Genomic DNA, 72,089 nt, shown 5'->3' on the forward strand with positions numbered 1-72,089 from the left:
CCTTCCTTTCCCCTCCTGGATTATCTATGAAGGGAGGCAGGGTGGACCCAATCGGTGGAGAGGGCCAGGGAAGTGGTAGAGGCCTCTAAGCTCCCATGCATGCAGAAGATGTCACTGGCACACATGGCAGGACCCAGAGGTCTGTGAACAGGGCTTACACACTAAGGGGCCTGTTCTGGATCAAGCGTGAACCCACAACAGAATTCATCTCAGTTTGTGTAGTGAGTTCGACCCATGTAGATCCCCCAATCCACTGAAAAATTCCAAGTGTTTGTGGAGTTTGGCAGCAACCCATAAATGTCTGCATAGTTGTGTGTGTATTAGAGGTGGGCAACTTGTGGTCCTCCAGATGTTTTGGCCAAAACTCCCATCAGCCCTAGCCAGCATAGCCAATGGCGAATGATGAGAGTTGTGGGCCAAAACATCTGGAGGGCCACAAGTTGCTTACCCAATACACACACACACAGTCTCTGTAACTGGGACTTACTCCACCAAATGCCAGTGGAGTTCACTCCTTGAGTGCCACAGCAGCCACAACTTGTTGCTGAGTGCTTCTGTGACCAAGCATTCCTTGCATACCAGTGCTGGTAAAAGATTTGCCCCATATACACAACCAAGAGTTACTTCATTATTACTGGTGTTATATCACCAGTAATAGGGGAGGATCTTGAAGTCTTGCATATCCAGTTATCTTCAAATGCTTCCCAGTGGTGATAACATTCCACAGCAGAAAGTCAGGCAGAGTTATAGCTCCCTTGATTTATGAATAATGGTCCAATCAGGGATATCCTGAAAGTACAAGCTTATTTGGAATAGGTTTTGATGCAATGACTAGAAATCTGTTGTGGCTCATATCCGTTCATGATATGGAACGGATGGCTACCAAAGTGATAACTTTGGGCTGTGGTGAACTGCTTACTTCAAGCTACACTGCTGTGCCTGTATGAAGGCTTGTAGCAGCCTGCACAGGAGCAGATTGAATGTATCGGTGGATTAAGCAAACCCAGGAATGCACACAGAAATGTGAAACAGACCCTCCCCACCTTCTCGCTGTCACTCAGAGGCAGCCTGGAAGTGCACCTGCATTCCTGAAACTGCCAACTCACAATGGTAACATACTGGCCGTGTCTACACTATTGCAGTTTCCTAGTGTAAATATTGTGTCTTTCCCTGCCAAGGGATTCTAGAAACTGTAGTGAGAGAAGTCTAGGGAGTTTGGTGAGAAGCTTTTAGCACTGTCACAAAACTACAATTCCCAGTTCTTTGCAAAAACAAACAACAGTTGGAGACCAATGTAAAAGATGCACCTACATAAGCCAATTTAGTCTAGTTTGCTTCTATTCTCTATTGTCTCCAATAAACCTAGGATCATAAGACTGGGCAAAAAGAGCTTAAGTAGGGTTGCTTCTTTTGGGGGAAGTTCAATTGTTTAGTGGTGACATCTCCAATGGAGCAAGAGGTGGGGAGAACCAGGCCTTCGGTGGTGCTGGTACTCAGTCCAAGAGATCAGGACCAGTTCTTTTATTTTAGATGGGCTTAGATCAGTAACACCAGTGGAACATCGTGAATAGATTGTATCTGCTGTAGGTCCAATGCTGTGTAAGTTATTGATCTTCAGAGCTTTTCTACAGGGAACAGGTTTGGATGTTCCCCCCAACCCAGCAGAAGAAGGAATTCCCTTCCCTTTAAGTAGCCTTCATCATTTTCGATGACTGACCTACACCTCAAAACTTATCTAATAGTTTTGCCTATCGAGAACCTTTGCTCCATCCTGGTGAAACTAGGTAAGAACTTTGATGTTGCAGGGGGTCGCAGGGGGGCTACCCGCTCAGTTCCCAAGAACCTCACCTGTGACCTCTGGGCTTCCTCACAGGTTAAGGGTCTCAGGGACAGAGAGGATGCCGGGAGGAAAGGAAGTGAGAAGCAGGAAAGTAGAGACAGGATAACGGGGATTGTCGAAATAAGGGATAGAGGAAAAGATGGTTTCCCCATGTGACTCCTTGACCTGAAAAACAACAGCAACAATGTGGGAGACAAGGCACCATAAGGTTAGCAAGACAGGAATAAAAAGAGCAAGCAAATTTCCAATCCTCAACTAGACCGAGATGTAAACATGCCTTTCAGGGCTGATTCTCCAGTTGCTTGTGTAACCCTTATTCTTCTACTCCATTTATATCCCCAAACCTTGGTTGTTTTGCTAAAGCAGACAGCAAAGTGGAGAGGTGACTGCCATGTCAGAAATGAAGGGGAATAAGTTCAGCACAGCTGGGTCAAAAACTTTACAATGTGTCGTCGTCGTCGTCGTCTTCTTCTAGTTTCCCCGAAAAACAAAACACCCTGTTGCTTTAAAACATAACTTTTATCTAATTCCAGGTTTTGATACAGTCATACTGCTCTTATACAAATCTATGGTGCAACTACATTTAGAATACTGTGTACAGTTCTGGTCACTGCACCTAAAAAAAGTTACTGTAGAGCTGGGAAAAGTGCAGAAAAGGGCATCTAAAATTATCAAGGGGCTGAAGCAACTCCCTTATGAGGGAAGGTCACAGCAGCTGCAATGGTTTAGCTTGGAAAAAAGGCGAGAAAGGGGAGACATGACGGAGGTGTATGCATGGCATGGAGAATGTGGATAGGGAGATATTTTTCTCCCTCTCTCATAATGCTAGAACTCAGTGGGGTCATCCCATGAAGCTGATTGGTGGGAGATTCAGGACAGATAAAAGGAAGTAGTTCTTCACATAGCCATAGTCAAACTATGGAATTTGCTACTACAAGATGTAGTGATGGCCACCGATTTGGATGGCTTCAAAAGGGAGTTAGACAAATCATGAAGGATAAGGCTATCAGCGGCTACTACGGATGATGGCTAAATGCTACCTCCAGTATCAGAGGCAGTATGCCTATATACAACAATGGCTGGGGAACATGGGTGGCAGGGTGCTGTTGCACTCATGTTCTACTTGTGGGTCTCCAGTCGACAGCTGGTTGGCCACTGTGTGAACAGAATGCTGAATTAGATGGACCCTTGGACTCATCCAGCACAGCTCTTCTTATGTTCTTCAGGGATCTGCAAATTTGTTTGCCAGGACTCTCTTCTGAAGTTCAGCACCCCACACACCTGGATCATTATTTTAATGCTAAATCTTGAGACAAGCAAACTAAGAAGAAGAAGAAATGCAGAGTGCTCCCTAGCCAAGACCACAGAGTATCTACAATCAGCACCTAAATATCCTAGACTAGGAAGTAAAGGTTCTACATCAGAGAATGCAAACGTGAGGCAAGCTTGAAGCCCGGCCTCTCTCATTTCATTTATGATCCATGATCCTCCCATTTGGTCCTGGTACAGAAGGCAACCTCTCTATTCTGCCAGCTGTTCATCCTCCCCAGTTTTATTTCATCTCCAAACCTTCTTTCTCTCTGCATCAGTACCACCTGACACAACAGTATACAATCACAACAAAAATGTGTCTCTCTGCATGGAGGGGGTGGGAGGGGGAAGAAGGTAGATTGGGGATATCTTGTTGATCTCCAGGTGAGTTTGAGTAGATTAGCATAGATTCCCAAGTCCAAATGGCTTAACAACAGTGAAAACATAAAGACTTTCCACCCCCTCCTTAATTAGGCTGTGAAAATCAAGAAAGCTTGGTGAAGAACAGGAGTGAATTTGTGTGTAGAGATCTAATTCATGGGCTATGTCAACTTTCCTGAGCCACTATTTGGCCCCTGGCTCATGCTGGTGGATCTCAGGGTTCTAGTGAAAAACAAAGTAGTCCCTGCAAGCCTAACATCTGCACATCCCTGCCCTACACTTCCCCCTCCTTTCCACCACCCACCTATCTCCACACTTTGCAGCAGCTAACAGTTTCTTTCTCCATGGCTGAGCTCCCCACTTTCGGAATTTTGATGTAAAAGTCAATGGTTGCTGAGAACAGGCCCCGGAAACATTGATTCCTCCGATCTTTCTTTGTTACTGCTGGAAGTAGTAGGTGTCTTGCACTACACCACATAACCAAAAGGGTCGGCCCCAGGGACAATACAGTGTGAAAGAAAAAAAGCCAACAGGTAACATGAACTTAAGAAAGTTAGGAGGCATGATCAACAAGAGAGCACTGAAGCCTATTGCTTAATGAAAACTGTAATCTTACACAGATAAGAAGATAAAAAAATAAAAAGTTGCCAAACAGATATGAAGAGGGAAGAAAAAAACAAGCTGGGCAAAAACAACAATGTTGAATTAAAAGAACTGTTGTGGGAAGTCCATGGAAGTTTTGAAGGAAAACATGATTAGGAAATTTTGAAAGGACACTTTTGATTCCAAAAAAAGCCTTGGCTCAATCTATGTTTTGATAAATGCCAATTGAGAAGTTTGCAGAAAGTGGGTCCATCTCGAGCCCAGCAAAGAGAAGCAAATGAGAAGTTTCAATATAAATATTTGGCTAAAATCTTCTAAGATCCTTACTGGGGAGCAGTCTCAGCCCTAACCGCTGTGCTGCTGGCACCTCTGCATCACAGGCCTTACTTAGCTCCCGCTGTGATTCCAGAGAGATTCCTCTGCATGCCAGATAAGAATGGGCCTACATTTCTGGAATGTTCCAGCATATGTCAGAGGACACAGAGATTGCGTCTGTCCCCCTGCTGTTGTGAACAGCAAAGTGGATTTCAGTGCAGTCTGGAGGCTGGCTCCTGTGGTGGATTCTATCTCTGGGTCAAGGAAATGGGTTGGTCCCAGGCAGTTCAAAAGAGGCCTTGTGACCCTGTTGAACTTATCCTCTGTGTGTGAAAGGGTTGCTGAATTTCAGTCCAGGTCCCACCAAGGCTGGGACTGCTCTCCCCACAAAGAAATGTCAGCTCTCTCAGGGCTGAGCCCCCGCTCCCCAACCATGGCGCTCATGGTAGCTGCTCTATTCTTCAGCCTGTGGCAGGCCCCTGCTTGCGGCAAGCTGCCCGACTCATCTGCCACAAGCTACTGCAAACCCACATTGTTTTGAGGTGCCATGAGAAAGTGGCAGCGTCTGCTTGTGGCAAATGTGTAGACTGGCCCACAGGCCAAGGGAAAAAGCAGCCACCTGAATCCAGCTATCATGTGAAATGGTCCCCAGCGGCAGCAAGAAGGCCATAGAGAGTACAGCCACAGAGACCCGCTGAAGTAGGAGCAGGGACACTGATAAGTGCTGTGTGGGAAAGCGCTATCCGCCATGTCACTGCTCTGAAGGAGGCGCAAAGGGGCTGGAGTCTAAGCCAGCATCTGTCACCAAACACAAAAGGAGGTTCCTGTGCATGTTTCACCCTTTCCCACTCACCTGGTCAGGGTTGTCTGTTGTTGCTGTTGCTGGACAGGCACGCTGATGAGCTCGGCCAAAAGCAAAACATGAACAGCTCTGTGATATAATAGGAGACATACACAAACCCATCCCACACGTATTTGCAACCATTTACAGGTAACTCGAGGGCCCCAAAGTCAACAATGACAGATAAAAATCTCTCTACATCCAACTCATAACATATGCATCCCCCGCACACCTCCACCCCAACTTTCATCAATCCAAGATTGTGCTGGATAGAAACAGCATTCCAAACATGCTCTTACACAGACACACACATAGTGACAAACTGCCCAGCACATATTTTTGCTTGGGGTCTGTCTTATATGACATGTTATGTCCAGATGAATCTTAAGAATTTGCACAATCACGGCTACTGATTGTGCAAATTCTTCACACGGCAGCACCCCTGTGTCCTCTCTCCCACTCACACCCCTGGCTTTGCACATAAACATACAAGTATCACGTTTTCATGTACAGATATCCCTTTCATGCATTCACCTTGACATGTACACCACACAAAAGCCACCCTCTATTACCTACGCACCACGCTATCCTCCTTGCAAACAATGCCCTCTCCTGTGCACGTCTCTCCACCCAACTGTGTCCTTCTTTTAAAGGACCATTCATATACACTGCCTGCCTCTGCACAATGGATTAATCTGTAGCATACACATGTGGCACAGCATATCCCCTTTCCCTGCACACATAACTTGCCCCACATGCATCTCACAGCTTTCAACTTGTCGCATCAAACATAACCCACCACACACAGAATTATACTTGCACACAACCCAAGACGGATCTATCACAAACAGGATAGGAACCAATTCCTCAGCCTTTCTGTGTCCCACATACACACAGTTCCCTCCCACACAGAGCTCTTCGTCCTTGTCCAATCCTGGCCGATTCTTCCTAGAATGCGTGTCTGTGTGTTTGAGAAGGATTGAATCCTGTTGCTAAAAAAGAGTTGTGCATGTAGTGTGTGTGAGGATGGGAATCCCTCGGGTGGGTGTGGTCCCTGAGGTGTGCGCATCCCGGTAGGTACGAAATCCTTCAGATGCGTTCACAACAGTGTGTTCATCATCTTTCAGGAAAGGTGAGGATTCATGGAAAGGAAAGGTTCCTCCTGTGCAAGCACCGAGTCATTGCTGACTCCTAGAGGGACGCCGCTTTCGCTGGCGTTTTCATGGCAGACTATAGCCGGGTGGTTTGCCATTGCCTTCCCAAGTCATGACTACCTTTCCCCCAGCAAGCTGGGTGCTCATTTTACCAACCTTGGAAGGATGAAAGGCTGTGCTTAATCCCCAAGAAGAACATGGGCTCATGGTGCGTTATGTTAGGAAGGGGTGGTGGCGATGGATGGGGTCCCTGTAAGAAAACCCTTGGGGAGGGTGCCGTACATACATTTCCCCCTTCCTTGGAGAGAAAAAGCTGCATCCCTGAAACGCCCACAACACTTGCACAGAGCTGCCCCAGGTGGCAACTGCTGAACCCCAGAGAAAGAGCACTTCCATGCCCAGCTACACTTCCACTTGCCCCCAGTGGAAAGACGGCATTCCAAAGCTAGCATCTTGTCATATCTCTAAGGGAGAGGGTGGCCACTCCCACCCCCAAACACATTTCCCTTTCTTCACAGTCAAAGTAGTTACCCTGGGTCATTGTCCTGCCCCTTCTCTCTCTTTCTCTCTCCCCGCACCCGCTGCTATGTAATACCACCCAACCCATGCACTTAAGACTTCCTGTATACTGATCCATGTCCCACCTGTCACCCCACCCTCTCCAGTACCTCTGTCACCACTTCCCCCATTCCCCTTTTGTTGCTCTGTGTCAATCCTTTCCCCTCCCCTTGTTCTCCATCACCTGTTCCTTGCACTCCCTCCACCCCTTTCCCTCTGTCTTCATCCTGGTCCTTCCTATTCCCCTGCCAATTTTTCCTGACAGCTCAGGGCTGGTGAACTCCCGCGCCCACAGAGGAAAGGTTAACCTGCTCTGGTCTTCTTCTTTGCCATCTGCCCTCTTTGGTTGCCATCCTCCATCCTTGGCATTGGCTCTGGTTCATGGATGAGGATATTGATGGATGCTCTCTCTCTCCCTCGTCTCCCCATCACCGCCTCATTCTGGCTGTATGTCTCTCTCCCTCTCCCTGGGCCGCTGTCTATGCTGTAGCAACGCAATGCGGCTGTTGTCTGGAATGGAACTTTATCAGACTTGCCTGGATCCAGACGGCAGGGAGGGCGGAGAGAGAGAAGGAGGGGAGAAGAGGGAGCGGCGGAGGAAAGGAGGGAGGGAGCTGGCTGGGAAAAATTCAAATGGCAGCAAACCGAGACAATGAGCGGCAGGTGAGCTAGGCAGGTGTGGCTTTGCCCACAGACCCATACTCCATGCCCAGCAGACAAGGGCAGGCAGAGCACCAAAGTCTGGGACAATGCTGCGCAACCTTAGCTGCAAAACGCAACACAAAGTCCTGGAACATGCAACCATGCTGCACAGGTTGCGTGCTGAACATGTGATGCTGCATGTGATGCCACAGGTCAAGAGCATGCAATCATCACCCATGATAATACCACGCATAGAAAACAACAGCACTATACAGCACATGGTGCTTCACGCACAATACCACGTAACACAAGGGGGCTGCATAGAGGGAAGAGCGCTATTTTACCACTGCTCCAGGCAGTGCAGTTGTGCGTAGTGGACACTGGCTTAGATGGCTTGGAAAAAAGGATTAGAAAAACCTATGGAGGACTGGGCTGTCAGTCTAAAGCGGCTGTGTGAGAAATAGAACCTCCACATTCAGAGGCAGTATACCTCAAAGTACCAAGCATGCAAATGAGGGTGGCCATCACCTTCCTGCCTGGCTCCTAAGCTTCCAGACACAGCTGGCTTGTCACTGCTGGCCACTAAATGATGGACCCAACTGACCTTTCACCTGATCCATCGAAACACTTTCTCACGTTCTTATACTACATATTTGAAATACAAGTTTGCTACAAAAGCAGGCACAAAGCACAGGCGCACCACACAGATGAGGATAACATGACACAGCTAGATAATGATACAGGGGGTGGGGTGGGGTGGCCCGTGGGCAAATGAAGCCACCCATTCCCACACAGAGAGCTCCTGAAAAGAAGTGCATGCTCTGTGCCCACAGGTACATCCCCTCCCTACGCCGCCCCCCCAATCAGTGCTACCTAACCCCACAGATTTCCTTTGCAAGGGCTTTGTGTTGTTAACAAAGGCTACATCCCATAATATTGCTTCCACACCACATCAGACAGCCGCTCACAGCACAAACAAGAACGATTCACACAGCAAAACAAAGAGCCTCTTCATACCACACACCGTTTGTAAAGGTTACAAAGCACAGCTCAGTCCACATATTCCACCACCTCTGCATGCCCACGATTTCACAAATGCACATTACTCTCCTCATACACCGGCATAGAACTAAAAGATCACTCCCCAGGAATTCTTGAATTTCTATTATAGAATAATTCATCTGGAATAAGCACCACCACCCCTATACTCAGAATCCTTACCATGGCTCAGAATCACTTTGTTCCTCCACTTTAAGCGGAATGCAACAAAAATCCAGCTCTGTTCACTATTTAACTGCCCCGCTTGTGTGAACACAAGGGGTAGTTAAAAGTTGGTTAAGAGATTACATGTTAGGGGTCATAAACTTGCGCATACACACAACAACATGGCCAATGGCAATTCAGTTCAATGAATGCTGGTGCAGATGGCATGCGTAGCCGCCTTGGGCATTTTTTTAATGGAAAGGCGGGGTATAAGTGTCAAAGATAAATAAACAAATAGATCTTCACATGACAGGAATGCTGCGGCTCACCAGACGCGCACCCAGGATTCTTCAGGACACTCCAGTTTCACCAACACCAATTTTTGGCTGCTATGTTGCTTACACAAGGCATTCAAGCACCTCACATTGGAGGTCACCCATTTGGAATGGCAGTGTGGCATAGCAGATAGAGTGCTGGACTTGGCCTAGGTTCAAGTTGCTGCTTTGGGCACAGTCTTACATACGTTTAGACAGAAAAATGTTCCACAACTCCCAGCATGCCCCAGCTAGCATGGCTAGCTGGGGAATGCTGCGAGTTGTAGGACTTTTTCTGTCTAAACATGCATAGGATTGCCCCTTAGCAATGAAGCTCAGTGGGGATCTTGGGCCACTCACCACCTCACATCCTAACCTACTTCACAGGATTGTTGTGATGATAAAATGGTGAGGGGGGAGTTGCTGAATATGCCCCTGAGCTCCATGGAGGAAGAGCAGACCAAAAACAATAAATACGTCTTCTCTGGCGCCTACATGCCTTTCCTTGTCTTTCTCCTAGGTCCAGTGCCATTTCACACAACCACTCCTGAGATACAGGTTACTGAGCTTTTATTCCCTTCCCCTCCACAAACTGTTCCATCACTCCTTTTATCCATGTTAACATCCATGAGAAGTGTACCATCAATCCACTGGAAGGTACATCCTTGTCATTTAAGTCTCATGCATAATACACATGTTCTAATACTATTTGCTCTTGAAACAACATATGTATGAATACAAACACATATATCAGAAGACTGTCCAGTGCATCTACTGAGGGTGTGCATTTGCACTAATAATGTTTGCACACACAGACAGCTGAATTCTGCAACTGTTACACAAGTTTGCTTACTTATTTTACACAAGTTATTCTGCAGAATCTGCTATTTTGCATTCTTTTAAATTTGGCTTCTGCTGGTCACAAGGATTCTTGCAAGACATTGAATCTTTGACTACTGGAAAATCCAATTCAGCAACCCCTCTGGCTTGAGAAATATGACGCATTTGGGGGCTCCTTCTCAGAGAATTGAAGGCTGTTTGAAAGAGGGATTACTGTTGGTGGTGTGCACAAGCATCCTATTTCCTCCTCTGACCAAATAGATTTTGCAGAGTACCTTTCTGCTTTAAAAACCTGCAAAAAGTGTTTGATCAAAGATGACAGTGGGACAAAAGACATGCGTGCATGTACCATGGGAAGTGAAGCCTCTCTCAAACCATTTTCAACATTGTTTGTCACCAGCCTTAGGCATTGCCTACACACTTTCAAGCAATATCTTTGCAAACATAAGGTCTAGAAACTTGTTTTTTTTTAAAGAAAAAGAAAAAAAAAACAAATTTGCAAAAAGCTGAATGCGACCAATGCCACATTTCTCCCTTCTTCTATGCTCACACAGAACAGCAACATATAAACAGCCCCATACATGGCTTGCCTTCTGGTGCACTACCACACACTGAACTACAGTTCAGAATTTCTGAGGTTAAGCCAAATTGTTTCTAGCAGCAGGAAGTCTCATTGCTACTCACCCTTATGGTGGCTGACACCTCGCTGCCAAGTAGACCAACTTGTCTCTCGTATTGTGGCATTGCCCCGGGGAAAGCTAGGAGGCTGTACAGTTATCTCCTGATGGTGTTATTCTAAACCATACAACCTACTACCTCAACACGAGGCACGCAGCAGAGCTGGAGAAAGAACGAGGAGGAGGAGGACGGAAGCTCCCCCAGGTATCATCTGGAAATGTGGTGGTGCCCCAGCAGGAGGATACTGGTTCTACTGGAGATTGAAGACACTGGTCATTCATTGGGTAGGGTGCAGTCCAGCTGTCGGAGACAGAGAGGATTCCACATGGTTCTACCATGCTACAGAAATTGGCCAATTGTGCCCCCTGGTTCCCACACCAGGGGGCACCAGGATCATGGGAACCTGGTGTCTAAAGGAGGACAAGACAAGAGTTTTCCCCTCTGAGAAGTCTGGGTTCCTCCAATCACAGGCAAGAGGGGGAAGTCTTAGCTCCAGGATTTCATGGGCCTTTGAACAAGAGGCTTTCAGGAGACCCTCTTAGCCCAATTTTGCCTTTTGGCATATGAAGAAAAGAGGAAAGCAGGCTTGACAATGTCCAAAACGCTTTATCATCATCATCATAGCCTGCCTGAAAGCACTGGAGATTAAGGTTTCCAGGGCAAAGGCTGCTACTTCCAGGTAGCATTTGCAAAATCTCTGGCTGTAGATCACAACAAAGGATCTGGCCGTTCATGTGCATGGGAGATCACAGCTCATGCATGCACACTAACAAGAGAGAGGGGCAGCAGGGATTGACGATGGACCCCTCAGCAGTTTCTGGGCCCCATCAAATGCCTCAAACTGCCAACTGTCGATGCTGGCTGTGAGGCAGACTGACAATCCAGATTCGGTAACCTGTTTAAATTAAGCCAAACATGCATCATTTCTCCTCTGTATTATTATTTCTTCTTCCTCTTCCTCTTCTTCGGTTATTATTGTTATTTTTCATAATTGAATCTGGCTACATAGGGCACTGAAGGCCTGCCTCCCAGTCACTGAGCTCTTATGCAGCAACCCCTCTGGCTTTGAAGCATATTTTTACAGGCATAAGGGCTAAAATCTTGCTGTTTTTTTTTTAAAAAAAGAAAGCTGAGGTTCTCAGGAAGTTGAATTCTGTGCCCACTACCACATTCTGCACTTTCCCCTGCACTTCCAGCTGAATGATTGCTGAGAAGTGGGAGCTGGAGGTTGCCAGACTACTCCCTTCCAAGTGGAGTCATCAGCTATCACCATTTTTAAGGGAATCAGTGGCTAGAAAGTAGGTCACATGTAGCAGAGTTTCTTGACGTCTTGGCCAAGGTCGACACATACCCACAGACTCGAGCTTGTGTGAGGCAGTCGTACCGCAAGTTCGGATCTACGGGTTTATGGCAACCGGCAAAAAAATGGCAGGAGCTTAGTGGATGCATCCCAAGATCTGACAGGTGCTGGGGAGAGGAGTCAGAGATACCTGCGCCACAAAAGAACCAAACCCTGCAAGGCTAGGATAAAATATACATAGGGATTGGGGGCAGAAGGTAAAAGAAGAGAAGGAAGAATAAAGTTAGTTTCATGCAATCCTATGGTCTGAAGGCACATAATGCAGCAACCTTGCTGAAGCTAAGCAGGTGTGGGTCTGGTCAATGCCTGGATAGGAGACTGTATAGGAACCCCACACATGCTGTCTCGAGTTCCATGGAAGAAAGACTGAACATAAATGATCTCTATACTGGAAAATGGTAAGCCAGGTGTTGCCTGTCAGCAGCATGGCTTTGGCTGATTCCCATTTCACATAAACGATCCCACATTTCAGAACAGAATTTTGAAGTCCAGATTTCCATCTTACCCTACTTAAACTACTAACAGCCCAACCCAACGTACATTTACTTAGAAGTTAAGTCCCACTGCACTTAGCGCTGCTTGCTCCTAGATATGTGTACATGGGATTGCACTCTAAGTTCCTGCTCCTCAAAAGCCAGCTCGTGCCAGGGCTGCCAAGCCTCCCCAACTGGTCCTCTGAGCCTCTTTCTCTCCCTCCCACTTGCCTTTTCCCCCTGCTGTTCACGGCGGTTGCAGGCGCCCATGTCCAAGCTGCCATGCTTCCATATGATATGACATGTGTGCAAAAGTGTAAGCCAGGCACTGTGAGAAACTCATATGCAGTGCAGGTGACTATAATGTTTGTGACAGATCCAGTCCTTGATCCAAGCCAGTATTTCAGAATGCCTTCATTTCGTCCTAGGACTCATAAAAGGTTGGGAAGGACTGAAGATATTTGAGATGGAGGGGGAATCCCCTGGTTGTTGCCATATGCAGAACCTGAACAGTAAACTCTACATTTGCTAAGCTGATTTTGCATCCTGATTACTTAGTCCTAAGAGTCCCAGGGCCTCGGTCTACCACAGTGACAGCCTCAGGGGTGACAGGACAGGATGTGGCCTTGTCCAACCAAGAATACAGCAACTTAAATGATCCAGCCTGTCCACTGATATGCTTCTGCTTGTCCTATCCTCACCTTTGTCAAATGATATAAACAAGCGTCTCTGCACTGATCGACTGCTCAAATGTGGTCATTGTGCATTCAACTCTATGCACATATGCCAATATACATGATGTTTATCCCTAGAAATGAGCGGGTGGCGGTGGGGAGTGAATATCACATAATAAGCTACATTAAAGTGTTATGTCAAGTGCATGGAAGCAGGGTGGAGAGAAAGCTGGACCTGTGCACAGTATGTGTGGAGTCCTGTGCCGATTGCTCATTCAGGGTACACAATCTGCAGCATAGTTCCAGGGTATTTTAAGAAGTGAGTCCAGCAAGCTTCTTCCCTGGAAGGAATAGTTCAATGCCATGTTTCCTTACTATACCACACCTGCGCAGAAGCACTCACAAGTGCTTATGGTGACACATATGCAGCACAGGTAACAGTCCCTGGGATGAAAATTATTTTTAAGTTATTTCACTACCATTATGGTGCTTCAATGTGTGGTGCCTTACAGTCCTAATCGCATGACAAAATGCTCTTGTAAGGTAGAACACTAGTAGTTCCATTTTACAGATGGGGAACCAAGGTCAAGAAATACTGGCAGGCCAGGCAATGGCACATGGCGGTCTCGAGCAGCCGCCTGGGCCCTGTTACCCTGGCAATGCTCATCTCTGACACCTGCCACAGGACCCTTCTTTCAAATGTTCTTTTCTCCCCCAGGGCTATCATCAGTATTGTGAGATAGAGTCTGGGAGCTGCCATTTAATGCCCTAGAGCATTACTATACCGAAGGCATTGTGGGAAATTGAAATGATGGCTCTCAGCTTCCTGGTGCTGATTGGAGCACCACTGCGGCTCCCCCAGTTATGGCTGCCATGGCCAGGGAAGCCTGCCAGTGCCTATCAGCATAAGAGGGGGCCCACCAGAGAACATTTCACCAAGAGTTTCCTTAAAACTGGAGCTGGCCCTTAATACTAACTTGCCCAAGGCAGTGAGTCTGCAGCTGAGCTGGGATTTGAACAGCTCTCCCGTTTTATCCAGTGGACCACATTGCCACTTGAACTAAAGAGCCTTCTTTTCCTCCTTAATGGATTTTTTCTGGTAAGAAAAAAGACAGAAGAAGTGGTGGGAAAACACAAGAGGGTTACAAGCGGAAGATGACGATGTCTGTCCACACCACACACCCCCTCGTACTAAAATTCCATGTTTGTGGAAGGGTGATTGCAGGATAAAAGCACCATGAGAAACGGGTTCAAGTGAGGCATTTCAGGAAAAATGCACAAGGGGGAGCTCCTGCATCACTAGCATTTTGCTATGGTAATGGTATTATTATAAGTTTAACCACATAACGTAACATGTTTTCTCATAGGCATCTCCTGTGCTTTTAAAACAATTAACGTAATATTGGAGATAGCGGTCAGATGCTTGTTGAGTGTTGCTGTGTGAGATTTAATCTTGAGATGCATCTTATGCCACACCGAAAATGATTTCCCCACAGGAGTGTTTTATATTATACACTATTTTTAAAAAGCGCACTGTCTAGGAATTTGGGCTAAAATTGTCCACTTTATGGTATTTGGGGGAATCCCCAATTCTAGGATTAGATCATGCAAATTAGGGAGATGAGCTGTGCAATGTTGATTTCAATTGCCTTCCTTTTTTCTGGGCCAGGGGAAAACAGGGGATGTTGTTTATAGGATATGGATTTTTTTGGATAATCCTCAGAGTAGTCAGGGCCAAGCTGGGTGGCCATACCTGATCCAGACCTGAGATAGTTCCCCCCTACCCCATCAGTTTTCCTGTTGCTGGAATAAGACCCATGGATATGAGTACGAGCTGAAGTTATGGCTTGAACCACAGCCTGAAGTACAGCAGGTACTGCTCTTTTGACAAGCAAGGTAAGAACATCACTTTAAAGATGGGGAACTGAGGATGAGAAACACTGGCCTGCCCAGTGTGTACATGACTGGGAAAGGATTTGAATTAAGCTCTCCCCTATCGAAGTCAACCATTCTTTTTGTGCCAGGCCTGGCCAACATAGAGGTGTTATACTACTGGCCAATACAAAATTCTAGAGTAGGGAGGAACTGGCACCAGGAAGGAATTTAAAAGAGTTCAAGACTGCTACAAGCGTGTTACAAGAGCTCAAGCTGGCATGAACCTACCTGTACACTACGCTCATCATCTAAGGCCGTCCTCAGGTGCCTCTTCCGAGGGAGGCTCCGAAGGTGGAAACAAGGGAGAGGGCCTTCTCGGTGGTGCCCCCCCCCCCGGAATGAACTCCACATTGAGGCCCACCTGGCACCAGCATTGTTATCTATTCAGTGCCAGGACCTTCAAGATCTTCCTCTACTCCCAGGCATTTGGCAGCATATAATAGGTTTTTTAATCAGGTCATGGGATATTGTTTGAATACGTGTGTGTGTGTATGTCTCTGCTCTGTTTATATGTTTGTAGCTATACTTTTTTCATATTATGCATAATACTGTATTTTTAAGGTTTTTAATCTCTGTAAACTGCCCAGAGAGCGTTGGCTATTGGGCAGTATAGAAATTAGTGCTGTGCAGAATCCTGCCCCCTATTTTCAGGAACTTTTTCTCTCCCTGTGAAATTGTTGTTGTTCAGTCGTGTCCGACTCTTCGTGACCCCATGGACCATAGCACGCCAGGCCTTCCTGTCCTGCGCTCTCTCCCGGAGCGTGCTCAAGTTCATATTCATTGCATCGGTGATGCTATCTAGCCATCTCATCCTCTGCCGTCCCCTTCTCCTTTTGCCCTCAGTCTTTCCCAGCATCAGGGTCTTTTCCAGAGAGTTTTCTCTTCGCATTAGGTGGCCAAAATATTGGAGCTTCAGCTTCAGTATCTGACCTTCCAATGAGCACTCAGGGTTGATTTCCTTTAGGATGGACTGATTTGACCACCTTGCAGTCCAGGGGACTCGTAAGAGTCTTCTCCAGCACCACAGTTCGAAAGCATCAATTCTTCAGCGCTCAGCCTTCCTTATAGTCCAGCTCTCACAGCCATACGTTACTACTGGGAAAACCATAGCTTTGATTAGACGGACCTTTGTCGGCAAGGTGATATCTCTGCTTCTTACTATGCTGTCTAGGTTTGCCATAGCTTTCCTCCCAAGGAGCAAGCGTCTTTTAATTTCATGGCTACAGTCACCGTCTGCGGTGATCTTGGAGCCCAAGAAAATAAAATCTGTCACTGCTTCCATTTCTTCCCCTTCTATATGCCAGGAAGTGATAGGGCCAGATGCCATGATCTTAGTTTTTTTAATGTTGAGTTTCAAACCAGCTTTTGCACTCTCCTCTTTCACCCTCAACAAGAGGCTCTTGAGATCCTCTTCGCTTTCTGCCATTAGGGTGGTATCGTCGAGACTGTTGATAATTCTCCCGGCAATCTTAATTCCGACCTGTGATTCATCCAACCCGGCATTTCTCATGATGTACTCTGCATATAAGTTAAATAAGCAGACAAGAACAAGCCCATTGGGTGAGTGATCTGCTGTGGTGAGGATTCAGCAGTGGATTGGGAGAGAGTCTGATCGCAGACTCTCTCTGTCTCTGTCTCTCTCTCTGTCTCTCTCTGTCTCTCTCTCTCTCACACACACACACACACACACCCTTTCCTCCGATTTGGTCCAACACCTCAGCCAAACCATGGCCTCTTTCTCCTCTCATAGTATTGCCTTTGAGCCCCTCTGCTGCCTCCAGCTGCTTGAGACGCTAATGATCCACTGCCTTTTTTCTTTTTCTTTCTATATGGGCATCTCTGCACCAGCCTAAAATCCTGCATTTAAAATGGGGCTTTCTGCTTCCATTTTAAATGCAGGATCACGACAACTCCCCTTTTCACGTGCTTCCTTTCCCCCCCTCCCCTTCCCCTTCTTCTCCCACTTGTTCCTGCGCCGGTGCCTGGTGTCCCGAAGCTCCAGTTGTCCCTCCCCCTGCCTGCCAGGGTTGCTACCACCCTGAGGAATGTGAGCAGGGAGGGGCTTTCTCTCTGGCGGCACCTCTGAACAGCATGCAGGTTCCTCTCCCACGGTTTCTATCTCTTCCTCAGAATCAGAACTGCTTTGGGGCTCTATGAGCTCTGATCCAACCCTGAAAACTATGGTCTGTCACTGGGGGTACAAATTGAACACAGAGTTTAAACTTTGGTGCCATTCGGCAGCACACCAGAGATCCCGGATGTGCCGTCTTCAGAAATGCCTCCCCAGGTGATGTTTGGAGGCATCAAAGCACAACTCCCTGAGGCTGTGCAAGCGATATTCATTGGATGTCCTGCCCAAAGCTCTCCCATTATCTGTACTTCTGGGTTTTCCTGTTCTAAGAAGAGAGCAGAAGAGTCAGTATACATCTATCTCCAGCTATTCCAACCAGCTCTGTATTCCCTCCGCACCAGCTGCACTTCATTTCAGACAAACTAGAAGCACCAGGCTGGTTTTCCCAACCTAGAACAGAGAATTGGATCCATTTTGTTCTCTGTCTCAGCTGCCAACAGTGAGGTTCAGGGCCCTTCAACCTTTCAGATCTGATGCTGAAGCTAGATTTAGTTATACTTAGGGCAATCAAGGGGATGTAAGTTTGTCATGTTTAATTTATATTCCATTTATTTCAATGGATCTATTCTTCTTGTTGTTGTTCAGTCATTCAGTCGTGTCCGACTCTTCGTGACCCCATGGACCATAGCATGCCAGGCCTTCCTGTCCTGCGCACTCTCCCGGAGTGTGCTCAAGTTCATATTCATTGCATCAGTGATGCTATCTAGCCATCTCATCCTCTGCCGTCCCCTTCTCCTTTTGCCTTCAGTCTTTCCCAGCATCAAGGACTTTTCCAGAGAGTTTTCTCTTCGCATTAGGTGGCCAAAATATTGGAGCTTCAGCTTCAGTATCTGTCCTTCCAATGAGCACTCAGGGTTGATTTCCTTTAGGATGGACTGATTTGACCTCCTTGCAGTCCAGGGGACTCGTAAGAGTCTTCTCCAGCACCACAGTTCGAAAGCATCAATTCTTCGGCGCTCAGCCTTCCTTATATTCCAGCTCTCACAGCCATACATTACTACTGGGAAAACCATAGCTTTGATTAGACGGACCTTTGTTGGCAAGGTGATGTCTCTGCTTCTTACTATGTTGTCTAGGTTTGCCATAGCTTTCCTCCCAAGGAGCAAGCATCTTTTAATTTCATGGCTGCAGTCACCGTCTGCAGTGATCTTGGAGCCCAAGAAAATAAAATCTGTCACTGCTTCCATTTCTTCCCCTTCTATATGCCAGGAAGTGATAGGGCCAGATGCCATGATCTTCGTTTTTTTAATGTTGAGTTTCAAACCAGCTTTTGCACTCTCCTCTTTCACCCTCAACAAGAGGCTCTTGAGATCCTCTTCGCTTTCTGCCATTAGGGTGGTATCGTCGAGACTGTTGATAATTCTCCCGGCAATCTTAATTCCGACCTGTGATTCATCCAACCCGGCATTTCTCATGATGTACTCTGCATATAAGTTAAATAAGCAGGGTGACAATATGCAGCCTTGTCGTACTCCTTCCCCAATTTTGAACCACTCGGTTGTTCCATGCATTGTTTTTTCTGCCTCTTTCACAGGGAGGGGGAGAATTTCAGAGAATTTTCTCCTTGGGGAGGGGGACAGGGTTTCCACATACCTTTTTAAAGTATAGGCAATTCCTGAGGGGTCTTCTTTCTATTTTTAATTTGTTTTAAACACCCCCTGCACTTGCAGGTGCCCAGGACTCTTCTCTCATCAGTAGTTCTTCCTGAATGCTTATTGGAGAGGGCAAGGTCACATGGTCTCCTGGGAATTCAGAAAGAACTGCTGGGCTGGAGAAGAGTCCTGGGCTCCTGCAAGTGCAGGGGGTGTTTTTACAAAAATAAAAAGAGAAAGAAGATCTCTCAAGAATTGCCTACACTTAAAAAGGTATGTGGAAACTCTGTCCCTTCCCCAAGAAAATTCTCCAAAATTCTCACCTCTCCCAGCCTCTTTCACCAGAGTTTTCATTTTCCCCCTCGAAATGCCGAAAATGGAAGAATTGAAATATTCTGCACAGCACTAATAGAAATAAAATGAAATGGAATGAAACCCTGCCTGAAAGTCACTCCCTGATATCAGGAATGTGAAGTCGGGTTATGGTAAAACAAAAGCGTACCCTGTACTCATACAGACTTCACTTTCCTCCTAGGCAGAACTGGGAGGAGTACTACACTATTGTAGTTCGGACACATAAAATTTGGAGACAGGAAGTGCTCAGATGCACACAGGGCACTGCCTTAAACCAGTTCATACTACTTGCCTGTCAAGCCCAGTATTGCTTACTCTGACTGGCAGTGGCTCCTCCAGGGCTTCAGGCAGAGGTGCTTTCCCAGCACCTGCTGCCTGATATTTTTTTTTTAAGCTGGAGATGCCAGGGATTGAGTCTGGGATTCTCTGCATGCAAAGCAGGTGCTCCACTCCAAGGGTGGAGGCAAAAGGACTACACTGGGAAGATCTCAAGCACCAAAAGATCCTAAGTGGTCCTTGTCTGCCAGAGCAAACTGTGATGAATTCTGAAATGAAAATCAACCCTATTTGTCTCAGCAATGTGGAGCATGCAAAGACCATTGCCTGGTGGCTGGAAGCCCCAGCCAGCCTCCTCCTAGTTTTCGGACTACTTAGCAGAAACTGTCCAAATGCATCCACATTTTTACCTGAGGACTAGAAACATACACTTTAAAACAAATGGACTGCTCAAATTCTTGTGTGGTTGGAGCCACACTCCATTCCTCCTGGCATGACTGGAGTCACTCAAGAGCTCCTGACTGTCTCCTTCATAGTTTTTAAACACAAATGTAACACTGAAATGAGAAGGAATATTTAAAACCGTACCGAGCAACTGTTATTGGCAGCTATTGGCACACCTTGTTAGAACACTGCTAAACAAATATGTTAAACTCATGTGCACAATTCAGCCTGTGCTCCTATACAGACCACTATTGTCCAAAATATTCATGTGAGATGCAAAGGATTACTGCTGCACATAGAGACTACAGACTCACTCCTGACATTCCTATTCAAAGCAATATTTTTAAGGTTACAGTCTCCACTTGGGAAGTAATTGGAAAGACTTCTAAATGAAACCTCCTTCTCCACTCCAGTGCAGCTATACTGAATATGCAGGGTGAAGGAACAGCATTTCTAAGGGCATTTCTACATCAGCCTAAAATCCTGCATTTAAAATGGGGCTTTCTGCTTCCGTTTTAAATGTAGGATCACCACTGACTCCCTTTACATGAGCTTCCTCCCCCAGCCCTTCTCCCCGTATCTGAGTCTTCCATTGATCTAGCTTCTCTTCTTGCTGCTTTAAGTCTTTGCACAGAGGAAACTGAAGCAGAACCCAAGTGGGGTAATTTGATAGCTCATTATCTACGACCTATTTAAAAACGCAACAAACGGCATTTAGTGCAGAAGAATCATGGCAGGGTCACAGTGTGATGTAAAGAGCCTGTAAACTTCCGTGAGGGAGCAATCTCAATCACAGGATAAAAGTTCGGTGTGATGAAGCCCTAGGTAGTGAGAAGGCTTATGAATGCTCCATGTCACTAAGATGTTTGTCATTCGAGATGTGAAATGATGGGGTTCAGTTTTAATTCCAAACTCATAATTGTTGGATAGCCTAAGATGTTTCAGTGCCTGATGCTGAAATCCAAATGGCACCACATTGGTGCATGCTCCACATTGGTAGGGGGTCTACGGGCATTTCTATACATAAACTTTGCATTTGGCTGCTCCAGCATTTTAGCACTAAACTAAAACATATAGTAAATGGAACCTCCAGGTTCAGGGGCAGTATCTCACTGAAGACCAATTGCTGGGGAGGGGGTGGCAACAATAGTAGAGGGTTGTTGCCTTCATGTCCTGCTGGTGGGCTTCCTGAAGCATCTTGCTGGCCACTGTAGGAAACAGGATGCTGGACTAGACAGATGTTTGGCCTGTTCCTGCAGGGCTCTTCTTCGTGTCCTTAATCCAGAAGTTCCCATTTAGCTCACTGAGGGCATCAAACACACTGAATCAGGGAAACAAACACTGCACAGACAGGTGCTTAGCACGTGGTGGGTTCCGGAAGCCCTCTGCCACTTTGTAGATCTCAGGGATTCCCGTCTCTAGTTCCCATCCCAGCCTGCTTCCAACTGCTGCTAACATAAATTTTCTGTCATGGAACTGTGAGAAGAAGCCTCACCCCATTCTTTTCAGAACAAATTAACAATAAAAAAAAAAGAGCAAGCTTTGACTCACTGCAGGGTGCAAGAGGAAACCATGAATCAACTCAAATATGAAAGTAACTCAACCCAGATTTACAGGGAGGGCCTGGAAAGGCAGAAATAAAGGGTCATTCTCATAACTTAGTCCTGTGGTAGATGCATGTTAGCACTGACGATGCTCATGATGCCATAGAAGCGTTGAGGTGGGCGGCTTATAGCAAGAAGGACCAGCCTAAGTAAGACATTTCGATACCTGAGGCTGAAAACGTGGGTACCTCCCCTGAAGGCTGCAATTCCCCAGGATGTTCTTGTGCAAGCCCCACTGAAATAAATGGAAGCTTCTCTCACTCAAGAGCGGCAGGAAAGAAAAGCATTGGACCTTGGAGAATGGGTAATCCTCTGTGTTAATTTCCAGAGGGTAGCTGTGCTACTCTATTGCAGCAAAAACAATAAAAGGTCTTGAGGCATCTTAAAGACTAACAAATTTATTCTGGCGTAAGCTTTCATGAACACCAGTGGCACTCACCTTTCAACTGTTGCACCCACTGCAACATGTTGAAGGAATGGGAGACTTGGAGGGTTAGATGGGGAAGCAAGCACACTGATGGCCTCTTGCTGGAGGCTCATAAGGACATACAGCCAGCCTTGTGGCAGTTCAATGGAAGCGTGAGGTGTCACAGAAGATCCATCAGTTGTGTTGGATTTTGTAAATGGGCTGCAAGAGAGGAAGATTGAATGATGAAAGCTCCTTCTCTCCATAAGAAAGGGGCTGACAATAATTACTCAAGTGGGAAAGCGCAACACCTACCTTCCTGTGGGGGATATGTGCATCTTCCCTTCTGGACACAACCTGGAGGTGTGGGGACAGGAAGCATATGGCACACATATTTCTTCACTTGATGCTTCTTTGCAATGTTTGAGGCAGCTCTGATAGATGAATTTAAAGGCAGAGGACCTCAAACAGGGTCAGGATTAAGCAAAGGAGGGGGGACAACTTCTTTCTGGCAAAGAGGACAGGCAGGGCAGAATGCAGAAACTATTGGCAGAATGTAGGATCTGGGGAACTCATTGAGTCACCTTGGGAAAATCATACTCTCCCAGCTGCAGTTCCCCAACTGTAAAATGTAAAATTTAGCAACAAAATTGGTGCAAGGATGAACAAGATAAAAACTGCAGAGCACCTTTTCTTTTTAAATGTGCAAAGTGTTTTGGAAATGATTATTCAAGTTGTGGGAAAAGAATAGTCATTGATAATCTTACCTCTAGGGGGCGCTTCCCCCATTTCTCTTTGATGGGGTTCAGTAATGGGTGTTCTGGTTCTTCGCCTACCAAAAAAACCCGGTTGGTATTTTTTAAAGAGGCAGTACAAACTGAATAAAACAAAACTGAATTTAGTGGATTTGAAGACTTCAGGATTGTGTATTTGTAGTTTAGTTGCCCTGGGTCCCCAGAGAAGGTGGACATGGGGTAAATACCTGAAGCAAGTAAATAGATGCACCTTTAAAGGGCTTATTTTGTACAAAATAAGAAGCACAGGAATACAAACCTATCTGGAAACTAGCACCCTCTGATCACTTGTTTCTTTTTTATGTATTTAGTTCATTTGTATTCCACTCTTTTTCTTACATGGGGCCATCGTATTTTACCCTCACAACAACCCTGTGGGATAGGTTAGGTTCAGCAAGTGATTGCCCTAAGGACACCCTGCAAGCTTTATAGTGGAGCAGAGATTTGAACTTGCATTTCCACAACCACCTGCTCCATCGCACTGGTCCTTAGAGACTTGTGCCTATTCTCTGTGCATGCACGTGTGTGTGTGTGTGTGTGTGTGTGTGTGAGAGAGAGAGAGAGAGAGAGACTGACTCTGCATATGTTCAGAGGTACCGTCTTCCAACCAGCTTGCAGGTGAAAAGAGAGAGGCCTAGTTAATTATATGGAACCTATGAGTGCAGGTACTGAAAACTGAACAGTTGAACTGTACTTCATTAAGTACAGTTCATTAAGCCTTTTGGCCTCAGGAGTTCAGCTGGTATATCTGAATAGCTGGTACATGAGACCTATTGTTTTGGGATGGCTCTGTCCTGAGAGATGCTCATAAAGGCCTTGATCCCACAATCCTCTCTGAGGCAGAAATCCAAGACACATGAACATCTGTCCCTCGTAGCCTACATAGGCTCCATTTGGCAAGTTCCCAGGCAGAGCAGGACTCCTCCAAAAGACTATACAGCTCTAGAAATTTGGTGCAAATAGGGCTCTTTTTCTATGAGAATTTCCACAGTCTGAGGGCAACTTATACCTGAGGGCAACTTATACCTCAGAGTATATGTGCCTTGGAGTACAGATGGCCCTCTTGAATCTTACAGGAAGAGTTGTCACTGAAATTCAACCTGAAGCGAAATTTGGAGTAAAATGAGGAAGTCCCTCCTCAGGGGCTACACCTGAGAGAATTCAAGGAAAACCAAACAAATTTTGCTCTTCTGCGAAAAATTTCTCAGGGCAGTTCCACATACCCTTAGGTTGTCACCAGGTACCACCTAAACTGAAATTCATGTGGATGTCTTCCTCAGACAAAATAACTGGCAAATTTCAAGAGCAGCCCAAGGAGTTTTGACAAGATTAACTAAATTTTGTGTGTGTGTGTGTGTGTGTGTGTGTGTGTGTGTAGGTGGGAGGAACTTTCATATATCCCTGCTATGGGCTGCATTCTGAGGTAAAGTTTTCTTCTTTGGGGGTGCTTTTGGAATGATTCCCTCGGAGGAGCACATGTGGAAGAGGTTACACCAGAACTGAAGTGCCACATGGGCATTACAGGACCTTCCTGGGAAATCTGCATGGATTTTCCATTCTGCCATCGCTTCTTGGGAATGTATCTTAGTACTGTCATGAAATCTGGATACAGAGCTAACTCTGCCTGTTGTAGTGAAACCTGCGCCCCACACTTTCTGCGCTGCCCCTGCTCTCCCATAGCAGCTAAGACTCCTTCCACCCAAGGCAGCCCTAGAAGAACCTAATATCCTTCCTTCTGTCACTATCCACTGTTGCCGCAGGAGGCATGAGGAACAAAAGCCAATCACAGAAATACAGAAAGGGACGAAGAGAGCCCAAGGAGAAGATGGGTCTGCAAAGGAAAGGAAAGAGAAGGGAAGGAGAAAATAAAACCCAGACATACCTTTTGTTTTCTCTCTCACAACTTAAACATTTCATCGGCGGGGAGTTTAACGGAGAACCAGGGTGGGATGGTAAACCTACAGACTATGCTGCAGGGCTTGCCCTTAGCTGTTGTGCTTGAATGGGGGGCACAGGAGAATGAGCTACAGAACGTCTATTAGTTGGGCATCTTGTGCCAAGATACTCAGGGTGGGGAGGAAAATGATGGGGGGGGTCAAACATGGCGAGGTGGGAGAAGCAGGCAGCTGTGATGGTGGTGGTGTGGAGAACAAGAGGGAGAGGGAGGAAGAAAGCAAAAGACGGAGACAGACAATGGAGAAGATAGATAGGGACGTGCAGGCAGAGAGGAATACTGAGATCTGGGCACAGTGCCACCTCCCTGCCCCCTCCCTCGGGCGCCACCATCAACACAGGAGGGTCCTGGGCTGGAGAGGGGAATGTTATATGGATGGGGGCTGGCTGGAAAGAAAAAGGGCACCATTAAGAGAGTGGAGAAATGAGGATATGGATGTGCCAGACAGCTACCAAAAGAGGAAGGAAAAGATTAGGCAGAGGTGCGAGAAGGATGGAGAGTTAGCTGAGAAGGCTGAAATGGAATATGGGAGCAAAAGGAACAGAAAAGGAGGGAGGCATGTTGGCACCAGCTTCATGTTCATAAATAGTAGACAGAAGGAAAGAATGAAAAAGAGTGACCCTAACCCCTCCCTTGCACCCCACACCACTGTGGGCGGGCCATTCCCCAGGGGTTGTCTGGATAACTCTCTCCCCACTTCAGCAGCTAGGCTGGCACAGCCGGGCGCATCACCATGGTTACCTGCTGCCATTGTCTGGCCTTTGGGTCAGTGCCCGTCTCCCCCCCCCCCACGCACCACTTCCCTTCTTTCCCTGTCTCGCTCTCTCGCTCTGGCCTCTAATGAATTCACATCACGCTGTATTGCGGTACGCTATGCCAACTTGCCCGCCAGCAGGCTGGCCCCCCGAGTGCCAGGCAGCCAGCTCTCCACCCCCACCCACCTGCCTGAAAGCCCTTCTCTGCTGGCCAACCTGGCCTCAAAATGCCAGGGGGAAAACAACAATGGCTAACCCTCCTCGTCTATTTCATTACCTGCCATTTTCTGTGCCAGCCCCTTAAGTGCCAACCCCAAGAAGCCCCATATCTGTGTTCCTTTCCTTTCTTCCAGTCCCCAAAGTGTCAACCTTTATTCGAACAACCTCCCCACCCCCTGCCCATCGCCAGCTGCTGCTGGAGTACAAGTCGGCTGCCTGGACCCCTCCCACACACAGCAACCCATCTTCCTAAGTGCCAGCCCCCCAGCATGACCCACACACGCACAACCTGCCAGCTCCCAAGCACAGCTATTTCAGAATGGAATTCAGAACGCTCCATGCCTGCCAGTCCTGTCCCCCCATGATCCAAATGCTCACTGTGCCCCCCGCCCCATTTGTCCCTCTCCTCCCATAATGCCTCAGCTTTAAAAAAGAAAGGGGGGGCGTTGCTAGCCACATCACAGGGAGGCCAACTGAGACAAAGGCAACTAAGAGTGGCCTGTTTGCGGGTGGACAAGAGAACCAGGCTTGGGGCCCAAAATCTTACACCCTCAGTGGGAATAGCATTAAAGAAGCTGGGGGGAGGTACAGGGAGCCAAGTGTTGGTGTTGTTTTGCTGTCTTTTCTATGGTTTTCTATAGAGGCCTTTTAAAAAAGTGTAGAGAGGGACACAGCACCCCTCTCTTGAAACGACATCCCCAAGATGTATGCCTCAGTGGGACTTGTGCACGCTTTCTCTCTCTCTCACACACACACACACCCTAGCACCCCGTTTGTGGCCCAATCCAGCTCTTTCTTCCAATTCCACCTTCCTGTGAATGGCGAGCCTGAAATGTATATGCGCCCTCCCCCCCATGAAAATTTCTTGGGGAGGGAGAAATTTGTTCCTTTGCCATTTCTGGGGAACGGGGGGGTGGGGAGGAACACTCCGCCCGCCCCTAATTGACATCCCAACCCAGCTCTACACTCCGCACTCGCCCTTGTGACTCCAAACGGTACTTCTTGACCCAACTCCGCCACCACCCCTTCTAATGGCTCCTCCTGACCTGGTCCCCCTCCCCATTTCTTCTCTGTCTCCGTCTCCCTCACCCTTTAATGAAAGTGAAACGGCGGTCTGGCTGCCAAGGGAACCTGGGTTTCCTAGCAACGGCCGCCTAGGCCTTGGCATTGTGCCAATCCACCCTCCCTGTGCCGATCCATCGCCCATGGCACCCACCAGCCCCCTTCTTGGTGCTGCGCATACAGCTCCCATCAATGATGTAAGTCTCTCTCTCAGCCTTGACCCACTGCAGTTTTCCCCACAGCCTTCTGGTACTCCTCCCCACCTAACTTAAGCAGCGTGCCTCAAGTGTAATCCTCCCCCCCCCCCCCGACACACACACACAGTTACAGCCCTTCTTTTCCCCTTCAGATAACCCTTGTTCTTTTGCCCCGGTTAAAAAAAGTCAGCTTTAGATGCAGACACACGGAGAAGCTGAGAGTAAAATGCGGCAACATGGAAGAAGGTGTCTGAAAGAGACCTGAAGGTTTGTATCTTCTCTATATACCACTACCGCATTTTGCTCCTGAGCCCCACAGCCATGCCAGATCAGATTCCCTCGGAACCACAAGGCTGCAGGCACCCCCACTCCTTCTCTAATTCTGCGGCGATCTTCCAACCCAGAGGCTGATGGGGGAATTCCTGAAAGGCCTTTAGTCCTATTACACAACTGCACTGCGGTCAAAGAATTCTACAATTGAGCCTGGGGGAGCTTAGGCTAACATTTGGGGTGGAGGGGCAGCAGCCCCAGAACTTTGGGTATGGGTAGGAATAGTGCAAGGAGCCTATGCATCTTACCTATTGGAATCTGCTGATTTGGAGAACTGAGGGTTGAAGGATCCCCAAAGGGTGTGGGACCAGAAGCCACGTGCCAGAGTTAGGGGGCACGCTAGGAGAGCAACAAAAAGGCTTGGAGTGCAACGTTGGGGGTCTCTAGGCACCAGCAAGTTTAACCCTTATGGCAATAGATGCCTTAGCATCCCTAGATTAAAGGAAGAAGAAGGAGACAGGATCTCTCCCGACTTCTCATCCACCATTATGCGCAGCACAACATGGTCCACTGATTTTGGCTCATCTATTGTCTCCCTTTTTCTGGTGGGCTTATAGGGCAGAGGAAGGAACAATATTGCCCATCTGCCAACTGTATTTACCTGGGCTCCACTACAGTGAAGATAAACTGTGGAACTCCGGTTCCGACTCACTTACCTTCTCGTCTCGGGACCCTCCCGCTCAATCCCCAAATGAAGCTCCGCCATTCTCCCCTGCCCTGGTCTCCGCACAATCGCAAAGTAAAGCCCTTTAGTATCCCATCATCCAACCCTGGGGATGCCCCTAGATCTCAGCCCACGGCACTGCTGCTAGTCCGAAACAAAACTTTTGCAAAATTGGCAGAAAAAAAGAAGAAAAGCCTTTAGCGTGACACCTCACCCTGCTCGGGACGGGTTCATCTTCAGGGATGCGATCTTCGGGGTTCAAGCGGGGAGTTGCCCTGGGCTGTTGGGCACAAAAGCGAGAGAGTGCAGGTTGGGAAGCGAGGGAGAAAGAAAATGGAGGGGTTTGGCTGGCACAGAGGGCGACAGGGACGACAGGCCGGGAGCCCTGCCAGGGTGTGCCAAGCTAGGGCAGCTCCTGCCCGAGGCTTGCTGCATGGTGGGGGAAGAGACAACAGAGGGAGTGGGGCATAATGGCAGGGGTAGCTGGAAGGGAGGTGGGGTGCTTTGCTGGGAGAATGAGTGCATGCTCAGTGCCAGCGAAGGGGGGAAGAGAAAGAGAGAGAGAGAGAGACGGAGGGAGGGCGGGAGAGAGCAAAGGAGAGAGGGACGCCGGGAAAAAAAAACGGAGCTCTGGGCCATGATCCAACAGCCGTGGTTAACTCTCTCCTCCCACCCCACCCGACTCTGCTTGGCAGGAGCCTTCCTGCCTTAGAGTAGAGATACCCCTGGCTGGCCTGGGGTAACTAACGCCACACTGAGACAGAACTGTTCTCTACAGTCTATTCTCTTAACATGCCGCCTCGGCCAAACAGGGCTGCTCTTTCCAGGTTATTTTTGTCCAAATGCAATTGCCCCTATGACCAGCAAATAAACAGAACCCTTCCATTCCATTTTCCTGGCTCTGTTAGGGAGTGGATACAGCCATGGTTTTCAGCCTTTCCAAACCTGAGATGCACATTTAACCCCAAGCTTTAATATGAAACCCACTTTAACCTTCTCCCTCCCCCCCCCCTTTTTATAGTTCTCCTTTATTTTGTCCTTCTCTCTGTCTCGGACTTTCCCCTGCTTTCCTCCTCATGCAGCCTAGCCAGGATTTTCACACCAGCGGCTGATGAAGAAGTGCCCGGTGGCAGCCATTTTAGATTTCTCTCCCCATCTCCCACCTCCTCCATGCTGCACATAGCTTTTCCCCCTTTGCACCTCTGCTTCTTTTACTGATAATTGTGGAAAATAAAAGAAAAAGATACTTAAAATATGGTGATAGAATCATCACTGCCAGCTCCAGGAGTTTAGGGGCCCTCAAGAAGGGCACGCTTCCTGAGCTCCCTTAACTCAGAAGATGAAGGATGTGCAAACCAAAAATTCTCACACATAAGAAGGGCCCTTCTGGATCAAACGAAGGGTCCATCAAGTCCAGTATCCTGTTTCTGACAGTGGCTAACCAAATGCTTCAGGGAAGCCCTGAAGGCAGCAATCCCGCCCTGCTGCTTACCCCCCAGCAATTGAGATTCAGAGGCATATTGCTTCTGAACATGGAAGTTCGGTTATGGTGAATAGTCGCTGATAAACCTATTTTCCTCTACGGATATGTCTAATTCTCTTTGAAAGCCATCTAAGCCTGTGGCCATCACATCTTATGGCAGCAAATTCCATACATTAATTACGTGTTGTGTGAAGAAATACTTTTAAAAACCTGTTCTGAATCTACCACCAAACAATGTCAATGGCTGACCGTGAATTTGAATGTTATGAGAGAGAAGGGTTTGTTTTTCCCCCTTCTCTACCTGACACAATTTTATAACCCTCATGCTGCCTGATCTTTATGGATGCTTTGCAGAACGAAAGAATTGTGGGCACTCTTGGGACTGTGGTGCGTGCCGGGACTGTGATCCAGTGTTGCCCGAACACACTTTGCTCTGGAACCAGTCCCGAGCACCACTCAATACAACCCACTTTATGTCAGATCATGACCCAGCTGTGAGTGACACAACCCACTGGGTGTTGCCAGTGTTTTACTGGGGCATGTTCATGTTGGGATCATGGGTGGAGGATTTCAGGAGAGAGAGGTTGGTGAAGAAGACCCCAGCCTGCCCCAGCTGGGCTGTCCCCCTGCAGGACTATCTACCACCAGCTGCCCCATGGGAAGGATCCTGATGACTTATTTTGTGTTGGTATTTTTTAATGTGATTTGGTTAATGTACTTTGATGTTACTTGTAAGGCAACTTGGAAAGATTTGTATCCTGAACAGCTGGGTACAAATAAATAAATGTCTCAGATGCGCTTATTTGGCATACTCTAACTTCATGGCAAGCCATGCACATCCCCAAACAAATAACTCATCTGTCTACATGGCAGATGCAGGAAATTGCAGATTATGCACTGGTGGCAGAGACAATGTAGATCTACTGTTGCATGAAAGCCCCACCGAGCTTCCAAATATTGCTTCCCACATATCTGATTTTGCACTGAAACATTCAGAAGGGAGTGCAGGATGCTCCCATGTGGGGAACCCAACAGACTTCTTCACTGCATGGAGGTGCACTCTCCCCCCTACCCCCAAATTCTTTGTGCGAGGAAATATTTCCTGGTCTATTCAACCTTTTTTGTGTTTGAGACTAATTTTAAAGACTTCTTTCTCAAATGGGAGACTTTGAGCTCAACGTTAACAGAAAGGACCACAAGTAGGGTTCTTGAAAGCCAATGTGCTCCCCTTGGGTTGGATCTGTGTTCAAATCCTAATTTAGCTGTGCATTCATTAAGCATCCATGGGTGAGACAACTTTTCAGGATGTATTCATTGCATTGCATATCTTGGAAATCTGTTGAACATAGGCTGTGCTCCAGTGTCCCATGCTATCTTCTTTACAGCATAGGTCATTTGTGTGTCAGCTGTGTTCCCTTCCAACACACAATCGAATTGAGGGATTCACATTACAGAATGGCACAATTGCCATGCTAGACCCTGCATGGGATCAGGATCAGGGCTGGTAGCAGGTCATCCCATACTACAGTGTTCCTGGCTTTATGAAGTATAACACCTCATAATGCTTCCTTTCAATTTGTGCCTTAGTAGGGGAAAAGCAGCAGACACAGACAATTCATTAGTTTCCCTATTGTAGAAAGGTTTCCATTGTACCTGCATGTTCCCACTTAGCATCCTTTGCATTTCAGTTTTGTTTTTGAAAGGCAAGTTTCCAGCTGTTATATTTACATAGGGAAGCTTGAAGAAGTGGTGAGAGTCTAGTGAATCCTGTGGCAAAGGAATTAAACAGGAAGAGTGAACACATGCAGACTGATGCTGTGCAATCTCTTAAACCCTGTGCAGGTGCTGGTGATAGCGGTGGCTTTGGAATCTTGAGGAGTTCTACCTTCATACACAATTTGCTGCATTGTCAACAAAATCGCACTTGAGCTGCTCAAAGAATGCAGATGTTATTTTCCCATGCCTCAAGGAGGATTTGCTATTTTATGCCCTTGTTAGCTTTCATTTTGGACCAGCACTCTTCTGCAATCTGAACATGTTCATGTTTCACCACTTCCTCAGAAATGGGTAGGGCCCATATCTTAGTGGTAAACCATATTTTACATGCTTAATGTCCCAGGTTTCGTCTCTGGCATCTTCAGTTAAAAAGGGGCACAGGGCTAAGAAGGACCTCTGTCCAAAGCCTTGAAGCCAGGGGTGCTGCCAGTCAGAACAGGCAACTCTAGCTTAGATGAACAAATAGACTCAGTGAAAGGCAGCTTCATATGTTCATAATATGTTTGTGTGTACTATGGCACTTGTGCAGATGCACCCACAGCTCAACCAAATACTGGTCAAACCTAAAACCTTTTGGTAGTGCCAGATGGTTCCTTGGACAGTAGAACTGTGGATGGCCATATTTCCGGAGTCTTGAGTGAGACTGTGCGCATGCACACACAGGGATCCTAGTGCTAACAAACAGAAGACATTGTGCAGTTATTCTGGCATGTCTTCCTTAATGGAAATTTCTGCGGTAAGAAAATATGTGGAGGAAACAGTGGGAAAACACGGGAGGATTACAAGCAGATGACAACATCTGGACCCCCCCATGAATGAGGCAGGGTGATTGCATATTAAAAGCCTCATCTGGAAGCATCCACAAAGTAAGACAACAAACATGAAACAGGAAGGAAGTGACCAGGAGGGCAATGTGGAAATATATCCAACAGCAGAGTTACCTGCAATGGCCATTGCGAGGAGACATGCAGCTGAGATATACACAGCCTTCTTGACTTGCAAGAAGCCTGGTAGCAGTGTAGTGAAAGAGCATGTCTATACCATGGGCTTAAGCTTAATAGCCAATGCCTTTAAGTGGGGAACCCTGGGGACCATAGTTATGGGAGGGGTAGGTGGGGATTGTCTAACAGAAACTTGTCAGCAGCCTCACTAAACTATAACACCCAGAATCCTTGGTGTGGAAGCTATAACCAGTATAAAACCAATATATGTCTGTAGTGTAGACATGTGCCCCCAAAGAATACTGATTCCAGCATTGCTATTACAAAGGGCACAACTTCAGCAGTCATTAGAAACAATATGTTGCACCTATGGAATACCACCAGTGGAGGGGGAGAAGCTCTTCATTTTGTCCATGGAAATATATGAACAGAAGGTGGCGCAAATCCTATCCAAGAGGAGATATGAAAAGACTTTTCACATCTCTGGGCATTGGGCTCCTTGCCTCAACTGAGGATGGGTAGCACCATTTTCTTCAGGTCTATAGGGAACAGGGATCCCTGAGCACCAGCACTGAGCTTCCTAAAGTCTGGATGGGGCAAAGGGAGGATTACATGCCAGGAAGGAAGCAAAGGGTTGAAGGAACTCCATGCTGGGACAGTCATATGTTGCATTCCCAACTGGGAATATGACATCCACTCATACAGGCTGGGGAAGTTCTTCATGATGTACAAAGCATGTGGTTGTGTTAATTCTACTAGCAAAAATCCTAATACCAGTAGTAACTCTGCTCATAGGTCTCTAAGGGCTTCCCCTAACCTGGCCTTTAAAAAGAAGGATGAGGATACAGTTGCTTTTGGCTTCAATATCTAAGCAGGATGTCACAGACATTTGGTCCAGGTGGGGGTGGGGAGTTCTTCCACGTTTTATTTAAAATGTTTTGTTCAGCTCTGTATAGCCGACAAACTAACCCCACAATTTTATCAAGAAAGAAATTATATCAAACAGGTTTTCAGGAAGAAAAACGCTTTCAAAATTAAAACGGAATGCATGGTCAAAAGACATCTATGGCATGGTTCAGACACTGTGAGGTTTGGGTGCTGCTTGTGAGCACTTCTGACTGTGCAAAGGCCTAAACTGCACAGGGGGAGACTGTGCAAATAAAGCCATCTGTGTGGACCACCTACATCACATGTTGTATTAGGAGTGCAAATTCTGGCTCAGGTAAGCATCTGAACTAGGTTACATTTTGCCAGGAATCTCCCCCCACCCCCAACTGTGTTTCTGTTTCAAGCAGAGAAAGGCTGGTTTCCCCAAACAGGAGAAAATATTGACTATAATGTTTGACTGAGAAAAATTCCAGGTGTCTGTTTTCCAAGGTATTTAAATATTTGATACTAGAATTTGAAATACTTTTTCAAATTCAGATGCTAGTAAATTCACTGGACACAAACGACCAGTAAATTTGCCTGTGCTAGTCCTATTGAACTGAATGGGAGCACAACTGGGTCTATTTCAAGTAACACAGTTATTTAAAAAGCACAGGTAGCTGTTTTCACCCATACAAAAATTCCAAAATCCATAGCAGAACTCTTCATCAAGCCAAAATTTAAACAGAATAGAGGCGGAGGGGAAAAGCTGGCAGTTGTTGAAGCCATGGTGTCTGTATTTAGTCATAGCCTAATGAAGAGTTCTGGGGAACCTGAAAGCTTGCTTGCTATTTTGTGACATTACTTCTTAAAAAGTAACAGAACGCCAAAGCAACTAAGGACAAAGCAGCTAAGCTAAGGCTGTGTACTGATTTATTGGGAATGCATGCAAATAGAGAACAGGGACACGAGCAGGTGGGAATTAGGCTGCTTACACTGTAGATTAATCTATAATCATTTAAATTTATTCTGAACTGAAAATTACAATGATTTGTTTTGGCACAGAGCACACAGAAGCCCTTATTATAGCTATTTACTTCGAGCCAAAGCTCACAAAACCCACAAGCCCTGGAAACTTCAGATTTAAATTCTTTAAGCTGTCCTCCAAGCTGTGGAGTAAGGAAGACTACAATGAATTTTGAGAATGCACATATCCAAACACAGAGATCTCTCCGCTGGTACTAACAACCTATCATAGTTTATCTTCCCTGTGTCTACGAACAGCAGGTACTGTACTTTTTGTGCTGAATTAAGGGATCTCATCCCATCCTGCAGTTTCCTTGAGTATGCTTCAACAGTGCCTTGTAACACTTCTGCTTTGGAGGACTGAGTTAAGGGCCCATCTGTACGGTGGATTGTAAATACTGTCGAACCTTGTAACAATCTCAATTTCTTATCACTTTCTGGACTTTCAGATCAGACCCAGGGGAATCTGATGCATCTCATAGGTTCAGGTCCAGTCCAGAAATGGTATGTAACTTGGGACTAGCAAAGGCCTTAAGTGCCCTTTTGCTGTCCCACAGTGCTTCCAGACAAGGATTTTATCATGCCATCGCCCTGCCTCATTTATGGAATTTTACGTGGCATCCAGATGTCATTGTCTTCCTCTCATAACCCTCCCATGTTTCCCCACCATTTCTTCCGTCTTTTTTTTTACTGCAAAAAATCGGTTCAGGAAAAAAAAAGACGGATGTGCTGTACAATGCCTTTTGATTGGTGATGCTAGGAGCCCTCCATCTGGTAGCATCCCTGGGCTCCTTGGATAACACAAGGCAAGTTCTTGTGTGACCTGGGATATCCTCAGGCAGTGCTAGGCCATGTATCATTTCACCAAAGGTGCCCAGTGCTATGCACCTTGTTCTGCCATAACTTCCAAAGAATTCCTATAACTTTGTCAGAGCTTTCCAGCTTGATCCTGCTCATCCCTACCAGATGGCTAATCTCTTCTGGTGTCATTGTGGCCCTGGGCAGGCATGTGTGACCGAATCCCTAATAATGACTCCAGGTCAATTGTCTTAATGCAGGGGTGGGAAACATCAGGCCTGGGGCCAAATCCAGCCCTCCAGGGTTTTCCAGATGGCTGCACCCCCTTCCCCTACCCTCACTGCCTGGCAATAAGAACTTTAAACTACAATATCTGGTAATTTTTTTGGTATTTTGGCCCCATCCCTTTTGCCTTCAGCCCTGCCCACCCCTGGAATGTGGCCCCCAAGTGCTTCTCCAAAACTGAATTTGACCCTCAGGATGAAAGAGGTTCCCCACTACTGTTCTAATCTCCACCTTTTCCCCATTAAACAGCTACAGGTTACTCTAGATGCACTGGGTAATTTTCATATGACCCATTCTATTCTATACCAGGAGCAGGTTGTGCCAGCTACACGTAATTCCAGCTCCTGTCCCTCTCAGACCTTCATTTCTTGTTTTGCTTGTTTTGTTCCTTAGCATGAAGGTTAGCACCTCATTAAAAAAGTATAAACTTTATCATAATGTACCTTAAGAGTGGATAAATATTCCACAACATCCTTCCTCTAAACCATTGTTCCACCCTCTCTTCTAAAGTTTAAATTCCTCTTTCAGATTATGCACATCTGTCTGTTCTGAAGGTCATCTTATTCAAAACACCAGCCAAAAATGAAATTCTCAGTAATTCATATCCATACCAAAATTGCTCCTTTTAGATATACACTGGTGATCCTGCATCATAAGGTGGTTCCAAACGACAGTTCCCAACACTACCAATTAGAAGGTATTGTGCAGCTATTCCATCTTTTTCGCCTTAATGGGCTTTCTACGGTGCGAAAAACCACGGAAGAAGGAAAACACGGGAAAGTTACAAGTGGAAGACATCATCTGGACCCACTGTAAAAGTCTGTGAATGAGGCAGCATGATAGTGCGATAGAAGCCCCATCTGGAAGCACCCAACTGCTTTTCCTAAGCTAATGGGCCCTTTGGGGGGTGGGGGGTGTCTCTCACAAAGTATTAGTTCATGGGTTCCCCAAACAGAGCCTGCTACCTTTTCTTTTTTCTTAAGATGCTTCCAGACAGGGGGCTCCAACTGCGAAAAATCAAAAAGCATTGAGCAGCTGTTCCATCTTTTCTTCCTCATCAGATTTTTTCTGGTAAGAAAAAAAGATGGAAGAACCAATGGGAAAGCACAAGAGAGATACAAGGGGAAGATGACGTGTTCTAACTCTAACCCTGTAAAATTCCATGAGTGAGGCAGTGCAATTGCACAATAAAAGCCTTGTCTGGAAGCACATTTAGTCTCCTGGCAACATCTCCCCTACCTGTGCCAATGACGTGATTCAGAAGGAGAAGATGGACAGACCTGTCACATCTGCATCATTCTAAAGTTGCTTCCACATGAGAGTCCTTTAGTGCTATGCAGTGCTATTACACAATCAGATGGAAGTGGAATTATAACTGTGGTTCCGCATACAAGTTACTTTCTCCACTAACATCCTGCAACATCTGTCCACACTGTAAATACATAAGTAGCTGGCACAGTATTGGTGGGTGTATATGGCACACTGGAGGTCTTACCCCTACCCCAGTTTTTTTCTTACCTGCAAAGATATGCACAAAACCTCCACTGTACTCGGTGCTTATTTTTGCAAGAATAGAAACACTACCAAAGTTTGTTGTTGATGCGTAATTGCATTTTAACGCATCCATGGTATGTTCTGTTGCACTTCTACATAAAAATGTATATGAATTTCAAAGACAAGCTGCTGAAAAGATAATGGCAGGAAGGGACTGCATTGCAGGAAAGGCAGTGGGAAGAGGCGCAGGCAGGTAATAATAATGTAACATGGAAGCAGAAAGCTTCCAGCTGCATCATCAGCCACATCATGATCCAAGTCACAGAACACTCCTCTGCAAATGGCAAGGCAATAGTGCTATACTAATCTACACGTTCAAGGACTGCACTACATTTATTTGAAGCTGAAAAAAATCATGGAGAAAACACAGAAATGTAATGGTTTGGGAGCACCATGGTCTGGATTCTCTGGAATAACTGAGTGAGCCATGTCAGTTTCATAGAAAATGGTTAGCGTAGAAGCAACCTACAGTTACTGTGCCAAAGTATCCCAAATTTTTTGCCTAAAAGCTGATCTATATAAACCAAGGGTAGGCAACATGAGACCTGTGGGCACCAATGAGCCCCCCTGACACTGTGTTCTACCCTCCCACTTTAAAATAAATTAACACATTTTCTTACCGGCAGCTGGAAGCACTGTGAAACAGGTTTCTTTTGGTGCTGAAAACTGTGATTCAATGGAGTCGTTTAGTGTGTTGGGGCTCAGACCCACCTCTGCCTTGTACCCAGACTTTTGGGCAGGCTACTTGTCCTTTGCCATGCCTCCCATGGCAGCCATTTTGTGGTGGTGCCCAAGACAGTTCTTCTAATTGCCAAATATGCCCATGGCCCAAAACAGTTGCCAGCCCTGGTGTAAATATGCAAGATAAGGATATATATATATACACACACACACACACACACCTCATTCTGCTTCTCCTAATCACACAGAGTGGTAAAGAGCTATGGAAGGCCCCAGAGCCCTGCTCCTGACCACTGGAATTCCTGTCCTGAGGCACCTTCGGCTTATTTCTATACATCCCAACTGTCCTGGCCTACCAGTCCCTATTTGTTTGATTCCTACCCTGGTAAAGCTCTGTCCCTATTTATCCTTTTGGGGATGCCTGGTTAAAATGTTGTTAGTGTAAGCTGCTAGAATGGTCATCCCTCAGGGTTCAAGTCCCTTCCCAGGTGTGTGAGAGAGATGGTGGATGCATCTTGTCTCAAGCACACAGGCATAAAAATGCATGCGCATGGACACTGAAGTTGCCATGTAGTGCAAATCCTGCTATTTCAGACATATGCACTACAGATGCTGATGTTTTTGAAACTGAGGTTTTGAAAGCTGAGGTTCTCAGTACACTGACATCTTATCAGATAATCATATTTTTTTCTAATATATCTTTAACCAAAGTAACAAACACCATCTTGGCTTCTAAATCAGTAGAGGCCAGGCTATTGTAGAATAAATGAATACAACACGTAACAGCCAGAAAGTACATCAGCCTTCTCCAATCTGGTGCTCTTCAAATGTGTTAGACTGCAACTCCCATCATTCCCAGCCAGCATGGGAGTTGCAGTACAACACATGTGGAGGACACCAGATTGGGGAAGGCTGACCCACATCATTGTGTAATGGGTGGTGCTCAAGTTTTGGTACAAGAATAGGGGTGTCTCAAATATATTTTCATCTGTGCAGTGTTGGAGGGTATACATTTCATCTGGCATCACCCACAACCCTAAGGGCTAGTAGCTTGCTCCTACTGTTAAATGAAAAGCTGAGGTTCCCAGTACGCTGACATTTTTTTGCACCAAGTATCAATTTCTGCACACCAATAGTGCCATCACAGAAACATGGAACATGCACACTGACTCATTCCATCCAGATAATATAGCGTGTAGGAAGTGGAAACCAGGAGCAAGCAAGATGTCCATAGGCAAGGAATAGTTCCTCAGAAAAATCCAGCTGACCCAAGCAAACAAACCAAGCTAGACACAAAGAGGAAAGTAAAAGAAAAGAAAAATCACCAACCTAATCTTACCTGCTGTGAAGTCCTTTCCCAACCACAAATATGGTAATCAATTGGACCCTGACACTGGAGTATAACTAACTCAAATATACGGTGTAGGTTTAGGGTTGAAAGGTGGTACATATAAGTTTTTAATAAATGAAAAAGCTCTGGCCCTCTGCAAGACAACTACCCACAAGCTAATTCTATAGTGCTTAACCTAAGTGTTCATTGAAAAGGTAGGTACTTTCCCTCAGGACATCTCTGTGTTAACAAAAGGAAGACTGCACAATCCCACCATCATTCTCATCAAGCATGTAGAAAAGTAGGGGACAGCATGGGCTGGAGACCATGGACTTAATGGCCTTCAGTAATTAAGCAATTTGCAAGAATGCATATAATCCCCAACAGAAGCACCACGCAGACATGCTGAAACACTGGTATGCAGCACCCATGACTACATTTGTAGTTATCTCGGCCTCAACAGAAGTTAAAGCCATGCTCGCTGGAGGAAAAACAACAACCCCCCTGACTCATGGAGGTATGAACCCAGACTTTCTAGACTCTGGACGTAACACTAGGAAGGGGAACAAATTGCATTTTGCTTGGGTTTGGGTTTGGGGATGGGGGATGTGTGTTTCAGAAGCAAGACTTTGTCAGGTCATAGAATTGCCTTAACAAGGCTGGCCCAAGACATTTTGCTGCCTTGTTAAGGACAAGATGGTACCCTTTCCCATTCCATGTACAAAAGCCAACTGGACTGGCAGCTGAATCTTTCTTCAACATTGGTGATGGGACAGCATCCTCCACCACACCTGAAGGCAGAAGGCTAGCCAGGGGGCACAGGACAGGCTGCGTGACTGACAGATCTCTCCTCCGACACCTTGCTGTTGCCTCCCAGCATCTGATGCCTGAGGCAAGTACCTCACTCTGCTTTATGGTAGGGCTGGCCCTGCTTTAGGAACATAAGAAGCTGCCTTATACCAGGTCAGACTCTTTGTCCATCAAGCCCAGTATTGCCTACTTTGACTGGCAGCAGCTCTCCAGTGCCTCAGGCAGAGGTCTTTCCCATCACTTACTACCTAACCCCTTTAACCGGAGATGCCATGGATTTTGCATGCAAAGCAGTTAAGCCTTTGCCACTAAGCTCTGGCTGCTCCTGCCAAGGTCCATTTAATCCAATATTCCGTTTCCAACTACAGCCAGCCAGAAGCCTCTGGGAGTTGTGCCATCAAGGCACAAGGTGATAGCCTTCTCTTGATGTTTAATCTATGTAGCCTGTTACTCAGAGATATACTACCACTGAACATGGAAGTTCCATGTAGTTATCATGGCTAATAGACACAAAGAGACTTATGTTTCATAAATTCATCTAGTTCCTTGTAGAATATATAAGCCCTCCCGCATCTTGTTCTCTGTTAGGACAGGATAGGTACCCCCCAGACTCACCCTTGGATGGCTTAGGCTTTATAGTTATTACCATATCACTGTGCTTCTCTGCTATAGTGATAGACAGCTAGGTCAAACTCTCCTCTTTTCTGCCAGTTAGGCTAATCTTTGGAAGGAGGAAAGAAATCCAGTAGGTTAATCAGCAGGAGCAGACATGGTCTTGGCTTTATAGGGCAACCCTAAGCAGGTTTACTCAAAAGTACATCAGTTCAATCCAGCTTACTCTCTAGTAAATGTGTTTTGGATTGTAGGCTTAGTATGGAAACACATAGAAAAATAATGTTTACCCCCTCTTAATCTATTTCATTGGGTAAAGCACATTGGTCGTCAACTGAGGGGTTGAAACTGGGTAGGGTGGCTGTGTATCCTGCCTCACAGAGGACAGTCCTCTACTTGAAGGTCTGTCAAGTCCAAGATAAAGAACCAGAAGAAGGGAGAGCAGAGGTCTTGAAATTGCTCATCAAAATTTAAGACTTGGATGGGGAAGAAATTCGTTCGGTTCGCATTTTAATGCAAACTTACCTAATTCTGCATTTTTGAACAACTATATGAACCAAAACTCAGTTACGCTACCAAATTCACACTTCTCCAAATTTTGTAATGGAGTTCTCCAATCAACAAATGCACACAGAAATGCACATATTGGGGGAAATAACATTAAACGTGCATTATATTAGGAAAATTCCTTGTCCTCTTTTTTTTGGTGATGCATTTCCCCCTTTTTTTTGGCAATGCATAATTGGCCACCCTAGGACTGGATCACAGTGGAGGCACAACCAACACTTTCTTTTGTTTATGTTTGTTGTTTTTTAAAAGAAGGGGAAAGGAAGAGAGGGGAAAGCATGAACATGGGGAGAGATAAGGAGAGGAACAACTTAAAAAGAGAGTGACGGACATGCATAATGAAAAATGGAAAGTGAGTGCAGTGCAGCAGGTTGGAATTAAACACGGGCCCTGGTCTAAAAGGTCAAAGACTACTGGCAAAACAAACAAACGACAAATGGCATTGTGTTGGTACATTTTTCAGGGAGTTTTTGTTGGGAATGTTTGAATTTGGTTCAAAACTACATACGAGCACCAAAGCCTTAAGCCTCCAAATACTGACAAGGAGACAATAGGGCACTCAAATTATATAGGACAAAGAAGCAGGCATCTTTTCAACACAGCCTCATCGATTAGTGATCCACACACTGCACACCCTTTATCTTTATCAGCATTTCTCCCTCTGCTTCCATCCTTTCCAGACAACATCCCTGCTTTGACCAACCATCACCCTGGGGCTTCTATCCCCAAACAGAGCTGGATTGTTTACTTATTTTTAAAAATTGGGCCCATCTCCTAGGATCCCACAACACTCTAACCCACCTCACACAATCTCCTTTGCTTGTACTCACTGGTGAATGATCAGCCTTTTCTGTTAGGTGCCCACAGGCCCAGTTCCATGCACACAAACACCATTTGACTCCTGTTTTTCTAAATTTGACAGCACATCTATAGTTGGCTCACACCAGCAATAGAGATGCTATGGCTGGGATGGGGAACGTTTTTTGGCCCGAGGATTGCATTGCTTCAGTGGAAACATGTTGGGGGTTGCATGGCTGCAGTAGGTGAGGCCAGAACCAAAGTAGGCGGGTTGAAAACCAACATGGGCATGATCAGAACTAGCAGTGGGCGGAGCCATCCTTCATTCATTCTCCCCCCCCCCACATGCACACACACTTCACCAGCTGAGCAGCATGAGAAATAATTGAGGAGGGGTGAGACAGTGGGGAAGATGAGGTTTAAATCCCCCCTCCCCATGATGTCTCCCCAACCCATGTTACTCAGCTGAGCAGCAGGAAAAGAGCGGATTGATTGGCTTCTGTGCTTAGCAGGGAGAAAGGGAGCCCTTTCCTCACCACACAGCAGAGAAACACAGCAAGCTTCCTTTTCCCTATTGCTGAGCTGCAATCTCAGCTCAGCTGAGCAGGATGGGGGCAAAATTGTAGCAAGGTTTAAGTCTTCCCTCCCCACCCCACTATTTTCTCCCTGCACTGTTCAGCTGATCAGGAAAAGGTGGCCATAAGGGGGAAGAACTAGGGGAGAGGCTGGCAAGCCAGATGGGCTGGCTCTGTGGGCCATATCTGGCCCATAAGCCAGAGGTTCTCCACCCCTCTGCTGTGGAGAGGAGAGGTTGATCAGGAATTAACAGTTTTTCTGGCCTGGATGTGGGTTGCTTGAGTCACACTCTCCCTGAAGGTACAAAGTCTGGGCGTGGTTTTTGCTCTTAGATTCCCACTAGGCAAAGGTTGTGGCCAGGAGTACCTTTTCCCAGTTTAGACTGGTTCACCAGCCAAAAGGCACCTGGGCATTGTGATACATCCTTTGGTATAAGGAACAGTAAAGGAGTGGAGTGATTTAAGAAAGCAGGAGACCTTTTGATGGCTGAGGGTGGCGGAGGTGGAGGAGCAAAGGTCATGGGGAGGGATGTATCAGGATACCAAAACAGAGCAACAGCCTAGACCAGGGGTGGGCAACCTGCGACCCTTTGCTTTTATTTCATGTGGTCCTCGGCCTAATTTCATGCAATTGGGGGAGTCTAGAAGGAGAGGAGGAGGCCGAGAGGAAAGAAAAAAAAAAAAAGCTGGAGGGAACCCGAAATGGAAAGAGTGATGGAAGGGGTGGAGGGAGAAAAAGCCTTCTGCAAGTGATCAGTTCAGACATCTGGCAAGGGGGGGGGGATAACAGGGGGGAAGGGAACTTAAATGGACAGAGCAATGGAATGGCAAGGGTGGGGGAGCCTGCTGCAACTGATCAGTTCAGACCTTGGCAAAAGCATTTTTTCCTCCCCAGGCAGCCTGCTAGACAGAGAGGAAGAGGGAGGGTGAAAAAAATGTGGTGGCAGAAAGGAAGAGAGAGAGAAAGAAATATGAGATGGCCCCACCCACTTTTGGTTCCAGCCCTGCCCACCACCAGTATCCCCCACACACAGACACACACAGATTACCCCTGAAAGAATGCAACCCTTGACAGAAGAATGGTTCCCCACCCCTGGCCTAGACCCAGGTGACTTAAGGGAATGTATTCTCCCTTATAAGCCTCCTTGTACACTAAGATCCTCAGAAGAGGCCTTGTTCCTTGTTTGAGGTTGGGTTGGAGGGGAAGAGGAATTCGGCGTTCCTAGTAGGAGTGCTCACTCTTTGGAACTCCCCCCAACCCTGCCTGACGCCCGCCAGACTACTTTGTCTTCACCTCCCAGGAACCAGCCCCACTTTTATTTCAGCAAGCATTTGGAAGGTGACACAACTTGTTATTTTAAACTGACTAAGTATTATTTTTTCTGCTCTGTCATGCTATATTGTCTTGTAGCTTTTAATTGGGATATCTGTCTGTCTGTCTGTCTACCTACCGTTTCACACTGTTATTTAGAGAATAATGAAAGCCACCATGAGCGCCTTCTAAGGCCACATAGAAGAATAAAAAATGTGCAGGCCTGGGGGGGTGGGGAAGATGACAGAAAAAACCTGGGGAAATTTGGGGACCACCCAATTTTAGAAAAATCCCTGGAGAAAAAGCCCCCCCCCCCTTTCTACTTTACCAGCGTTTTTTTCTGGTTTTTTCCCTCTAGGCCTTCACATCTCTAGGCAGAATATCAGTGCTAAATAAATAAATATGACACACATGCATCCATCTCTGAGGTCATAGGGTGGGCCATGTGTCCTCTTTACAGAGGACAGTCCTCTATTTGAAGGGCTGCCAGAAGTCTGTCCTCTATTCTGAAGGCGTCCTCTATATGAAAGGCTGTCCAGCCCAGTTCTGGTATAAAGTTACCATCAGATAAAGAACCATCAGAAGGAAGAGCTGGGCCTTGAAATTGCCCATCCACAGCACCTGAACAGCAGACTGAACAAGACACACAGGTCACCTGGTCACAGTCTTCCACACTACGGTGAGATGTACTGTATTTCTATTTAAATCATAACAATTACTTATATATTTGCATCTATACATATAAATTATGCGGAGTTCATGCAAATCAATGACTTCTTTTATCCTCTTTTTTGGTGATCCATGTCCTCTTTTTTGGCATCTTACAAGTGGTCACCCTCTTCCTGCAGCTGTGCCACTTTAGCCCCACTCATGGGCAGCTCACCCCCCTGCCCTTCCCTTAGCTGCAGCTAATGGGTATTTTGGGTTAGAGTTGTTACATTGCTGCTCCACACAGGCAACAATGGTGGGGGTGACCGTTTCCTGTTTAATTGTCCTTTTTAACTGCTCACTTATATGCACACCAGACTGTTGCCTGGATATAAAGCCCCATCTGCCTAATAGTGCTGAAGGATGCTCACATAAACACAGAAGCATGCACCCTTCTCTTCCTAACCTTCTGATTTAAATTTTGTGTGTCATAAAGACCACAGTAATTCTGCTGTCTTTGTAATGAATGAACAGTATGGAAAACTCATCCTCACAACAGGCTGCTTTCACATGAGCACAAGTGAACAGCATTAAGTCTTCTTGTGGGGTTTATTCAAGGGGGAGCATGCTTTACTTCTGTATCATATCCTCTCAGCTTTAAGAACCAAAGTATCTAACACTGTTTGTCTCCGCTGGGAGAATCGCACTCTGTGAAGTGACTGAAGGATGTCCCAGAAATCTCTTTTATTTATTTATACAATTATTTCTGAGTTGTTTTTTGGCCCAGAAAGGCCCCCCCAAGGCAAATTTCAATTTAAAACAATTAAAAAACAAAATACCACACACAGTAAAACAATCTTTTAAAAGCAGCAAGCTGAGATTATGCATATAAAATTCATTCAAAAGCTATTTAGAACAAAACATTTTTAACAGCCCACTAAAGCTAAGCAGAAACGGGGGCGGGGGGGATCTAACAACCTTAAGGAGAGAGTTCCACCATCAGGGTGCCACCACAGAGGAGGCCTAGTCTCAGATTCCCACCACCTACCCACTCTTAGAGGTGGTGGGACATACAGAAGAGCCTCTGAAGCAGATCTTAAATTGTGGGCAGGTTCATACAGCAGGTACCAGTCTTTCAGATATCCTGGCCCCAAACTATTTAGGCCTTTATAGTTAAGGACTAGCACCTTGAATTGTGCTCAGAAGCAAATTAGCAACCAGTGCAGCTGATGCAATACTGGTTAATATGGTCAAGAAAGCACATGCCAGAAAGCAATCTGGCTGCTGGGTTTTACACTAGCTGCAGTTTCTGAACACCCTTCAAGGGCAGCCCCACATTGCAGTAATCTAAACACACAGAAGGTGATTATGGCATAGATCACTGCCTTCTCTAAAAAGGGGTGCAACTGGCACACCAGTCAAAGCTGGCCAAAGGCAAGCTTCTTATAATGCAAACAGCCATATACTTTATGATGGAGCTTGGGAAGGAGAGTGAGTACTTCTCCTTTATCATTTATATATACAAATTAGGGAAGGGATGACTAACCTTTCAACATTAGGGGATTCTGAACTTTTAGAAATTGTGTGGAGAATTTCTGCAGTTGCAGCTTCTCATTTCATAATGCTACAGGAATTTGAAAAGTTATACCTGCTAAAATTCCTTCATCTTCCCAACTCTTAAAAGATAAAGGAGCCTGAAGTTGAAAGTCTGGCCATTCTTGGGTTAGGATACACCTCTTTAAGACAGATGTTCATTTTCCTTTCCCTTCCTCACCTTTTCTCTCTCAGTGCCTACCGACAGCCCTTTCAGCTTGTGGCAGCTGCTGTTTATTGTCAATCCGTAGCTTCTATATGACATCCCAACATTTGTTAGAGTAAAAATAGGTACACTTTAAAAAAAAAGAAAAGAGAAAGCTTTATATTGGGAAAAGAAGTAATTTTCCATGAGGTATGACACCTGGCCCAACCCACTAAATACATCCTGAAAATCATCATTTCAACATATCCATTTCCCCTTCACTTAAAAAAAAACATATATTTTTACATTTAGCTCCCACATATCCATTACATTTGCCATTGCATTATACAAATCTAACTCCCAAACAGTATGATTTTGAGAATTTCAACCGATATTATATAGCAGCAAAGCAATCTAGAAGCAAAAAAAGTAAAATAATAACCTGGTATTCTGGCATCCAGTTAAATATGTATCAGTAAGAGGTGGAAATTCCATCCATATCTGCAGGTAGCATACACAGTAAGAAAAAAGTTATGGTTTGAAAAGTATGTTTCTAGTCTGCATGAATACCTCATCCTTTTGAAAACGTTAGTTAGACGAATAAAGTGCATTTCTGCCTTTTTTCCCAGCACCTGCTGAGAGGCATGGTGGGAAATTGGAATCTTTCAGGTTTGGCTTTTGGGGGGTGGGGGAATGTTGGTGTTACAACAGCTGGCGGTACTGGTACTCAGGACATGGGGGCATTATAAAGGTGTGGAATGGTGGTCTAGGGCTGAAATAATTATGCAGCTTTGATGTTACAATAAGGGAGATGGGCAAGAACTAATGGGAGAGGGAGATCCCTGTATTACAGGGAGGATTGGGGTGGAAAGGCTTTAGCAAAGTTGTTGGACAAGAGTACTCACTACTAGACTGGAGTTAGGGGGGTAATGAGGGCTGGGCCCGGAAGGGTTAAGGGGGAGCAAAACTGTCAGGCTGAAGCCTGTGTTAGGCCTTGTTGCCATGGCGGCAGACTGTCTCGCTGGCACTCCCTGACCCCTGAAGGGGGATCTTGGGGAGGGGGAAAGAGGCTGAGACACAGACACTACTGGGCGGGGTTGGGGCAGAGTCCCAGGAGAATCAGTCTAGCACCTGATACACATGGACAACAGTAGAGCCACACACAAAAACACACATGTGCCAGATGATAGCCAGGCTAGAGCGCCACATGCAAACATACAGTCGGAGCAAGGTACCAAGCTTCATGCGGTGATTTGCAATGATACATAAGCATACAACACACGGATGCAGACAAAGAGCAACGCAGCCATATACATCAGCCGTTGACTAATACGAAGCAGCCGATAAATTACAATGCCACACGGACGTACACAGGTAAAACTCCATCCATGCGCAAAATGCAGGAAAAGGACGGGGACGAGATGACAAAGAGAAAATAGCATGGCAGGTGCACAACACTAACCCTCATGCACACACCACACTGCAGTGTCACAGACCTCACAGAGGCATGTGCAACAAATACACACACATACCCATGAGACCACGACACAAGGCCATACACTCTTGGCGACTGAGTACATTGCCATACAAAGGCTACAGGGCTTGCCTGAGAGCCAAGAGTTCACACGCCAAAGTCAGAAAGCAAAAAGACCGACCCTGTCCGGGAGCAAGACAAGGCACCGTGTGGACTGACCACTCAGGAGGCCAATGCAACATAGGTGTCCCAAGGGAAACGATGCTGCACCCCCACATTTTGAATACGTGACAGCCAGAAAGCCTAGAATTGCAACTCTAACAGGGTTTATGTTCCCACACCTGATTTTTGGGGTGTGATCAAATACCATAACCCTCCCCACATTAAATCCTTCACAACTCCCCCCCCCACCCTTCATTTCACTTCATATTAGCCTTTTGTCACCTGAGGCAAAAAGACTAATTTGCCGCAACCTGCTGAACATTGCTGTCCTGCGCCATCACTACCATCCCAGCCACTCAGCTTCCTCCTGCCCCACCTTCTGTTACCTGTTCAGTCATAGGTATGGGAACACAGGAAGCTGCTTATAAGAGTCAGACCATTTGATCCATCTACCTCAGTCTTGTTCATGCTCTCCAGGGTTTCAGTCAGGGGTCTTTCCCAGTCTTACCTGGAAATCCTGGGGATTGGACTCAGGACTTTTTGCTTGCCAAGCGTGTGTTCTAACACTAAGCTCTGGGCCCTTTTGGCCACCCCACCCCCCGGCAAGATGGCACCACTCCAAAGAAACCACTCTAGGAAACGAATGCACATGTTTCTCTCTGCCCCAGATACCCCTGAAATTCTGGAGCTGGTTTGGCTAGGGTACAGGGATGCCATATTTTGGACATTCTTTTCCTCTTAAAGTACACTCCAAATTCATGCCCTACCTCATGATTGGGCTGCCCTTGTTTAAAAATAAACAAACATCAAAGCCTTCATCTTAGTTGTCTCCTAGGATTGGCCATGGAATAAGGTTTTGTGCTTTTTTCTCTACAAGGGGAAGGTAGTTCTGATTCAGCCTCAAGTCTGGACATTAGTGGAACTAACTAGTTGGTAGTGGGACGAGGTCAGAAGGGCTTTGTCCCGAAGAGTTGGCTGTTGTTTGATTTGGCTGTCTCAAAAGGTGGCACTACGGAACGGGCCGAAAGCCCTCTCTCAGTCAGCACAGTAACAGCTCCCTGGTGCAAGACATATGGTCTCTGGGTCTCTATACAGTTCCTGAAGGGGATCCCCTCTCCATGGAAACTAGCTAGCCCCCTTGCTAACCAAATTCAGCTGCTCTGGATGCACAGGTTGGAGCTTTGCCTGCATGTTTAGACAGTGATGGAGGCTCTTCATGCTGTTACCACCACTCCCCGTCTGGGAACAGACAGACATACCATATGCACAAGAGCAAAACCTTGTAGTGAGTGTAGTGTTCATCCAAGATCACTACCTGCCACTGAGTTCCATGCTTACAATCATGAACACAGATTTGAATGCCTTTTTTAGCCTGAAACATAATGTGAGCCTGAGGGTAGGGGCTGTCTAGTTGTTGAATCTTGTAGGCTCTGGGAGTCTTTTGACTGAACAGTGGGATATAAACGCTTTGAATAAATAAATAAATAAATAAAGAGAGGGTGGGAAAATTGTGGAATGGCTGTTAGAAGTAACTATATTCAGTTCATACACTGACGATGGTGCCCTGCGTCAACACCTTCCCCTGATTAGCTTTTTTTCAAAGGAATTTAAGATGCTTGTCCTAAACGTTCAATTCCAACTAGAAGCATTTCCCTACCCCTAGAACGTCACTTGTCAAGCACTACAGACCACCACCCCAGAATTAGTATGGGACACTCACCCCTAAATCCATTCCCCCATGCTCCTCATGACAGCTAGCACGTACAGAAAGCTCTGAAAAATCTGGGGAGGGGGGAGTCTGGGACTGAACTGGAGGCCACTTGCTACATGAGAAGAGAAGGCCAGGGACCCTCATGACACTTTCCTCCCTGCAAAAGGGGTTGGCCTTTCAAACAGACTGGTATAACAACAACCCTTTCATGTTTTCCCTTGCTACCACCCCCGGGGGTGGGGGAACACAAAATAATTTGGGACCTTGCCTCGCCTGGCAAACTGTATGCATCTCGTTTTAACACAGAGAAGTCCTACTAGAAACAAGACGGATTGATATCTTTCCCTCCTTATTTTAATACCACTTCCGCCTCCACCAGCCATCCTGGTACCTATGAGATATGAAATGTATTTCCATACTGTAATATAAGGAACCTCTGCCCATCCATTTCTCCTCTAAGTTCAGTACACTTCCTTCACTCCCTCCTGCTCACCCTCAAGTTCCAAGCCATAGCAATGGGGATGGAGGGTAGGAACCCTCCTATAGCCACGCATTTTCTTTTCTTCTCCCCACTCCAGTTCCATCTTCCTATGAGAGGATGAACACAGAGGTGGGAGGAGATATCCTAGCTCTGCGCGCACGCGCGCACACACCAGAATCCATTAACCCTGGGGACACAGAGATGGTTCCTGAAGGGGTTGAGCAGGTGTGCATGCAAGAGAGATGGAGACATGCAGAATAAAGAGGTGACATGGAAAGATAGAGGGAAGATGCCCTATAACTATTCCAACCCTGTAAGGAAGCAGTTAAAAGGCCTGTCATCATCTGGACACTCCACCAATGTCTTAACAGCAGCATGAGACTCTATGCCCAGTTTCCCACTCTGCCTAGGCATATATGGAAACCTGGGCATAAGTGAATGGGTAGAATTGGAGTGTGTAGGGATGAAATGGGTGGATACATGCAGATGATTAGGTAAATATGGACATGTCAGGGTGAAGGCTAGAATGTGGGTAAGAAAGAATACACGTTTTTATGGGAATCACTGGATGGGAGAGGCTTAAGAATGATGGATAAGTGGGTGGGAGGGGGGATTTGGAGCTGGGCTGGAAGTTGCCTATCAGGAACAGAAATAGATCAGCGCCTATAAAGGGTGATGAATGGATGGGGAAGCCGGTAGGGGAGATGGATGAATGGGAAGACATGAAGGGCAGGCCGTGTATTGCAATAGATAGGAGGGTGTTCATTAGGAGAAAAGGGTGGAGATCAGGAGCTGGCTGAGTGAACTGAAGCAATGGATGGACACATATTATATCTATGTATCTGGACAAGTGGGGAAACAGAGAGAGCTTGCCATTGTGTCCCTACCATGGTGTTTTGACACGATGCAGGTTTCAACACACACGCACCACAGTTGAGATTGCTAATTTATCTTACGGCGGCTTGTCCTCAAAGGTCCATTTCATGACCCCATTCATACCGAAGGACAGTGGCATCCCCATCGTCCTCTTCCATGCCCCTCAAACCACAATCTGGAGCAGCTGGAACCTCCAACATTGCCAACAACTACAGCAAAGAGAAACATTTTCATCTATTTCAGAATGGAGGCTTCTAGCCTCTACTGTGCACACTGAGAGTGGGGAGAGACCAAGACTGAGAAACCCATGGGGAAAAGGAGAGGGAGGAACAGAGAGAAAGGTAAAGGAAAGAGGAGCAGGGAAGGAAGAGATCAGGTAGTGATGGGACCACTGCAATAAGCTCCCCTCCCCCATCAGTCCCTGCTCTGCTGCAATTCCCTCCCTGCCTACATACACACACAACCTGCCTTCGAGCTGGTCAGGAGGTCAAGTTCTTAAGAGGATTCTGGCTCTAACACAGGCAGTGACACTACACTGGGGCGGGGGAGGGACTGTATGAGACTGCATGTTTGTGGGCCTGTAAGCACAAAAGATTGGCTGTGCACACGGGTGCTTTACTAGGTGCAGATGGGCCTCCTCAAGCATGTAACACCTTTGCACATCTTGCCACGGGTGTTCACAAGCACATCTTCTCCCAAAGCCTTACAGTCAGTCAACCACTCACGTTGGCCCTGTACATACAAAATACACAGCTCTCCTCATCTCCCTCTTTCTCTTTCACTTAACTCTTTTATAGTTTCACTGGCCTAAGATTTGGGATCAAAGCATTCGGCAACAATCAAGCACATGAAAGTGCACTAGTCAAACAGTATATGCAGACAGAAATGCACAGACACTCATGCTCAAATTAAGTAACATGTACACATATACACACACACAAACTCAGCCAATGCTAAGCCAGCTAGGGGAGAACAGGTTAGCCCCCTCCTTAATATCATCTGAGACACCTCTACTCACGTGTGAAGGAAGTAGGCCAGGTGGGGGGCAATGGTGGAATCACCAGGCAGGTTTTTTTTTTTCCACACAAAGGAGACACCTCAAAAACACTCCCATCAATCTATATCCCCCAATATAGGCATCATGTCTATTTCCTTTCAGAAGCAATTAACATAAAATCTCCTCTGCTTCACAACATTCCAGAGTTAGCTGCATCTCTGCTTTTGTTCTCACATTTTATTGTGGGAGATCGCTATTGTTAATACATAGGCATTCACATAACACTTGGAGGTTGTGGTGTGTGGAATTTTAGATGTGTTGCTATGCCTGTGTAAAACATATCTGCTGATTCATAGTACTGGGGCAGAGGTGGGAGTGGGTAGCATTTAACCCAAACTAAGCATTGTTCATCATTTATATTACAGGTGAATCAAGCTGAGGATCTCACTTTCAGTGCCCAGCAAGAAGGCACATCCCTGTGTTTCAGGGTGGTGTCCATGTTTGTGAAGACAGAGAGGTGGAAGTAAGCACAAGGGCCCTTGTTTTACATTGTGTCAGAATTTGTGTGATGGTGTCATACAGATATGAGGACAAGGTATGCCTGTGTGGTGTATATGGAGGTATACAATACCATCTAAGAGAGTATGTGTGTATTTAGGAATGAGATTAACTGGTGTGCAATAATATATGCTTGCTCATAAGTAGGGTGTATGTGGACACAGCTCAGCTGCCCCTGGCGGTATTCTACAGAGGTGATGTGCAATATATGTCAGAGCAGGGAACCAAAAGACCATGACCCCTCCACTCCAAAGATGGTGCCCCACCTTGGAACATCTTAGTAGAGGCTGTTTGCATGCACTCACGCATGCGCAGACACCCTGGCACCTTTGATGAAGAACATATGCATTGCTCTCCTTGTACTGCGGATGTGGTTGTGAACACGTGTGAACTTTTTCTGATGTGCATGCCTGATGCAGCTATGTACATTGTAGTGTGTACCCTTGTGTGTGCATTAATGACTATGCTGTATGAGTGGTACATGGATTCATCTCTATGCACAGAGAGAATGGGAGAGAGGGACAGAGGAGTGTTTTCGCTCATGGAGAACTGTAAGGCTGTGTTATATAAGGGACATGAGCAAAGGATTCCCTGCTTGCAGCAGCTTCCCCAACCACCACCAAGCTATGCTTCCCTCCCTGTTTGTAGCCCCAAGACCCCACTCCCCTCCTAGGCAAACTGATTTATGCTTAGGCAAAGCACTGCCAATGAATGGAGGCTGAGCTGGGAGAGACCCCTGACCTCGCCCATGACCTCTGACCCTGTCTGGCTTCACAGACAGGCTGCAGCTGGGTCTCTCCCCCTTGACCCTTTAATTCCAGACCCGCCCTTCCCCACCAAGGAGACTGCCAGACGTTAACCCTGTGAGTGCCGGAGCACTCAAAAAAGAGCAGACAGCTCAGCTTGGTTTAAGAGGGATGCAATCTGGACTCCTGAGCCCTGTCCCTGCTCCCACGCTGGCCAAGGTAGAAGGAGGCGTGCATTTTAGAACATGGAAAAAGGAGTTTGGAATCTTAAGATGCTGCCCTGGGTCTACATTCAGCATCTAGTATCCCCCCCACCTCACACACACAGTCATCCAAATCCTGAGTAAACCTATTTCAGTGGATCATCCAAGCCACTTCCCACCTAAACAGAATTGCATGCTCTCCTGCCCCAAACCTGGCTCCTCCTTCCTGTTCTCAACATAATATCATTCAGTCTGCATATTCCAAGTCAAAATTGGAAGCAGAGAAGGTAGGCGCTGTGCAAACACAGAAAAATACCCCCATCTTCCTCCTCCTGTCTGAACCCCAGGCTCTCCTTGCTGCTTTTCCTGGGCTCCTCCTCTCATGTTGCACTCCCCCTTCTCTTCTTCCTAAAACCCAGCCTTCGGCCCCCCACACATTCAGCTCTGCTGATGCCCCAAGCCTTCCACAATGCCCTCCTCCCCTGTTCTATTAAGGGCAGGTTAGGTAGCAGCAAAATGTACAGTCATTGGGAGGGGGGAGAAGAGTCGAGCTCTTCTGCCCCCCCTCCCCCATTCCTGCCTGCAACTGCAGAGAGGTGCATCTTGGGATGAATAAATTATATGGCAGGATTCAGGGAAAGAGAGCGAGGGAGACGAGCAAAACGGGGTTGGGTGGGAAAAGAGAATTGCTGCTGCCTCCAAGGCTGGTGTTTTTTCTTTTAATGTCAGGATCCCCAAACTTCACTAAGGACGCCAAACACGTAATCTGATAATAATTCATAATTTCCTGATCTGATTCCTCTACAGCCACCATACAAAAATCCTACAGGCCCCATTTCCCCCTCAACCCTCCACCACCACTCCCCACAGAAGGGAAGGGGGCACCTATTTACCCCAGCCTTGCTTATTCCAGCCCACCAGAACTCACTCTTCTCCAGAAGGAACTTAAATGCCCAGGCACCTCTTTTTCTTTTGACTTTGCAGATAAGCCCCGCAGAATGGGTGCATGGGGTGGGAAACCGGGGGGGGGGAGACAGAAGTATCTGAAAGGATCCCCCCCCCGTCTTTTAATGCACGGCACAGCAGCACCCACCCTAGGAAAGATGACAGAAAAAGAGAAGGGAAGGCAAGACTTGGCGATGCTTCGGCTGCAATCCTATGCCCGCTTTCTTAGAAGTAAGCACCAGTGAGCACAATGGGACTTACTGCCGAGTAAGCATGCACAGCACTGCACTCTTCAAGACCTTTCCCACTTGGCTGAGGGGGCCAGAAAGGGAGTCAAATCATTCTTTCAAAAAATGAACCGAGGTGCCCTCTATCCTTTAGACGGCCTCAACTTCCTTCCTTTGGATAGCTTCCCATTATCCGTCCAGTCCACCCCCCCCCCCAGCAGCCTGCCCACCTACCTGATCCATTGAGAGGGGGTTTGCAGGGATCCAGTCTTCCCTCACTTAGAGCTCCCACAAAGTGTGTGTGTGGGGGGGGGGGGAAGAGATCCAGCCGAACAAAGAGTATGTGTCTATAAGGTGTATGGGGCGCGGAGAGAGGAGAGGACGTCCCCCCCCCCCCGTCATTCTGTTGCTGACCCTTCTTCTCTAATTTTGGTAGGGTAAGACATATCCTTCCTCCTCCTCCCAGGCTCCCGGCTCCCTCTCTTCGAACTTGACCTCCAATCTGCTTCTCTTTCGTGTGTCTAACCCCCCCCCCCCCTTTCCAGGCTTCTGCACAGGAAAATACACAGCGCAAGAGGCTGAGTGGAAAGGGGCCCCCGCAGGGGAAACATGGAGGGAGGGAGGAGGGGGGGGGGCTGTCCAGCCAGGAGTTGCTGCACCTGCAGGGGAGGGAGGCTCGCCCTTCTTGCATCTACTCACCCCACAAAATACCAGGGGTGGGGGGGATGGGTTCTCCAACTCTGCTCTAAGGACTGGAAGGAAGCAAAAGCCTAGAGAAATCTAGGGCTGGAAGGAAATGTCAGGTTGCTGAGCCGGGAGGAGAACGAAGCAATGTATGAACTGAAGGGCAGGAGAAAACTTGGGGCGGGGGGGAGTGGAATTGAACAGGCAGAGAAAGAGGCAGACCCCCCCCCCCATGCAGAAATAGGATTGGCAGGGAAAGCAAGGTTAAGGAGGCGGGGGGGGGAGAGAGAGTGAGGAGTGAATCTACAAATGGAGAGCGGAAAGAGGATTTGAAAGCGGGCTAGAGCAGCAGAATGACAGAAGACGGGCGGAATGGAAAAAGGGGCTGGAAGGAAAGGTGGAGCAGAGGCTGCCACAGGCCACTTACCGGGGAGTAAAGCCACGGAACTTCTAGCGGGAGGAAAGGAGGAAGGAAACGTATATAGATAAGGTGACAGGAGAAAGACAGGAGGGGAAAGCTGGAGAGGCAGGAGAGAGAGATTAGAGAGAAAGCGAGGGGAAGGCGAGGGACTGCTGCGGATGGAGAGAAAGAGAAGGAGGGATGGAGGAGTGCAAAAAGGACATGTCTCCCGACTCCGTTCAGGGAGGGGGTTGGAGGGGGAGCTCCTCAAGCCACCGATCTGTAATTGCAAGCCTCGCCGTGCACTCACCTGCCAGGACGCGGAGCTGCTGCTGCTGCCACCAGCCGCCGCCTCCTCTGCGTCTCCACCGGCAACGAAGAGCAAGTCTCCGGGGCCCGCCACCGCTGCATGCTGGGAGAGGCTCTTTGGGGGTGCTGGTGATGTCATTGGTTGGAGAAGGGGGGGCGGGATATTGGATCCCCTCCCGGAAAAGAAAGGGGGTGGAAGAGAAAAAGAGGGCGAGGGAGGAGGAAGAAAGCAAAGCAGCCGAGTCCCTCCCTCGCCCTGGAGTTGCTGATTTAGCCCGAGCTGCTGCCGGAGTGCGCTAAGCAGCCTCCTTCTGCCTGCAGCAAACGCTCTCGTCGGGGCTGCTCTGGGGTTGGTGCCCTCTACAGCCAGCCAGCCAGGAAGGAGTAAGGTGGGATGGGATGGGATGGGATGGGAGAGGAGGGGGAAGCCGGACTCCTGGGTCCATGAGCGCTCTCCCCGCTCGACCCCAGCCAGCTGACCTGGTCAAGTGATAAACTTAACTGATAAGCACGGGAGGAGCTTAATCTGAAAGAGGGCTCAGCAAGGGTTGAGACTATTTTCGGTGCCAAGGGACATATCGTAATGAGAGGGCAGTGCCCCTGAGCATGTGTGGAGTGCATTTTCCTCACTAAAAAATACAGCGTTCGTTTATTTTAAGTGCCATACAAATAAATACAATAATGCTAAGGCTCCAACCTGTGGCATCATTAGTCAGCTTTTCCTCATATTCCACCTCTCATTCTTTACTTTTCCACTTCGCTAAAGTGGAAACTGGCAGAAGAAAAGGCTCCATGCAGGCGTGGGCAACTTGTTGGCCCTTCCATCACCCTTATCATTGGCTATGCTGGCTAGGGCTGATGGCAGTTGCAGTCCAACAACATCCAGAGGGCCACAAGCTGCCCACTCCAGCATGCAACCAGTGAGTAAGGGAAGCAACCCTGCCCTCCCCACTCAGTATGGATTGGGGCCAGCAATCTTTTGGCAGGAAAGCCCTTATCTCCACTCTCTGAGCCAAACAATCCCTCCCCACTCCAAATACACACCAAATGCCCTTCTTTCATTCCCTAACTCTCTAGGTTTCTCTTGAGTAAGCTAGATGGAAGAAAGCCATATCTTTCCCCCCACTCACTGAGCTTGTTTGCCCAAGGGTTGAACTGGAGTGTCCCTTATGAATGAGCACTTATTCCCATTTTCTCATTATTACCACTGATCGGCAAAGTATTCTGATCTGGGCATGGGATGTGGCAAATACTACCATAGAACAGAATAATTGCCCACAGTTCAAACTAGCCAGTCCCCTCATCAGTGAGGCTGAAGCAGAGCTGGCATGCCCTTTAGGGAAAAGCTTCCAAACTGTATTCCTCCACACCAGCCACTCCTTATCTACAGAGTAAGTGCCCAACAAAATTGTTAGCAGAAATCTCAAGAAAGTCACCTTCAAAAATAAAATAAAGATCCTCCCCACCTTTCAGCACAACAGTTTTACAAAATATTTAAAATCCAGAAAATACATCAAAACAATAGTCAAACACAATAATCAAGCACCAAAATAAAACAATAAAACAACAACCAGTAAAATATACACCAAAGCAGATGAACAGTAAAAAAAAAAAAGCCAGGAGCAAGCCAAGAAATTCCCCTCAAAAAGACAGACAACCCAGAGGCTGCCAGAAAAAGAATGATCATAACCCAGTTTCTAAAAACCAGGAACAAAGGGGCAGAACAAACCAAGGGAATATGTTTCACAGCATTTTGGCTACTGCCAAAAACCCTCCTCTGTCCTGGATAACCATCCGTTATGCCCCCAGTTTACAAAGGAACCCATAGCAGAGCTTTAGAAGGAATAGTATAGATAGGTTCATGTGTTCCTCAAGGTACATAGCACTGTACTGGGACATCTCAGTGCAATCCTGCAACCAAGTCTGGCAGGAGACAAGAGGCCTTATCACAAGGAGGTTTGGATAACATACAGTGAGGAACATAAGAATGACAGCAGGGCCAATGGGTTTGTTTGACTAATGCCCACTGAAGTGGTTTCTCTGTCAGCAAGAAGAGACCTTAATCACATTAGTTACACGTTTGTTTGTTTGTTTAAAAAATGATATACCATCCTTCAGCAGTGCTTCCAGGATGGTTTACAAAAACAAGATTAAAACATCAAGTTAATACAGTACATTAAAAAAATCCCAGTACATTAAAAACTCTGGGAAAATGCTAAAATGCCTTAATTAGCACCAAAATAATAGTAATGTTGGGCCAGGTGAACTTCTTTGGGGAAAGAATTCCATCAATGGAGTGCCACAAGGCAGAACGCCCTCTCTCTGGTCACCACCTGGCTCACCCCAGATAGTTGGGGGCACCTGGAAGGAGCCTCCAAAGATGGCCTCAATACACAAACAGGTTGATAAGCAAAAATTCCTTCAGATGCTTGGATCCCAAGCCATATAGAGCTTTAAAGCACTTTGGACTGTCTGTGCTCAGAAATAGACTGGTAGGCTTGAAGCACCAGTGTAAAATATTAAAAATGACCAACCCCGGTTAACAACCTAGCACCTATATTCTGAAGCGGCCATAGTTTCCAACCAGTCTTCAAGTTAGCCCTGTGTGCGACACATTGCAGCAGTACTTCTTTGACCATTGATTATGCAGCAACAAAATATCTGTCATTATGATGGGCAGGGCAGAGATGGCTGGCATACTGTATATGTTGGTGTACTTATATATTGGTCTGGTTCAAATGTTTAGTGTTATGTATAGTTTAGTGTTATGTGCAAACACCTCAGGCTTGTGCGCTCCCCTTCTCTGGCACTTCTGTTTTCAATTAACCACTGTTAATCATTATGTCTGAACAGGAAACTATAGTTAAACTTAACTATGATTTAGGGAAATAAGCCAACTTCATAAACTATGGTTTGAAGTTGGCTTATTTCCCTAAGCTATAGTTAAGGCTAACCAGATTTTGTCTGGAGTTGGGCACAATGATAATCTGCAGTTAGTTAAAAACAGGTGTTAAAGCTTCCAATATCTTCCTTGCAGCAGCGCCTAAGGAGGAGATGTGAAGGGGAGTTGACAAATCTAAGGCTCTTTCATTGACATAGCCCTACACCACAGTATAGTGCTACATCCAAATAAAGCCATTGTATACTATGTCGAGTCAAGAGTCTAGCTATGTGAACCCAGCATAGTCTTTCAAATAGATTCATATTGTTGTCATTAACAACTGTGGATTTGTAGACTGTGCTTGACAGCATTCTAGAGACAGCATCTATCACAGCACTCCATAGAATACTATGTGGGTATATTTTTAGCCCCCTTTCATTATCTAGTTTGGTATTCCAATTGTTTCCGCTGGAGTTTACATACATTGGACATTTGTGTGTTTTGATTGCTAAAGTCAGTCAGTTCAATGGGATTAGTCATAGATAAGTGTTACTTATAGATGTGACATAATATAGTATATGTTTGTTTACATCTGTGGTTGTGTATTAGTCACATCAAATCAAGGTTCATTTTACAGGGTACCTCTTTATCTTTTGGTGTATCTGTGTATGTGGTGCACTAGTTAGAGTGCTGGACTAGGACCAGGGAATACTCAACCAGCTATGAAGCTCACTGGGTGATCTTGGGCCAGTCAACCTAACCCACCTCACAGGGCTGCTGTGTGATCCAAATAAAATGGTAGGTAAATCTTAATCACCAGTCCCCCCACCTTTGTACACTGAGAATCACTGCACACCACGTATTTACTTCCCTGTAGTACCAGCACCTCCATGTTCTCTCCCCGTCCTCCCATGTTCCTGATCAGAAACAGTGCATCTATCAAGGAAGGGAACATAGGAAGCTGCCTTATACTGGGTCAGAGCACTGTCCATCTAGCCCGGTATTGTCAATACTGACTGGCAGCAGCTCTCCAGAGTTTCAGGAAGGAGATTTTCCTGCCCTACCTGGAGATCCCAGGATTAAAGCTGGGACTTCTACATGCAAAGTAGGTGCTCTGCCACTGAACTATGGCCCCTCCCCATACAGAGAACCATCATTCAATAGTGCTGCACTTTTCCCTGTAAAGTTACTGCCCTAGGTAGTCACCTAGGGTCATCTAGTGGCAATGCTCACCCTGGAACATATGCTTTTGAATGCATGTGTGATCAGGACAGGAATGAGGTACTTAACCTTGAGATTTTGAAAAACCTATACAGGAATAATTCCATATGCTCTGAACATGTTAAGCATAAAGTCAAAACTGGGACACGGGTGAGAGAAGAAAAAGGGCAGATGAAGCAGAGGGAGGGAGGTATCAGGTGGGAGTGAGAACAGGAGAAGATCAAAATAAAAGAAGGAAAAGGCTGTAATAGATGGAGCGATTAGAAGAAGCATTTATCCCAGCGTAATTTAAGTTTAATTCAGCCTGGTTGCCATGTTCCTTCTGTTCCCACGTGCTCACATACGCACGCGCATGCACCCCCCCCACACACATAATGCCAGTAGATTCTCACTCCCACCAGTAAATTAGTATGTATGTCTACAATATTTATTTAATTTAGAAAATGTATATGTGTCTTTTTCAGTTATCTATCTGTCTATCTCAGGATAGTATCCAGTAAGATGATAATCATTTAAAAATCACTACAGAATCAAATATCAGAAACAGCAAATAAAACAGATCCATAACATTTGGCAGAACAGATAAAATCATAATCAGGAACAGCTTATCCTTACACTAAATGCTGGGAAACTTGGGCAAATAATGTCTTCTTGTGGCATTGAAATGACATTAAATTGGGTGCCATGTAGGCCTCCTTAGGGAGGGCATTCTACTAGTGGGGCTCTAGATGCAAGAAGGCCTTCTCCCCAGTCACCACCTGATGGTTAAGAACATGAAGGAAGGCCTCCCAGGATGACTGCAAAGTTTGGGCAGGCTTGTTTCGTTAGTCAAAGGCAACTGCTCAGGTACCCGGATCCCAAGCTATTTAGGGATTTATAGGTAAGCACCAGCACTTTGGAATTGTACCTGAAAATGGACCGGCAGCTAATGTTGTTGATTGAAGTTAGTAACCTATCAGTGGCATTTTGTTCTTGTACTAACTGAAGTTTCTGAACAGCCTTCAAAGACAATCCAACATATAATACGTTGTAGTGGTCCAAGCTAGAGGTTACCAAGGTATGGATAACTATGACCAGGCTATCTCTGTCCAGGAGGGGTCTTTGGTCCAAGCTGGTGGTGGGCACTGCATGCAATAGAGGTCACTTGGGCCTCCAGCGAGAATGCTGGCTCCAGCAGCACCTCTGTTATTCTACATACATCCTACCTTTCTGCCTTGAAACTCAAGATGGCGCACTTAACATACACTGGGTGACCTTGGGCCAAGTTACTCTCACTCTCTCAAATTTAGCTACCTCACAGAGATGTTGTGAAGATAATAAGGGGGCGGGGGAGAGAGACATGCTCACCACTTTAAAGCTCCTTGGAGGAATGGTGGAATACAAATAAACAAATAATAAATATTTATAATGGACAGAACTTGCCAAATGCTGATGGTTAGGGAACCAAAATGAGGCTGCTGAGAAACAAGGAGGTACCAACATGCAAGGGGAATGCTTAAGTTTGCAGAAGTATACAAAGTATTTAAGAGGAAAAAACCCTAAGGGGCAGCCGCAAGAAACCAGCCCAGTGAGGACTGAGCATACTCAGTGACCACAGGATGCTGTTTGGCGGAGATGAGGAGAATGGAATGGAGTATCCTGAATGAAGGCATGGCTGGCTGGCTGACACCCTGAACAGGAACACTCCACTCTGCAACGTTATGTTTGCTTCCAGATGAGGCTTTTATTGTTCAGTCACACTGGCCTGGTTCACAAATAACGCTAACCCTTGGTATGGGTTGTTGAATTCTGGGCTTTTGTGATATGTGAGCGCAGCTGTGCTAACAAACCATGATTTGTTAACCATAAACAACCCAGAAAGAGAACCTATGATTTGTTGTTGGGTTGTAAACTCTGGGTTGTTTAAACCATGGGCTGTCGTTACATGCAAATCCAGAACTGTGGGCTGATCGTGGGTTGTTTCGGCAGGCTACACCCTTTCTCCCTCAATTTGCTTACCTTTTTCACTTCACTGTTGCTGGGTGGGATGACACAATCTGAAAGGGAAAAGCCACCTCTGAAATTGAGGGGCCCTGCATGAATTTCATTCCTAGAGCCTGCAATCCAAAGTAATTGCAGAGAAGTTTTGATCAGGCCTTGAAGCCTGGGGCACGTGCCATAGAAATAAATCTTTGGAAACCCCCCCCCCCCAATCCACTAATTCTGTGCTGCTGCTTATACAATAAGTCCAACCCAGTCCCCCTGATAGAAGGGAGAAAAATAGGCCCACAGAGCTGGCTTCCATGATCATATAATAGAGTGCAGCAACTGAAACTTCTGAGAATTCTCCTGCCTTTTACATAAGAAATGTAGTATCTTATGGCCTGGTTTTGCTCTCCAAAATGGTTGGGTATTTTAAAGCTTAAAATAGGCTGCAAGAATTCACAGCCTGAGGCAGACCTCATGTGTAAACTGGCACCTCATGTCCTAGATCCTTGATTTCCTGTATAACACTCTGGGCCCACACATTAAGGGCTCCCTCACACGGAGCTTTTATCCTGTAACTGAGATGGCTTCTTCACGGCCGTTTGCTGGCTCTTTACATGATGCCGTGACCCTGCCATGACCCTCCTGCACTAAATGCTCTTTGTTCCGATTTTAAATAGATCGCAGATAATGGGCTATCAAATTACCCCGTTGTGTTCCGCTTCAGTTTCCTCCGTGAAAATGAAAAGAGTTAAAGCAACAAGAAGAGGCGCGAGATCAATGAAAGATAATGGAAGACCTGAGTCAGGGATACAGGGAGGAGGGGAGAAAGGAAGCGCATGAAAAAGGGAGTCAGTTGTGATCCTGCATTTAAAACCAAAGCAAAAAGCCCAGTTTTAAATGCAGGATTTTAGGCTGGTGTAGAGATGCCCTACATGTGCCCCTTCACTCTTCTTCTGGCTGTGTTTCCACAGTCACCTTTTTAAGCCCAGCTGCCTGCCTGGTTGTTTTGCTTAGGGAGGCCGAAGGAGCACTTCACAGTTGCCTAGCAACCACAGGCCCTACTCCTTCCAGCCATACTGGGGTCGACCTGCAAGTGGCTGAAGAGTTTGTCCTGCAGCAAAGCAAGACAAGCTTAATACGTTTCCGCTCACTTTTGTGGAAGAGGAATGAGGACTGTAAGAAATCCTACACAACAATAAACAGAAAACCAACAACACCGCAGCATGTTATATGACATTGTACTTGGGCAAAGCCTACCTGCCAGGACCTACTCCTAGAACCTCCTGGCCCTACACCTTCTCCTTGCACAGCACACCATGCCAAATAACCCCCTGTTTATTTCAATTAATATGGTGTTATCTCTCAACATTTTAAACATGAAACTGTTCCAAATTAAGGGCCTATGCAGTAGATTGCCTTTTTGCCTGCCTACAACATTACCACCGAAAAAGTTCACCATGCATATTCTGGCCCACTTTCTGAAGATGGTGCTCTCTGGCTATGTGCAGACTCACTGCCCTCCTCTGCACCTTTGATTATTAATGGTAGGGATATAAACCTTATATTCATTTTCCTCGTGAATATCACCCTTATTTTTAAAAAGTCCCATGGCCGTGGGTGGGAGGAGTTGCAGTGGAAAAGTGGTGGGTGGGAAAAGGTTTAAGCACCTCTCCCTTGACACCACTTCTCCAGTGAAAGCCACCCCCTCCTGAAATGGCTTTTTCCTTGTGGAAGCAACTGCTGCTGTTTTGTTACATGCATTTGTATGTCATATGCCAGCTGCAGGGACCATTGTGCAATGGTAAAATGCAGGCTTTGCATACAGAAGTTCCCAGGTTCAGTTCCTGGCATCACCAGTTAAACATGTGGGATGATGACTGTATCTTTAAGGGCCCTGCAATGGAACAGTCTGGTTTCTCCCTGTTGTAAAAATCATTAGTTGGTAGTCTTTCATGGGAAAGACTTCTTGCCTGGGGCTGCCAGTCAGAACAGACAATAATGGGCTGGCCTGGTATAAGATAAATTCCTATCTGTTAAATGGAATCAAACTTCCAAGTTCAAAGGCAGTATACCTGTGAACACCAGATGGTAGGGGCAAAAAACAAGCTTCCCAGAGGTATCTGGATGGCCACTGTTGAAACAAAATACTGTAACAGATTTTCTGACATTGTGATCTTTTTTCCCTTTATTATTTGTGATGTGTTGAAGAAAAACATGCAACAAATTAAAATGCCCATGCTTCCCTACCATAAGTCATCTGCTCCTTTCTCAAACCATTCCTGGATTTGATAATCTGGTTCAAGAGTTGTTCAGAGTTGGAGTATAGATCTTCAGTCCCCATACTATCCCAGTGAAAAACGAGTGGCAACAATGAATGGGGCATGTACAAAACCATCCTGTCTTGATCAGCTCCTCCCTTAAAGGAGAAAATATGTTCCGGTCCCATACCAATCTTTAAAATTATGGACATAGGGTGTATATGACAGAGTTCAAATGTTTCCTGAATAATATGCCATTTCTGAACTGTCTGGATCTATTCTGGGCAGTTGGCAACCCTAAGATGCAGAAGCAAGAACCAGCTGAAACAGCGGAGGAAGGTCACTCAATGAGGGCACTGGCTGATAGTTGTACATTAGGCATCTTCAGGCGTTCTATTCACTGTGTTGTATGAATGCGTGAAGAGAGGAGCACTTCAGCTCCACCCCCTTCGTCATCGCATCTGTAGTCTGTACGCGTAGAAGGTGACAGTCTGAACACGACAATCTCCTGTATTCGTGTATTTGTGTTCACGCAGTTAAGAACCCTGGAAAATCAGGGTTCTTAACTTTGTTGAGAGAAGAGAGCTACTGTCTCTTGCAAACTTGGTGTCCAGGGTGGGCTAGCCTTGCAAACGAATAGTGCTTGGGAAGATGGTAAGTCACTGAAACTTACAGGATTCCACAATGCTTAAAATGTATTTAGTGTACTGTATTTTGTGTAAACCACACCCAGAATATGCTTTTCCCCTCTGATCTAATCTTGATTCCATTTTACAGAATGTATATCCTGATTGCAGGGAGGTTGAGATGTCAATTATTTGAGCTGGAATTACCGCAGGTAAATTAACGCTCATTTCAACATGCACAATAATGCCCTGTTTGTCGGTGGCGCAGCTGAAATACCTTATAGTAGTCATCCTTGTGACAGGCCTATGACTCATGAGATTGCTTGCACTTACGGAGAAAACTGAGGCTGGGCCAGCTTCACCAATACCCAGTGTACCCCCACCAAACTCTGCAGTTGATCTGGGGTCTGATTCCCAATTTTTTAGGTTCCAGGCCCAAGTTCTAACTACTGATTCTCCTTGGCTTTAGCTGTCTTGTTGAATTCTCACTAGCTAACATGCCGTAGTTGTTTGCTCTGGTTTATTTATAGCCATCCCACTGGAAGGACAAATGGAAAATTATGCAGAATAAAAGGGATTATCATTGGCTTGAACTGGGGCAGGCATAATTAACAGGAGATAGAATTGGAAGAAACAATCCATTTTAGGGCTCACTTTCACTATATTCCTAGCTCTGTTTTCAATTCCACAACCCAGAGTGATGATTTCTTCTCCTCCTCCTCCTCCTCGTCGTCTCTTCCACCACCTGCCTGAGTTCTGCTGGTGTCTCTAAATCCCCAATTTGAGCCCCAGTTTGCCGTTGGGCAGATTAGTCCCTCGCTGATCAAGTATAATGCGTTTACAGGTGGTAATTGGCTTCCCCAGCAAGGTTTAATAGGGTTTATGGCTGCTGCTAAGGTCTTTGATGCTTAGGGAGAAAGAACAGCCTGCTAACAAGAAGTGGATGAAATGGGATCTATTCTGCACAACAGAAACTCCAATTCTGCATGCAAAGTAAATTAGGGAAACAAATCAAATGTATATAGTAATGTATTCCCTAAAGTGGCTAAGCTATACCTGTGCAGGGAAAATACCTTCTTCCTGATCAGATTGCCACTTTTTTTTACTGGCCTTGCTCTTGTACTTTTAACAGCCACTTAAGACCCAGGAATATATTGGGTGATGCTTTTTTTCACCATTCAAACCCATGACAGAAAAACAAAAACCTTTCCCTGCTAAATTTCTCTTTGTTGGACTGCTGTTAAAGTCACAACAGCAGGGTCTATAAACAAACAAAAAGGTGGCAAGTGGGGGACACAGGTTAATGGGAGCAATTCTGATGAGGGGGTTATTCACACATACATGAACGGCATTTGAGCTTTCATCACATGATGATTCAGCTGAATGCATGAATTCTCTCCACTAAACAGGATTGGGTTTGACATCAGGTGATATTAAAGTTCAAACTAAAGTGATTCATACCATTTTATGTATGAATGATAGCCCATTCATACATAAAAGCAGCAGCCATCTTACTCTGTCTCATAGCAGGGTCGGCCCCTTAACTTGGACTAAAGAAGGCTTTGGTAGAACCTATACATAATGCTGCAAAATGGGGATTGGGGAGGTAGGTCACAAATTTTGGTTCCAGCTATGAGAGAGGTTGGAAGCAGAATCTAGAATAAATGTTATTTATTTTATTGTTTTTTATAGACATTTTTGTAATGCTTTTCAACTATGTTCCCACGATGGTCTACATTGTAAAAAATACAATAAACCAATTAAAATATAAATGCAAAAAGCATAATGGACAATCTCAAAATCAATATAACAAGAATGACCAAGATTAAAACTGTATTATTAAAGCTTGGGGAAATAAAAAAGAGGGTTATTTGGCACGGAAAAAACATGGAGGGTGCCAAGGGAACCTGTCTGGAGACAGCATAACAAAATTGGGGTACCACTAGTGACAAAGCCGTCTCTCTGGTTGCCATCCATTTCACCTCAGATAGCAGGGCACCAGCAGATCTTATCATATGAGCAGGCATATATGGAGAGAGAAAGTCCCTGGTTCTAAAGCTGTGAAGAACTTTAAGGCTCAAAAGCAGTACCTTGAATTGGGTCTGGAAAAGGGAGCTAATACAGCTGATGAAGCACAGGCATTCATACGATCATAATGTCCAGTTCTAGTTAGTAGCATAGCTGCTGTATTCTGAGCTAACTGCAGTTTCCAAACTGTCTTCAGAAACAACTCCGCATATAGACCATTACAGTTGTGCAGCCTTCCCCAACATAGTGCCCTCCAGATGTTTTAGACTTGAACTCCCATCAACCCCAGCCAGCATGGTCAATGGTCAGGAATGCTGGGAGTTGTAGTCCAAAACATTTGGCAGGCCCAGGTTGGGGAAAGTTATAGTAGTCTAAAAAAGCAGACTTGGGTGCTTACAGGAAGTGCTCTTCTGAGGCATACACTGATTCTGCTTGTACCTTTGTGGCCCACAGCTCACATGCACCAGGACCTTCAGCTAGCACTCTCTCCCTACAACCCCAATAACCATCTTTAAGGCTGATAAAAGCATCTAAGGATGCAATCCTATGCATGTTAAAACTGTAAAAAGTCCTACAACTCTTATGTTGGCTAGGGAATGCTGGGAGTTTTAGGACCTTTTTCTGCCTAAATATGCATAGGATTGCATCCTAAGGGGCCAAAGCAGTAAGCAGTCCTGCACAGTAGGCATCCATCTGTCCATGCAGGGGCATCCTATGGCAGGGAGGACCTATTCCTTTTTCTAGGAATACTTCCTGCATTTCTGGTTGTGCTGTGGTGTCCAACAGGCAGCTTGAGCATCTGGCACGCACATGAGCCCTCAGCTCCCCTCATTTTAGAAGGCAGCCCTTCCGACCCTACTAGCTGGATCTGGCCCGAGTCTCTCGGGCCCCTACCTGCAAGGGGCCATCTGCCTGGTGGCAGGCTGGAAAGCTGTTTCTGTTCCCAAGGGAAAGTTTCACAATAGCCTTTATGATTGACTGAATTGTGTGTTCTGTTAGTTCCTAATAAAACCCGGAAGAAGCAGAGAATCAGAAATGTTAACGTTTGTGATTTGAAGGCAATCTTGTGATTTTAAAAACACCTCTGTTTGGTGCATGAGGGTAATGAGTAGATGGGTTTTCACTTTCAGCTGGTGTATCCATACCCCAAACTAGGCCACGGGCCAAACAGACAGGTTGCAGCAAGGGCATGGCCACTGTTTTCTCTTGGTGCGTGTGTTTCAAGAGGAGAAAGTGAGGGAACGTTTGAGAGGGAACATTTGAGGGGCATGGAGAAAGACAGGGAACATAGGGAGAAAGAGAGGGAACATTTGAGGGGCACGGAGTAAGACAGGAAAAAAAGTAGGGGCAGGAGAGATGGGAGGGGGGAGAAGCAGACAGATGGACATATATAGCCCAACACTAGCAGTGGGTCCCACCAGGTAGCATGTTGGGGTTAAAGGTGTGTCCCAAGTCTGAAGCAGAAGACTAGTTCACAAGTGGATAGAGTTCAAGTGGCTTGTAGCTTGTCAGGTCCAGGCAGCTGGAGATTTGGAGGCAGGAAGGGCCTCTAACGGCTGCCATGGAGGAGGAGAAGGGGACCCACTAAGGGGGCTTGTTCCCACTTCCTGCCCGAGCTTCCATGTTTGCCCTTGGGGTGATCTTACTGTTGTACACTGCTAAGAGTTGCAGCTCCACCGATTTATCCCACCGAGGTGCAGATATATGACTGATGGTGAGTGGGAAGAATACCATCAGCGCTGTTCCTTTCCTGCCCGCAGTGTTTGGTCACGCATATGGGAGGGCCCACTGAGTGTATATCCTTCTGGGAGCTGGATTGCGTGTGTGTCTGTGGACGTACTGCCGTTGTGTGTGTCTCTGCGTCTCCTTGCGCGTGTGCTTGCACGGCTGGTTGCCGAGAGAGGAGTCTCCTTCCCCTGCTGCCTTGGCTCCCTCCCTTTCTCCCTTCCCTCCCCCTAGTCGCTCACTCTGGCCAGGCAGTCAGGGTGAGCCTTTGGCCGGGAGCCAGGGGAAAAAATTCCATCTCCCCCCCTCCACCCGCCTTTGCTCGGTTGCTGCAGCTGGGAGCAACAGCAAACGCAGGGAGGAGCTTGGATGGCCGAGCACAGAGAGGTGGAAAGCCTGATCCTGCTTCTCATCTGGCTGGCTCGTGAAGTAGAAGGCCGGGAGTAGAATGCAGGGCCTTTCCCGCTGGATCTGATGTGGTTCTAGCTTAGAGGTGTCTAGCTGGCTTGGGACGCAATCTGCCAAATGTTGTCACCCAAAACTTTTGCCGTGGCCTCGGAGGCACCACTTTGCTGTGGTGTGGGTGGCCATCACGCGTCTTCTGTGGGCTACGGCAACAGACCAGTTTGAGGGAAAAGAGCAGCGATTATTACAGTGCAAACCTCTGTAGGGAGGCCCTGGCAGTTGCCAACGGGCGAGCAACCACCTCCCTGGGCTACTCCCTGAATGGGTCTCTCTCCATCACACCAGAAACTGGTATTGCCAACCCTGGTGTTGTTTTCTGGTGCTGGAGATCAAGGGAACCATTGCATTCTCTGGCATTTTCAAAACATCTTGCCTACTTGCTCCTACTCCCACACTTCCCTTTCTTGTTCCCTTTGCCCCAGAGCTGAGAATAACTGTGAACACCACAAACGGTGTGATTTAATGTTTTAATTATTGTAAGCTGCCTGAAGCTTTTTTTCTTTTTTTTTTTGAGAGGTGGGATATAAATGGGCTAAAAATAGAAGAAATAAAGAAATAAAAGCTGAAGCTTCTATCTGTTTATCTTTTCTTGCACAGTGGGAGGCCAAGGCCTAGAGAGATACTATGGAGTGGCCATCCGGGACTGGCACTACTATGAGGCAGACTGAGGAAGCTGCCTCAGGTGGCAAATTTGAAAATGTAACAAATTTTGGCACCACAAAAAAGTGACATTGTCATTAAAAGAAAACCCCACATGTTTACTGAGAGGGGTCTTTTGGATTTTCCATCTCAGGTGCAAAAATGGTTTTGTATGGGCCTGTGGGAGCTAAACAACAACATTTTAGAATCAGTGCTCTATACAGTGACAATTTGCCTACAGTAAATTTAGTTTAATACTTATCTTCGATGGTGCTGTGTTCTCATTGAGGGGGTCCATTTGAACAATGGGCTCAACCCATAGCAGTATGGCTGAAACTCAGGTCTGGATGATAAAAACCAAGACAATGGGGATGAGGTAGTTCTGTGACTTGTCCCTGAGAGGAACTAACATCGAAGGGAGCTTGGTGTCAGAAATAGGATATTACTCTGGACACTTGCTTGGTTCAACACCACAAATTGGGTGTGTGGTAGTGGTTAGTGGGCAGCAGGCAGTGAGGGGCTGTGTTTTGCCTGTGCTGTTTTTTGCCTCTGTGTGTGTGTGTGTGTTTTCTCCCTGTGTGTATTATGTGTGTGTGTGTTTTCCTCCCACCCCTCCCTGTGATGTGGGCATTTTGCCTGTGTGTATGTGTTACTCTAGGCATCACCTTCTGTGAAATGGGTATTTTGCTGGGCTATCTGGGGGCAAATACATGATTTGACATTTGGGACTCAGGCCCCATCTCTGTCCTGTATTCAGTTTCTTGGCCAGGAGTCTCATTGGTCTGCCTTCTGTGAAATGGGTGTTAGAGCAGAAGGAGTTACTTTGTTTTCAGTCTCACCGGATTTTCTTCTGTGAAATAGGTGCTTTGTGACTGGCCACACACATCATCGCAACCATTTTGTGAATGGGAAAACCCCAAGGCAGCTATTTTGTAAGAGCATCCATGACGCTCGTTCGAAATTCCAAATGTGCCCCCTAACCAAAAAAGGTTGGGGACCTCTATTCTAGTTTGATATTGATTATCCTAGATGAGTTTAGGCTTTGGCCTTGTCTTCCTGACATGGAAGAGGAAAAGAAAATGAATCCAGGCGGGGTTTTGTAAGCAGGTAATGGGAATTTTGTTATATACACCTTGGCTATTTGATTCCCCAGGGTAAAACATTAAATGGCACCCCTTCTCTGCTACCATATCCAGGAGCACCTCATTCGATTTGGCACATTGTGTGGTGTGCAGGGCTCTTATGCCTTTAAAGATTGCACTGCAGGCAAATATGCAACAGGTGAAGCCTTCCCCCCACATAAAGATGCAAAGTGCTTCACCTGTTGATTCTCTGCCATTGTTCAAGTCACAGAAGTTTTGCAGGGGGAAAAAAGTTCTCACCCATACTTCTTACCTCATACTGATGGGACCATTGTAGGGCCTCACGCACCCAACTATCGCTGCAATCGTGCCAGTCCTGTGGCACTCCCATGGAGTGACCAGATTGCTGCTTTCCTTCATGCATCTTGGTAGATCTCAGTAACAGGGCTGACCCTGCAAAGAGCTGACCGAGCTGGGCACCGAATGGGTATGGCAAAGGTCCCCAATATGGCCAGGTCTCTGCTCTGTAAAGTAAGCAGCATGGTGCTTAATCCATCTCAGCATGCAAGAACCGTTTAGAAAGGAAATGCTCTGTAGAGCGTCTCCTTGAACACTGTAGAGGGGTGCTAGTGGGCGGGGGATACGCGGACTTGCAGGGTGGCATGCTGTCTATACTGCCTCCCTACAAGCTTTGCAAGCACAGCATCCCAGCCCCCCTCCCCCCATCTGCATCTCTGCTTAGTTGCATCTGGAAGCTTCTTAGGAATCTCCAGGCCCTGAGCCCCTCCCGCTGCTCAGCTCAGGGGAGGGGTGAGCCAAGGACACAGAGCCAGACAGCCCCTTTTCCCGCCCACACTTGGAACACCTTGATCCGATTGGCTCGTTCCGGCATTCAAAGAGCTGCCCTGGAATGCAAGCATCCTAGTTGGCTAAGAAAGAAATCCTCTATCTATCTATCCTTGATAAATTCTTTTTTCTATCCAAGAATTAGGAAGCTGTCCAAGTCTTAAACCTTTGCCTCACATCACACTAGCCTTCCCCAACCCGGTGCCCTCCAGATGTGTTGGACTACAATGCCCATATGCCTTCAGCCACTGTCTGGGGCTTATGGGAGTTGTAGTCCAACACATCTGGAGGGCGCCAGGTTGGGGAAGGCTGCTTTACACCTTCTCTGTTTTATGAAAATCAGATATTTGTCTTGAGGAACATTAACCACTCAGAATCTGGAGATTTACCACCAACGGTGATTAGATGCAACAGAGGAGAGGGTTCTGGTACCTTTTGTAGTTTTGTAGAAGAAGGTTTTTGGGCAGGTGTCACTTGTCATGTGGGGTGGGGGGTGGGGTGTTGCTGGGCCACTAGAGCCCCAGCAACTGCCTAAGGATTATTTATTTGACTTGTACCCAACCTTTCTACCAAAAATGGCACTCAAGGCAGCTTACAATCACTAATAAAACTTGATAAAAGCAATAATAAAACAAATACAATTACAACACAATTAAAAGCAACTAAAAACACAACAGTAACAGAGTAAAACAGCCTCCAGCCCAACAGACCCACTTACACACCATAGGCCCGCTTGAATAAAGTAGTCTTTGCCTGCCACAGAAGGACAGAAGAGAGGGAGTGAACCTAGCATCCCTCAGCAGGGAGTTCCACAGCCAAGTACTGGCCACTGAGAAGGTCCTCTTTCGCATCACCACGACACATGCCTCTGA

At 46.5% G+C, this 72,089-nt stretch overlaps 1 long non-coding RNA gene across 1 annotated transcript; it reads right to left on the minus strand.

Annotated features, from left to right (window-relative positions):
• Nucleotides 1–21,900: 21,900 nt before the first annotated feature.
• On the minus strand, nucleotides 21,901–28,575 carry LOC146337785 (uncharacterized). The gene is made up of 4 exons (XR_014785098.1): nucleotides 28,119–28,575; nucleotides 22,697–22,761; nucleotides 22,245–22,286; nucleotides 21,901–22,151 (listed from the first exon to the last, which is right to left on the minus strand). It is a non-coding gene; the product is annotated as an uncharacterized LOC146337785 (long non-coding RNA).
• Between the last annotated feature and the right edge of the window lie 43,514 nt (nucleotides 28,576–72,089).

Source organism: Heloderma suspectum, chromosome 10 (genome assembly GCF_057233095.1).
Source record: "Heloderma suspectum isolate Gila_16-S chromosome 10, 16-S_ref, whole genome shotgun sequence".
In the NCBI taxonomy this organism is placed as follows: domain Eukaryota; kingdom Metazoa; phylum Chordata; class Lepidosauria; order Squamata; family Helodermatidae; genus Heloderma; species Heloderma suspectum.